This window comes from Ochotona princeps, chromosome 18 (assembly GCF_030435755.1).
Source record: "Ochotona princeps isolate mOchPri1 chromosome 18, mOchPri1.hap1, whole genome shotgun sequence".
NCBI classification, from domain to species: Eukaryota; Metazoa; Chordata; class Mammalia; order Lagomorpha; family Ochotonidae; genus Ochotona; species Ochotona princeps.
In genome coordinates, this window is record NC_080849.1 from 3,003,345 (window position 1) to 3,072,660 (window position 69,316).

Consider the following 69,316-nt stretch of genomic DNA (forward strand, 5'->3'; position numbering starts at 1 on the left):
TCTCTGTGTCTCCTGTTCCTGGAATGACTCCAGTGCTTGCTTTAGGGGCCTGCCCCAGCCTCATGGGACCACATGGTAGCTGAAGAGTCTGCAGACACCACTTGTGCCCTGGGTCAAGTTCTGACATCCAGGGGATCTAAGATGCTCTGCAGCAGTGTGGTCCAATACACCTGCCTTGTAGTTTTTGTGGCTATGCCTTGTCATGGTAGGTCAAATCTCTGCGTGCAGGGTTGGCATCCCACTGCCAGTTTGAGTCTTGGCTGCTCCACTGCCAGTCTCAGCCCACATTTACAGCATCATGCAGCACATGATCTTGAAGGACACAATAGTTAATTTTTACTAATGCAACTGCTTTATTTGTTTTTTAAAAATACAGATATATTTATTTGAAAGGCAAAGTGACAGAGAGATCTTCATCTACTGGCTCATTGTCATACCAGCAGCCAGGGCTGGGCCAGGCTGAACTCCATCCTGGTCTCCCACACGTGGGCAGTTCTATGCTGTCTTCTCAGAGGCATTAGCAGGAATCAGGACCAGTGGCAGAGCAGCTGGGACGTGGGCCAGCTCTCCAACACAGGATACTGGCATCTCAGTGGAGGCTCAACTTGCTGCCTCGCAATGGAACTACTGCCCTTCCAGCGCTGTGTGGGGTGCACAAGACTCGCCCATGAAACCACTCCACTACAGAACTTCAGCTGGGCAGAGGGTTTTTTTCCCTTTAGCTGTCTGAAGAGCCTGCAGCTTCCAGAAAAACCCATAGCAGGGCCCTTGTTCATCCCCGTGTGCTGGCCCAGGGTCCTGCTGCTTCTCTGGCCCATCCTGCAGTTTGCCTGGTGCCTACAAAGCCCGGCTCAGCCCCAGCCTCTGCCCCAAGTTCCGGACATTTCTGGCCATCCTGCATGGCTGCACTGCTGCTTTCCCTCCCCAGGGAGCACAGTGGCCCTTCCCCCAGTGTGTGCATCGCGAAGTGCCTGATGCCTCCCCCGTCTTACCGGGTGCTTGGCACTCACAGGCCAGCTGAGGGCACATTTGCAATGGGTTTGTATTCTGTGAACCATCAGCAGTCTCTTCTCAGACAACCCCTGCACGCTGACCCTGTGTCCTTCTGGAATGCTTACGACACTGCAGTCTCCTTGTCCAAGTCCACCTTCCACACACCTGTGCTTGCCCGTGCTACGTCATCAAGTATGGTACCTCACTTCCCTGGCAAATTCTCCCTTCGTCACGGCTCTGCTCCTGGGCCAGTTTCCTCACTGTTTCTTGTAGACAGAGTTTCCAGTCGGTTGTTTTCTGAGTCCATCTGTTCCCATTCATGGGCACCTGCTTGTGTTTCATAACTTAATTTTCTTTTTCAGGAGCCTCTACCTTTTGTTTATCTTGTGCAGATTGTAAGCACGCGTCAATCTGTGTCGTTTCACACGCGATCTGCTGCCTGCATTTCAGGGGCACGCGGGGCACGTGCTGATGATGTGTAGGCTGTATCTCTGCTTGTTGTGGATGTTTCCAAATCACATTAAAGTCACGGTTATTTCTCTAGCCTTCCTGCTTTGTAATCCTGTCTGCCTGGAAATGCGGGGTTGCCTCCACTCGCTGTTTCCAGATGCCCGGTCTTGGCCACAGTGTTCCTCAGATGGCTGCGGGCATTGCCTGGAGGCTGTCTGGGCTGCCCTTGGGGCTGTGGGTCCTGCTCACCGCAGGGCTCTTGTTCATCGTAGAGCTACCATGCCGCAGAGCCCCAGCCTGGCCCCGCATCCCATTGCTGGGCAACAGGACAGTTGTCAGGTTTTACACTCTCTTTTTGGCTAGAACATCACAGGATGTTCTGGTTTTGTCTGGAGCAGATAGGGGGTGTCAGGGGTAAGCCCTGGGACTGTCGTTGTGGTGCAGTGTATTAAGCTGCCTCCTGCAATGCTGCTATCCTGTGTCTGTGACTCCATTCAAGTTGCTGCTGCTTGGCTTCAGATCCAGCTCCCTGCTGAGGCACCAGGGAAGGCAGTGGACGATGGCCAAAGGATCTGGGCCCCTGCACCCAGTGTGGGATCAGGATAGGGCTCTAGGTTCCTGGCTTCAGCCTGGTCCTGCCCCAGCCTTCATCACTGTGGCCATTTGGGGAATGAATCAGCAGATGGGAGATCTCTGACTCTCACTCTGCCTTTCAACCTAATCAATATTAAAAACAAATAACAATAACAACTCTGGTTGCATCTTCAAAGGAACCCCCCTACAACAATGTCAGTTCTGAAAGCCAAGGTCTTACGGCCTGGCAGGGTCAGGGCCAAGGCCACAGGAACCCCAGTGAGCAAGCAAGCCTGCAGTCATCACTGAACCTTAGCAGGCGGTGATGTCCACATCTGGACACAGCTGGGCTCCAGGACTGAACCACCAGGAGCTGTGGCCCTGACCCCGGAGCTTGCCGTGTCGGCAGGGCTCAACTCAGGTGCTCTGAATTCCTCTGGGGATTGACAGGGACAGCGTCCCCAACCACCTGCTGTGCTGCTGCCTGCCCCTCCCCCGCCCCCCCATGTATATGAAAGGCACCTCTGTCTCCTGAGGTAGGTACTTCTGCAGAGGACTGTGGCCGTGAAAAGGCCATTGAGACACCCAACACTGGGCCACTGCATGGTCACCGTGGGGGAGGCACCTGCCTGCTGTGGTTCAGGCCTGGTATAGGCTGGCAGGAGTGCGAGTGAGGCGCCTCCTGCAGCACTTCCCCGTCTGCCCTGGAGGGCTGAACGCAGCACACAGCCCCTGGTCTGGGCTCTGCCCATAGTCTGAGAGGAAGCAGGCCCAGATGGCGACTGACCTCAGCCCTATCCCCTCCTCTCCTCTTACAACCTCTCTGGGAGCTGGTTACTCCCCCCTCCCCTGCCCCCCTTGCCAGATGGCCTCATCGCCTGACAGCACCCCAGTTGTGTCCTGGAAGAGCCCTAGCCAGCTGAGCAACAAAGGAGACAGCTCCCAGCTGGAGGGTGGCAGAGGCAACAGCACGGAGGCCCAGGCAGCACCAAGGAAGCACAGACGGCAGGGCACCTGTGCTGGCTGAGCCCTACCCCTGCACATCCTTCCTTCTTCCTCCCCAGGCCAGGGAGGGCCAGCAGTGGAGGCTGTTGCAAAGCCCATGCTTCTTGATGCCCCTTTTTGAAATGGGTAAACTGAGGCATCAGCAAGGTTAAAAAGCTGTGCAGGGTCCGAGCGAGGGTGAGTGGGCTCCACACCCTTATTCCTCACTGTACCTCTATATGCCCAAGGCATTCTTCCGTCTCACCCAGCTTCCCCAGACAGAGGCCCCATTCCTTCCCATACCTGGTATCATGTAGGTCAGGTCCTGGGGTCCCATCGCACAGCCAGGGCCAAGCTCAGTGGGGTCTGGGGACCGAGAGCAAGCAGCTGATGCACTTGTTGCTGTTCTTTGTTACAACTTGATGCATCATGTTGTTTTGTTTATATATGTATATATAAAGGCTACATTTACGATAACAAAAATAACCTCTTTCCAGTATTGAATAGGTAAGAATAGGGCTGCAGCAAACAGGATGAACAATTCACATTTGTTAAACTTCTTATCTTATTTGACGAGAGAAAATAATTCACACTGGATGTTACATACTACAGATAAGGCAAAAATTTTAAATATGAGATCAAACATTTGCAGATTCTTCTATGAGCAATTGACTTCTTTAATATATAAATGGAGACAGTGACTCTAGGATGAGAAGATTCACCAAACAGATGCTAAGTGTAGACTTTGGATTCTGAGTCCAAGAAGCACCTGTGGGAAGGCATGTTTAAGGTACAATCTGACTCTAGTTGCAGGCTGGTGCTGTGGCCGATTTGTGGTGTGTGCCTGGTGTTGTATGCATCCCATGGATGCTGTGGTACCTGCGGTGCCCCGGGAGATGAGCAGAGGTTCCTGCAGAAGATGGGCCAGTGCTTGATCCCTGGAGCCGGCTGACTGGTTCACACACTCACCTGTGTGTAACTTTCCATCGAGACGAGGGAGCAGGGTCAGGGCAGGCATTGCCTGGGACGACCTGAACCTGGCCACTAGGGTTACAAGGATGTGGTGGGTCCCAGCCCCCTCACCAGGCAGCAAGAACAGCTGAGGACTGCGTGGCTTGGGTAGCGAGCTTCTGCAGGGGGCGCTGCTCCTGGGTGCAGGTGAGCAATGCTGACATGGAAGCAGGACAAGCTTGCCTGGCTGGACTGGGACTTGGGAAGGGAGAGGAGGGAAGCGTCTGGGAGATGTGCCGAGGCAACCGGATGAGGTGCGAGAGGAGATGAGCAGGCAGCTGGGCAAACCTGCACCCCTCAGAGTGAGTTGGGGGTCCTGCCCCCTGATGGAGGACAGGATTTGCAGTCACTTCCATGCACTTCCTGGCCACTGGTTCCTCCTAGGGCACCTCTCAGCTGATCCCTAAGGGAGCACAGACAGGGCCACGTCCTGTGGTGTGTGCACACTGACAACAGTAACTGCTGAGAATCAGGCTGAGCCCCAGAACAAGAGACATACTCTAAAACTCCAGAAAAAGCCAGAGGAACGCCGGTGATGTCAGAATCCCTTGGGTGGGAGGTGGGGTGGTGGACAGGGTTACAGTTAAAAATACAGACCCCTTGGCTGCAAGAGACGCTGGGTGTCACGGGCAGCCTGAGAGATGCAGACCAAGCCACAGTGAGAGAGAACTTCCTGCTACTAGGGTGATTCTGATGGGGCAGATGCGCATAGGCAAGTGCCGGGAACTCTAGCACATGGCGGGCGAGAAGGGAAAAAGTGTAGTCACTGTGGGAGATGGCCTCCAGGAGCCACCACGTGGCCTGATGGCTCCACTGCTGGGAAACCTGCTCAAGCAACGGAAACACATCCGCACAAAAACTTCCAACGGCCCCGAGACTTGGGGTGGGTGCTGGGCCATCAGCCCTGGACCACTTCTGAGCCATCTCCCTGCAGGTGCACCCAGGAGAGCAGCGGAGGCTGGCTTGGGTGTTGGGGCCCCTACCACCTGCATGGGAGACTGCAAGGAGCAGCATCCAGTCTTAAGAGTTAAGAGTCTTCTGACTAACAGATGGACACCGAGGGCTGTGGGCGTGTGTCCTGCAGCAGGACTTCAGCTGGTCACTAAGGGGACCGAGGGCTGTGGTGGACCCCAAGACATCAGAGGCCTGGGGGGTTGTGCTGGAGTCAGGCAGGGACCCCTGTAGGGCCAGACAGGGGCTTAGGGGCTTAGAGGCTGCCTCGGGCAGGGGGAAGGGGCAGGCACAGAAGGGTTGTTGTGATAGGGCTTGCGGTTCCTCCTGGAGGAGCTGAAACTGTTGTAGAAGAGGCCATGTGATGCTGCACACTGACAGCACTGGTGACACACTTCAGCATGCAGCTCCCGAGCCAACAGCCCTGCACTCCCCATGGGTGGCCAGCTGTCCCCGGTGTGGACCGCTGGCCGCATCTCCCCCTTGCTTGCACCTCTCGCCCTCGTAGTCACAGCTGAAGATCTGCTCTGGGTTTGTTTCTTTAAGGAGACGATCTTGTGTGTGTGAGCGCCAGTCATGCTGTAGATCACTCGTAGCTGCCTGAGCCTGTACCCCAAAACCATCTGAGATCCAGTGGCCGGCACAGGCAGCTTGCAGCTGAGTGCCAGGAGCGGTGTGCGCAGGCCCCACCCCGTGGCAAGGCTGACAGCGGCCCCCTCTCTCCTGGGCCAGCCAGCCAAATTCCAGCCAATGCAAGCTCCTGCTAACTTGCCCGCATGAAGTGTCAGGACCTCAGAGGGCAGGCAGGCAGGCTGTGGATCAGTGCCCAGGGTGAGCCTCAGATGCACTGGCCTCCGCCTCACTGGGAGTGCCCACTGCCTGCTCAGAAGAATATGACCAAGGTCGAGCTGGTGAGAATGCTGACCACACACTACCAGAAAACGGCTCTGAGTGGACATTTCCAAGAGTAGGTCGCCAGCAGCTCAAACAGCGCATTTCCTGGCCTGGAGCACCTGCAGGTTCTGGTGGCCACTCCTGCCCTGCTCACCTGGCGCCTGCGCTCTCCTGTAGAAGGAAGCCCGAGCTGGCACGTGATGTTGGTTCTGGGCCTGGGGGTCCTACAGGGACCTGGGGGGTGAGGGTGTTTACTCACCGTCCTTCCAAGTTTGGGATCCATTGGGCTGCAGTGACGAGCGAGGAAGGTGTCGCACACGCGTTGGTGCTTCCAGGAACGTGGCCGAGGAGTCCTAAACGCAGCCTGTTGGGTCACGGTCAGTATCTCTTATGGCCCTGCCCCCCTACGGGGCCCGGAAGGAAGACGGGGCTGGAATAGTGGGCCCATTCACGCCAGAAAACAAAGGGGCTCCAAAGTGCCTTCCGGAAGGAACAACACGCTTGTAGTGTGTGTAGACAGGGGCTGAGGTGGTGGCCCCCAAGCCATCCGGTGTTGCCCATGCAAGCGGGAGCAGGTGCCCAGCCTCCGCCTCAAGACCCACCCAGTGCTCTGGCTGGGACTGGGGCTGTGCTCCCGGTGCAGCCACAGCTGCGCCTGCAAACCAGAAGGCGGGAGGTGTGTTTTCCCACCTTGCTCTGGCGGTGTGGGCAGGGAGGAAGCCCTCGGCGGTCTCCCTTCTGGGCACCTGTCCGGCTGCTGGTTGCCCCTCTTGCTCCCATCCTGTGCAGTTATCACCCCGTCTCTGCCCGTGTCTTCCCCGTGTGTGTCTGCCTCCACTACCCTTCTTACTGTGCATGGGTCCTGAGCCCCACCCTGCTCCAGGTCTGCCTTGTGTCCACACAGCAGTCCTGGAGGCTCAGACCTCAGCCTGAACCGGCGTGGGACTCAGGGCCGCCCACAGAGGCCTGCACGTCCCCAGGGTGAGCCCGGGATGCCCAGGCAGCCAGTCCTCCCTGGAGAGTCTGGAGGCCATCCTGGCCCCTGGCTGTGCTCTCTGGCACCCACACCATGGAGGGGAGTCAGACCCTGTGTGCTGAAAGGGTCCTGTGACTTTGAGGCCTGGTGGGACACAGCAGGCCCTGCAGGAGCGGCCCCTCCCTTACATCAGGGAAGCTGATGCCAGAGGGGCGGGCATGCCCTGCCCTGCCAGCGTCCTGGCAGGGCTTTAGACCTTGGCCAGCACCCCAGTGTCCGGGGAGAGCTGGGCTGGGGGACGGCGGACTGTGGACAGGACACAGTTCAGTGCCTCGAGTGGGGAAGCCTGGAGTCCTGTGCGAGGGCGTAGTCACAGGGCTCCGGAGGTACAAGGTCGCTGGGCACTGCTTACCCCTTCAGAGCCTCTGAGACCCCCTCCCGCGGCTTTCCCCAAGCCCACCCGGCTCCCTGGTGAGGAATGGAGAGGGCAGAGGCCTGGTGGGCAGGACCCGCGGCCCAGGACGCCCCCTAGCGGTGCGTTCAGGGGCCCCCAGCCAGCCCGGCCGCCAGCAGTAGATGTTTGGGCCTAGACTGGACCAGATCATTTCAGGCCTTGGAAGGATAGCCTCACCCTCAGAGCGGCAAGATCAGCAGCATTTTAGAACTATCAAAACCACCTGAGCAGAAACCTTGGCGCATGTGCCACATCGGGGACCCTGGGATGACACTGGGTGGCTAGCTGTTCCCCATCCCTGGGTACCGAGGGGGTTGGGAGGCTGAGTGCGGCTTCTTCCTTACCTCCTCCTCTTCCCCCACGAAACAGGGAGAAGAAAAAGAAAAACTTGAAACAGTGGTTTCACCCACCCTCTCCTAATCCTTGACTCTTCCCTCCCTAATCAACTATGTAAATATCATCAAAAAGAAAATAAAACTAGCCTTCTATCAATGATCTGATTTGTAGGGCCCGGCACGGTGGCCTAGCAGCTAAAGTCCTCGCTTTGAATGGGCCAGGATCCCATATGGACACTGGTTCTAATCCTGGCAGCCCTACTTCCCAAACAGCTCCCTGTTTGTGGCCTGGGAAAGCAGTTGGGGACAGCCCAAAGCCTTGGGTAATCTTAGAGCACTCCTCTTAAAAAATATGATATGCCCATTTGGTTGAATCAGGCTAAAAGGTAACTATACTGTGCATCTGATTTGTATACCTATTATTTGCAGTATTCAGAGCTTTCTTTCCAATTAGAAATCTTTCCATGCTTTTATTTCTGATTTGAATAGACTTCAGTTTCCCCATTAATGCACGTGAGCTTCCCAGAGGCTATCAGCTAAGTTTTCTTTTCTTTTCTTTTTTTTTTTTTTAAATCTAGACTGTTTTAAATTATGACCCACGTGGGAGACCTGGAAGAGCTCCTGGCTCCTCCTCTATATATATGTATCTGACTTTGCAATAACAATAAATCTTTAAAAAAATGATCTGATTTGTAAATGCTTTCTGGTGTCTCATAGGTTGTCTTCTCATTTTTCAAAAAATTTTTAAAAGATTTATTTTATTGTTTTTATTGGAAAGTCAGATATACAGACAGTAGGACAGAGAGGAAGATCTTCTGTCCGATGATTCACAACCCAAGTGGCTGAAATGGCCGGAACTGCGCCAATCCAAAGCCTTTCCTTATATAGACTAAGTTTGTATTGGATTTACAATAAATGGACATGTCCCACCAGTTTGTCCCCAGTGGTTCTTGTCATCTCACCCCTCAGTGGCCTTGGGGCCTGCTGGCAGTAAATTTCCCCGAGGCCCCCAAAATGGCACCCCCTTTTCCCACCCAAGTTCTGACCTGAGTCACAGCCTGACCCAGTATTGACTGGGTTATAAGGGTTTGAATAGGTGGGAACATAGGAGTGTGTTCCTTGGGCACCATGCCCACCAAACCTCAGGGCACGGGGCAGATCCCACGTCCTCATCCCCCAAGGGGCCTGCTTCGGCCTGAGCACGGGGAACACCTGGCTGAGGGGGCAGTGACAGCTCACAGGTGCAGGACTCCCCTGGAGGCCATGGGATGTTGACAGCCCGTGTGCAGCCTCGAGCCCATGAGAAACCACTGTGCTGGGCACACAGAGTGCTGTGTCACATGGACTGGGCAACCAGATGCTGGCGCCTCAGTAGGCAAGAGGCAGGCCCAGGAACTCGAGTGCCAAGCACAACCACGCCTGAAGTAGGCACACTGGCATTTCAGTTTCTACTCTGAAATGACATGAGACATACAGACAAGTGCCCAGGCGGGAAGTCTCCATCCACGTGCCCCCACTGTCTCTTCCACAAGAATAGCACCATCAATACTGAGACACCAGGGCCAAGGTCAGGCTTTATTCAGATCTCATTGGTTTGGGGTGTCCTGGGCCTCTGGGACGCAGGGCTCCTGGGGTGTCAGGGTGCGTGATGCTGATGTGTCTGCGCTGGGGCCCAGGGTGCTGGCTGGCCACCCTAACTGCAATGACCTGTCTCCCTCGTGGACTAGTACCCTGGGGAGCTCTCCTGGGCTAGGCAGTCAGCCTGTTTCTCAGACTCTGCCCCACATACCAGGCAGACATGAGCTCCAATGGGCTCTCCTACCCCCGACAGTCCCTCCACGCGGATCACAGGATCCCCCCCGCGGCGGGGGCAAGGCCCCCTCTCGTCCCTCCCGTCACTCCCGTCATTGGAGACTGGGACAGCCGAGATTCCTGGAAGGCTTGGTTTCTGCTTTTTATTGAGCAGCACGGACTGAGATGACCGAGCCCTCGCGGGCACGTGTGAGTACAACAAGAGGCACCTGGCAGGGTCAGAGCAAGGGCAGCCCTGAGACAGAGGGGTCGGGCAGGGGCCCCACAGCGTGAGATCCCCCTGGCTTTTCTCCTTGGTTCCCTTCTGAATAATCCAAGTGGAAAACAGATGGAAGGACGTAGCAGGAGGCAGGAGACGAGGCCTCCCTCCACCTGATTCCTGACAGCCAGTACTTCCGGCAAGGTCTCATGAGGTCCAGTCCCGCTGACTGCTGGGGAGAGCCGAGTGGGGTCCAAGGACACGAGCCCCAGGGTGACATTCCCAGCCACCTGTATGGCGGACCCCACCTGCGGACAGCTGGACACACGCACACTTGAAGTCCATGCATGGCCTCATGAGACTGCGGCAGGGGAGAGGTCAGAGAGCAAGGGCAAGGGCAGGATGACTTCTGGTTGGACACGCACCCGCTCGACGGTGGCCTCTCAGTTCTGGAGCTGAGACACTTCGTACAGGTATGCAGCCAGCATCTTGGTCCCCTCTATGTAATTGTGCCTGGGGCAGAAGACAGCAGGACGTGGGTAGGTGGGAGCTGGCAGCAATTGCCCACAGTGCACACAGCACTCCTCCTGGGGTGGCCCTGAGCTCTGCTTGCTACCGGGTCCTCCAGCACAGGTTCTGCCTGTCCCCCACACCAATCCTGGGACCTTGAGGAGTCGCCCCAGCACCCTGATAGCAATGCCTGGTCACTCTGGGCCCCTCCTGTCACCTGTTCCGCAGGCCAGGCCCTGCAAACAGGTCTTTCTCTGTCTCTGTCCTGGTCCTGCCTGCTCCTTCAGGTCACCTCAGGGTCCTTGTTTCCTGTTGTCCTCAGCAGTGCTGGGAGCCAGGTGCCCCCTTCTGAACTGCCTGCCACTCCTGGAAGATGCCCTGCCCCTGCCGGTTACAGGGTCCCCACTGGCCGGCCCAGAGAAGCTCGCACAGTTGGCAGTGACACCACAAGCTTTTGGAAAAGGAAAGTTCTAGCAAATGATGTAATATATTCCTGTTACTGGCGTGTGCACGACCATGTTATTACAAGCCACTTTATCATTTTCCTGCTTAAAACAGAAACGTCTATTTATGAATTCTGCTTGTAGTTTTTTTCACAAATAAAATAGTAAAATTCAAAAAAAAAAGAAAAAGGAAAGGAGACAGGGCTCCATGGGAGGTAAACGGAGCACAGAACTGAACGCAGGGATGAGGCTGGAGTCCCCTGAGCCCCAGCCCACAGTCCCTCCTGCCTGCCGCCACCTCCTGCCTGCAGCCCCCTGAGCTGCCAGCCCACAGTCCCTCCTGCCTGCCGCCACCTCCTGCCTGCAGCCCCCTGAGCCGCCAGCCCATAGTCCCTCCTGCCTGCCGCCACCTCCTGCATGCCAGCCCACAGTCCCTCCTGCCTGCAGCCCCCTGAGCCGCCAGCCCACAGTCCCTCCTGCCTGCCGCCACCTCCTGCCTGCAGCCCCCTGAGCTGCCAGCCCACAGCCCCTCCTGCCTGCTGCCACCTGAGCTGCCACCCCACAGTCCCTCCTGACTGCAGCCCCCTCCTGCCTGCAGCCCCCTGAGCTGCCAGCCCACAGCCCCTCCTGCCTGCAGCCCCCTGAGCTGCCAGCCCACAGCCCCTCCTGCCCGCAGTCCCCTAACTGCCAACCCACAGTCCTTCTTGCCTCCAGCAGGTGGCGGGGGTGTGCAGCCGCCATCCTTGCCAGTCTTGCTGCTTGGGGCAGTGGTGCCCAGTCTGGTACCGAGGAGGGAGGGGGTAGGGCAAGGCGATGCCTGCAGCACCTTACCTGTTGAGCTTCTCGTTCTGGGAGTGGGCACCATCGTCAGCTGACCCCACAGGTAGCAGCATGACGTTCTTGCCCGTGGCCTCTTGGAAGGTCAAAGTCACAGGGATACTGCCGCCTTCCCTGGTCAAATCTGGGTCCACCCCAAAAACTGGGGGAACAGAAGAAAAGGCCTGGTGAATGCTGGGCCGCCCTGAGCCCGCAGCCTGGCCCGGCCCACTCACCTGCCCTCCCCAGGGCATGTGCCCACACGCCAGGACCCCCCTGGCCGTGGGAGCATCTCACCTGTTTTCAGGGCTCTCCTCCCAGCCATGTAATGAGGGTGGTTGAAGTCGGATACCCAGGGCTTCCCACCATGGCCCATGTACACTTTGAACTTGTTGGGGCTGTGTAGCTCAGCAAACTTCTCAGTCAAGTAGCTTATAACCTACACCACAAATACAAAACACAGAATGTTGTATTAGCACTACATAAGGTCTGTCACACAGGCACAGCAAGTGACCAGCATGAGCCAGTCACAGGCCTATGGCCAGTCTGCGGCAGCTCTGCTACAGCCGGCCTCCCATGTGCGCCTGTCGGCCTCAGGGGGCCTAGGGCTGAATTGTGCAACCATGCTAACAGGAAAGGGGACTTGGAAAATCCAGGTATTTCAGGGTAAAAGGCAACCCACCCTTTCTGTATGTTCCCATGAATGCCCATATTTAGAACCATTCCCTGCTGGGCTCTCCATCACGGCCAGAGCATTTACACGAAAGCTCTAGTATCTCTCCCTCCCGCCCCGCACTGCCCTTGGCCAGAGCAAAACAGAGGCTCCACCTGGCACGCAGGCCGGGAGGAGTGCCGCAGGGGACTCTTTGGCTCCTCAGAAACTGCAAGAAACAAGGTCTGTGGCTTGAACTGTTGGGGTGGAACTGGCTGTGGGAGTAAGCCGGCAAACCTGCTTGGCAAAACCACCACATCCCTGCTTCATGTAGGGTAACATGGAGCTAGGAGCCAGCCAGGGCACCACCTCACCACAGAGTTTCCCCACGTAACTGGGATGCCATGTCCTGCCCTCTGTCACAGCCTCCTGGGTGGGGGGTGACTGCCCAGTGCCCCCAGCAGACAGGCAGCTCCTGGACTTTCACCCAACATGCGGGCCAGGGTCAGGCTGCCACGTGGCTTTGGTGAGCTCACAGGTCAGGCCTGGGCATGCCTCAGCAGTGACAAAGGTCACTCGGGCATGAGGCCTGTGTGTACATCTGCGGTCCTCCATAGGACACGTGGGGTCTGGGTCCCGCCCAGTGCACAGCCCCCGTCTCCCTCCTCAGGGCACAGCATTACCCCTGCCCTCACGTGCCTGCTCGCTGACGACTTCAGGGGTCATGTTCGGCACGAGCCTAATGGAGAACTTGCCGATCACCTTCCTGGGGATCACGGTCTTGGCCCCGGAGCCGGAGAAGGCACCCTCGATGCCGTGCAGGGAGAGGGACGGGAACCGCCACCGATGCATCAGGAGGTCCTTCTGCGGAGACACGGCCAGCAGCCGGGGTCAGAGACCAGCCTGCCATCGGGCAATGTGCTGCCCCGGAGACAGACAGCCCCACCCAGAAGGGCACAGCCCCACCCTGACCTGAGGTGGCTCTGAGGGGCTCCAGGGTTCTGTGAGCTGCCCCTGTGCTCCTTGCTACACCTGCACAGCTCAGCTCTGCCATATGGAGCTGGGAGAGCCGCAGGGCCAGTCACTGAGTGTCTACAAACTCTGGGGCAGTGGTCATGGGGGGCAGCGTGGGAAGGGTCTATGTGCAAAGGGAACACACACAAGGTACCTCTGGACATCCCAGGCTCTAGGCCCAAAACGTGGGGCTCCTCTTCCAAGAGAGGAGAGTTGGCAGTGGGAGGACACAGCATGGCAACCTGGCCATGGCTCACTGACCGCAGACAGACACTCGCTCCTGGACCATGGGCTGGGCAGGAAACAGCCAAGTTTCCCATGATGATTCTATATACCCTGGCATGGATGGAAGCCAGAGGGGAATTCTGGGAGATTCCTGAGTCTGTCTGGACTTCTCCTGTCTGTCACCTAACAGTTCAGTGATGCTGGGAAGCTGCCGAGGCCCTGCCACACCTTGCACACTCAGCAAGCATTCCTCCCAGGCGCTGGACTCTGTCCCTGACATCAGCGTGAGCTGACTGCCAGCAAGGAGCCCGTCTTCCCTCTCTCAGGCTCCGACCCCCTGGTCCTGGCCTGTTTCTTTCGCTGTCTGCCTGCACCTGCTGGGCCCTCGCTGGCTTCCCCAGGGTTACCGCCTTTGCATGAGCATGGCCCAGCTGTGACTGTCCCCATGTGATCTCTGTGTGCAGGGAACCCCACAGTGGCAGTGCCTGCTGCTGGCTTGACGGCACGCAAGCTCACAGCCGGCCATGACCTTCCCCACTGGGCACTGCAGTCCAGCTCCCAGCTTCCTCAGCAGGCCCTGTCTTCATCTGGTTCTCCAGCTGCTCCCACTGTCTCCTACGGCCTTCAGCACCAGCCCTGTGTGGCCTTCTGTAGTCTGCCCTGAGAGAGACGAAACCCAAGGGCACAACAGGCCTTACTCCACTCACATCCCTGGGACCTAGACAGTGCTGGCTGTACCAGAGGTGCTGCACCTGCTCCCACGCCTCATGGGCCTAGCATCAAGCTGAGCAAGACAAGAGGCAGCACACAGTGGCCCCTGCTGGGGAAGGGAGCACCCTGTGCAGTCTGCACCCAGGCACGTGGCTCTGCTGGAAGGAGGACGACGATGGGACTTGGGGATCATGGGCTGCTGGACTTCTCTCCCGGCCTCTCCCATCCCGCTCTATGTTATGTTTAATCAGTACCACCTGATGGCAGTGCACGTGGACGGGTACCCGGCTCTCCCCCACGTGGGGGACTCAGACATAGCACACATGGCCCCAGCCAGCACCTTGGAGTCATGCAGCAGCGTCTTTGCCCCCACGTCCTTGGCAAACTCATCCAGGTCAAAGTCGATGTGGTCGTAGAGTTCCTGCTCCTCGCTGGTCACAGGATCCACGGCCTCGTTGATGCCTGGGATGACGATCTTCCCCTTCTTGTCTATCAAAGAGCCTGCAGGAAGCACCAATGGTGACACACGTGGCACGTGGCAGCACAGATGGCGCTGTCTGCCACACCAGTGCAGGAGGCCTTGCAGCCTGAGGCAGGAGTGCAAGGGCAGTGGCTAGGGTCCCTGTGGAAGTCACCAGTCCGTGGCAGGCGCAGCAAGCACCTGTTGCCAGCAAGCCAAGTCACGGCCCATGCAGCCTTGGGTGGCGAGCTGAGCGGCACTCATGCCTGTTCTTGGGGAGGGGCTGAAGGGCAGTGGGAAGTGAGCCGTCCTCAGTCACACAGCTGGACATCAGCAAGCAGGTGGCTCCAAGCGTTCCGAACACCCACAGCTTCTCCCCTAGCGCTCCTCCCATGTGGGCTGTGCAGGGGCCACTGTGCAGGTGGTGTGGGCCCAGAGATGGCCCTCCCCGGGTAATGCTCCATGTATGGGAGCAGCAGCTCCGGCCTGCACACACCTCGAGGTGCAGGACACGAAGCTGTCCAAGCAGGGGCCCTCCAGGTGGCTGAATGTAAACGTAGATCAGACCAGATGGGGGCACAGGGTCCTGTACTCAGGGAATGAGCCAGACAGAACCTGGGGGTGGGGTGATCAAGGCAGGGCAAGGTTTCAGCAGGGGACAAGGAACAGCAGTGCTTAGCAGAGTGTGGGGCTGGCCAAGGCAGTGTGAGGCGGGGAAGTGGGCATGCCTGGCAACAGGTGACCGATGGTTCCCCCAGCTGCCAGCACAGCCCGGGCTAGGCCCAGTGTGTTCTGCCCAGATGATGCAGGCCACCTACCACTCCCACACTCACCCATCAGCGTGATGAGATCTGTCATGGCCTCATGTACCGAGCCGCCATACACCCCCGAATGCAGGTCCTTGTCACTGCACTCCACCTGCACGGGAACAAAGGCCACTGTAGTCGGCGGGCCTGGTGGGAGCTTACCTGCATCGCACGACAGTTCGAGGGCAACAATCTTCCTAATCAGAACATGTTCCCTGAAGGGAGCAAATGCAGGCACTTGGCAAACTACAAAAGTCAGACACAAAATACAGCCCGGCCGCCGGGACACTGACAGATTTCAGATCGCAGGCGGGGCATTTCATTGGTCTGTGGAGTCGAGGAGCTGGGGCACTGATCAGCTCCGAGCTTCTCCCACATGTGAGTGGCGACCTGCACCTGTCCACAGCCGGCTATGGAGCAAGGATACTGGGCATAGGAAGGCCTGAGAGCTGTGCGCGAGCACCATACCTCGATGAAGAAGTAGCAGATGCCGCGGAGCCCGTAGGTGATGCACGGCTTCTTCTTCCCCAGCCAGTAGTTGTCAGAGATGCACACGTAGTCCACATCCTTGAAGAACTTGTCTTTCTGGGCAAAAATCAGCTCGTCCAGGCCTTCCGAGCCAGACTCCTCCATGCCTTCGAGGCAGAATCGGACATTGACAGGGATCTCCTACGATGCAGACAGCAGGGGAAACAGCTTTCTGCATGCTCCTTCCAAAAACTGCCAGGAAACCACCTCTCCATCCTCCTGCAGCCTGAGCCCAGGCTGCTGCATGCGCCGTGGAGACCCCGCTCCCAGGGCCACACTGGGAGGTACGGGTGCTGTCACTCAGAGGTCTCTGCCATGTCCCAGCAACCAAGGAGCTTCCCAGGCATGCAGGCTGCTCCCACCAAAATAAAGACCCCAGGGCCCATCACTGGGCCCTGCTGACTGCAGGAAGAGCAACTGAGAGGTTTCCCGTCTTTGTCCCCACCCCCGTTACCTTCAGCACTGCCCTACAGACTGTCGCCCAGCCCTGGCTGATGGCCCGGGGAGCTGGAGCACACCCTAGTATGTGCTCATGTTCTAGAGTGTTCCAGGGGCTCTTCCAACTCTGTGTGGGGAGGCAGGTGGGCACAGCAGGCAGGGGAAACCACCATGTGGGCCATGTGGGTGCAGTCGTGGCTCAAGCTTTGCTAGAGCCAGTCTATAGCTGTCCCCATAGTGCAGTTTGCCACTACACACAGGCCCCTCCTCTCCCACCCCTTAAAGGATCTCCACCCAGAACAGCTGCCAGTCAGCAGAGCTGCTCGGAGAGGCTCTGCCCTGCCCCTGCCCCTGCCCCTTGGCTGACCCCAGGCCCTGGAGGGTGAGGCTTGCTACTCCTTCACCCAGCACACTGGGCATCACTCCCTTCTGGTCTAAGATGAGCCCCTGCACTGGAAGACCCAACACTCCTCACTTTTCAGATCCACCATCTCATGCTCTGAGAACATGCTCATTTTTTCATGATCTAATGTTCAAACCAGAAGGAAAATTGTCCACATAACATGATCACAACTAGGTAAAACGCCATTGTAAAGCACAGCAGATAACAATATACTAAGACTGTTTTCTTCCTCTCCACTTTTCTGTAATTTTCAAACTTTCAACATTATGCAGCTATTTCATATTTAAGAAAATACATTTTGGGGCTGGCATGGTGATACAGCAGGCTAGGCCTCCACCTGTGGCACCAACATGCCGTATGGGAGCCAGTATGAGTTCCAGCTGCTCCACTTCCAATCCTGAGAAGCAATGGGGGCTTGCCCTAGTCCTGGGGGCCTGCAGCCACGTGGGAGAATCAGAAGACCCTCAGTTTCGGACCGGCCCAGCTCCAGCCGTTACTGCCACTCGGAGGGTGAACCAGTGGAAGGAAGATCTCTGCCTCTCCTCTGGAACTGCCTTTCCAATAAAAAAAAAAAAAAAAAAAACACTTTTAAGAAATAAAATCTATGTGTAAGAGGACAGAAGGCAGAGTTACACAGCCTCCACCGCACAGCGGCTGGTGATCATGCTGACAGGCCCTTGATGTGTGGGCCAGCACCTTGCTGAGTCAGGAGCTTCGGGACCTTTGAGGATCTGTAAAGCAATCGCACTTGGACCAGCTCTCTTCCCCAGCAGCCTGAGTCAGCCCTTCCGATAAGGCTTGGGGCACTGCTCTCTCCTGAGAACGGAGTCCAGCTCCGTGGGGCACAGACAGCGCCCATGGGCCGGCAGGGTGCAGGCAGGCGTACCTGATTTGTTTTCTGATAGGCCTCCAGGGCATTTATCCAGCCAGCTACGGGTCCCTTATCGTCCGTGGAGCCTCGCCCATACAACTTGCCTGCAACAGCAATCAACACATTCATAAAGTTGGGATTATTCCACACCAGTAAGGCGCTTATCTCAAATGGCCATCTGATGCTCCCTGGGCACGAGCGCTTGAGCCCCAGGACGAGGCTCTCTGGCATGTCCACCTGACTCAGGGGCACAGACTGCGCCCTACCCCAATTCTGACTGGTAAGTCAAACTAATAAAGAACAAAAGCTGCACTTTCACTGTTTCTCGGTTTCTCTTTCTTGAATTGTCACCCTGAGATCTGCAAGTCATGATATAATTTCTGACTTGTGACATCAGTCATAGTGATTACCCCAACCCAGCTTCTGCTCCAGATGCCAAGGCTGGGAAGCTGACCACCAGCAGCTGAGGCCCTGAGCTCCATCACTCCGGGGGGGGGGGCCTCCCCGCAGCCAGGGAGAGGGCAGAGCCGCCTGGAGCCTCTGGCCACTCCGGGCTGGCCTGGCTTCCTCACCCTGAGTCCTCCCTGAGGGTCCGGCAGCTGCAGCCTGACCTGCCCCAAAGCAGAGGGAAGCCCGAGGTCATCACTGCCTCGGGGAGATCCTTAGACAAACTACAGCCGGCTGCACACTGACTTAAACACAGGTTCTCTGCAGAAAGGTCTTACTGTGGTGGCCTAGTGGCTAAAGTCCTCGCCTTGAGCACCGGGATCCCATGCGGACGCTGGTTCTAATCCAGGCAGCTCCGCTTCCCATCCAGTTCCCTGCCTGTGGCCTGGGAAAGCAGTAGAGGATGACCTAAAGCCTTGGGACCCTGCACCCATGTGGAAGACCTGGAGGAAGTTCCAGGCTCCTGGCTTTGGACTGGCACAGTTCTGGCCATTGTGGTCACTTGGGGAGTGTCTCCTTCTCTCTGTATAATCTGACTTTGCAATAAAAATAAAATAAATCTTAAAAAAAAAAAGCCTTGTTCCGGCCACAAACTCTGAGTGAACATGGCGAGCACCCAAGGGCACCGAGGAGAGTCCAGCCACGCACAGCCCCTCCACGGCAGCACATGCGGGATCTCTGCATGCAGCTGGCCCTGGCTTCACTGCCCAGGTTGCTCAGGGTGGAGAGGACTGGCTGACATGGCTGCTCATGCAGAAGCAGGGTCTCCCAGGCGCTTGGACCCTTACAGACAACGGTGGGCTCCTGGGGCTGTATGTGGTCCGAGCAGTTGGGATTGGGTGGGAAGGCCAGGAAGGGGAAGGCAGAGCAAGTGGGCGGGGACCTCACATTGTCCTGAGCCCGCCTGGCAGTGTACAGGCTCAGTGTGGGGAATCCAAGGGCAAGGACCCAGGCAGAAGGCAGGGGTGGCAGGACGCAACGCCAGCAACAGGACAGGAGGGCAGATCTGGAGAACGGCCCAGGGAGGGGCGGGGAGAAGGAGGTCAGGTCAGCCGCATGGGCTTTGGCATAAGAACAGAGGCTTTGTCAAGTCTCAGTGACGGAGGCTCATGAGGGAAATCTCTAGAACCTGACTTCTAGGCTGTGTTGGGAAAAATCTACACCAGAAAGAAGAAACCCAAGAGACTCTCTGTGACTCCCCTAAGGTGGACACGTCCCTCCCCTGGCGGGCAGCAAGCCCTGGCACGCGGGGGCCTCACCATCCCGCTCCACCAAGGTGAAGGGCTCGCTGTCCCAGCCGTCCTCCAGCGCCGCGGGCTGCACGTCCAGGTGCCCGTATATGCACACTGTTTTCTTCTGGGGGTCGGAGCCCAGCTTGCCGAGGAGGATGGGAGGCAGCGGGATCTCAGAGCCGTCAGGGAGCTGCGTGCAGTTGAGAGCAGCTGCATCAGGGAACTGCGCTGGAGGCAGTGAAGCGAGCACACCCCCACCTCCTCACCTGTGCTCAGCATAAACCGTGCTTGCCAGCTTCCAGCAGCTGGGTACATTCCCCCTTGACTATCACGAAACAAAACATTCTGTGGGCTGAGTTCAGAATGCAACTTGATGCCTTAGGTTTTGGAATAATGGTTAGCTACTAACCGACCAGAGATGTATTTCCCACATTTTATACACAGAAACGGTTGGTTCTATACACCAAGACAGGAGGAAGTGTCATTTACAGAGCACGTGAATCACGTGGTGCAAACCGGTACCCCTCCCAAGCCACGTGCCAAGGACCTTCCCTGTGGGAAAGGGAAGGGGACGTCCATCACGTCGCTTGCCTGAGTCTGGGAGAAACACCCAGGGACATGAGAATCAATGCACCCCAGGCCGCCTCCAAACTCCACATCAGCTCCACCAGCTCCACATGTGACAAGATCCTGGCGTACCTGGGTGTGCTCAAGCCCTGTGGCCTAGTACCTCCTCCCCAGTGCCCAGCCAGAGGGAAAACACATGGCGACCATCAGGAGGTGCCACAGGCAAGTGGCAGAGGGTGAAAGCTTGGACTTCAGTTTTAGCTTTAGGAGGATGGACTTGTTCTAAACACACACACACACACACCCCGTAGGCACTAGAAAAGGTTGTCTACGAAAGTAATAGAACACAGAGAAAACAAAGCCACACTGGCAATTCACACATGGGAGACGCGCACCAAATGAGGCTGCAGGCAAGCTAGGCAGTTAGTGGGAGCCAGGAGAACGCAGGGCTTGCTTTTGCAGCGAACCCCATTTCTAGATGCCTGGTTTAGGTCACTTACGACCTGCCAGCCACCAGTGGGCAGAACCTACTCTCCACATCACTTACACATATGACTGTATGTGGGCAGGGTCTGTGTGCTGGTCCCCAGGCCAGCCTGCAGTCAGCGGGGGCAGACTGACCCCAGAAAAGCCATGCCCTGGTGACGCAGGACTCGGGGATTCCACAGCCGTGACCTGAGCAGGAAGATGGTTTGCAAGTGCCAGCAGCCTTTCTGACATCTTTACCAGAGCACCTCTGAAACACCCGGGCATTTCCTGGGAAGCCGCTGGGCTGACCTGAGTTCTCATTTACTGGCGGCAGCCTCGTCTCCACCTCCACACCTGCCAAGGCCACGTCGCCTGCTGAGGAATGCAGCCCTGTCGTCATGAAGTCTGGGAAGGGGAACACACTGCACCCCGCTGTCCAGTACCTCCCACCCCAAGGAGATCTTTCCATCCCTCCATAAATGCGCAGTCGCTGAACTCAGATGAGCACCGCAGGCATTCTGGTCTGTCAAGGAGGCCCTTTCTTAAGAACAGAACTGTAACGTGAGCGATAAGTGGAGCACATTTATTATTTGGTTATAAAACAACCCTTAGCCACCCTACTTATTGCTACTATTTTATCTCCCCCCAAATCGGTGGGAAGCTATACTCATCTTGAGTCAGTTACTAACATGGTTGTCAAAAGAAAATCTCAATCGGCGACACGGAGTGGGAATCATGAGGTCCGGACTGGAGTTCTGGCTTATCCATGCACGACTTCGGTTCCCAGGGGACACTGGCCCACAGGCTGACCTGAGCACTCCAAAGGGATTGCTCACACCCACTTTTTGGTCCTGAGATCTCTATGTGACACTTAAATCATCGAGCAGAAGAACTGAGATCAAACCCAATTTGCTACACTCTGTATTTAAGGGAGGACTATAAACTTTGAAAGTAAACAACACAAAACATGCAATTAACATGGGCTGAGGTATCTGAAATGAGAAGAAGGAGCCATCCCTGTCGGCTAGAATGCTGAAGGAAGATGCCCCAGCCCCTGGGACTCACACACCAGCTCTTGGGCAGTGAGAGTTCCCCTGGGGAGGTTGGGGCCAAGGCACTGGCAGGCAGGGAGGGGCCAGATCCTTGGAGTAAAGTCTAGACTCCTTGCCGGTAAGCTCAGGGATTTCTGGGAATGGATCGCCAACCACTGTTCCTTGAGAATGACCTTTCTATTAATTAACTTTCTTCTTTGCTGGAAGAAAGAGCTGAGTATAGCAGAACCTTTGCCCCAGCCCAGCTGCAGCTGCCATACGGAAGTCCATCTCCAAATCAGGCCCTTCCTGTCCGAGGAGATGAGCCACAGCTACAGTCAGAAGCCCCCTTCCTGCAGACTGCGGCTGCGCCAAGCAGCTGGCCTCACCTTCTGCTTCCCGATGTCCACCAGCTCCACGGAGCCGCCCAGCTGCTGGATATCGGCCGCCGCTAGTTCCATCATCCTGCGGATCTCCCCCCTCTTCTCAGGCCACGCCGACACGCTCTGGATAGCCACCCATGTTGCCAGCTTCTGTTTGTGGACAGCAAGCAAAAGGGGACTTTGAAATGGTGCTCCTGAGGGAAGGCAGGTGTGCACAGCCACTGGGCTGCAGGCACAGGTTGAACACATTGACTCCTCAAGCAGAAGCAGACCCGTCACACCTGCCTTTCGTTTAGGATTTTTAACACTCGCTGTGCTGAGGACTAGAGCCCCACAGAAAGAGGCCAGGCTGTGGATTTTTAACCATTAAGAATGAAGTGAACATAAGAATGAAGTGACTCTTTAAGCTAATGTCAAGAAACAGAGTAATATGTAACATTACATCTAAATACAAAGTAGCTTTTTATAACTTTCACAAGAACAGGAGATCAGGTTAATTGCTGTCCCTAGAAATATACACTTAGTAACAAATCTAACATGGAACACACTATAATGAGATGGGAGCCTTAGAGACATTTTTAATGCTCGGCTTCAACAGCGACTTCTATTAGCATCTTAGAAATTTCTCTGAGCCCCACACATTTTGCAGGACTCCCCTGCTTACCTGGACGTAGCGGTCCTGATTGTCATCAATGTACCGAAACAGGGTGGTGAGAGCCGACATCCTGCAGCTGCAGGGCTTGAGATTCTTAGAAGCAAGAGCGACTGGCAGACTGGCCGTTCCTACCTCTGCGGAGAGACTGCTGGGCAGCTGGCCCGGCAGGTGCTGGCTCAGAAGGCAGCCGTGGGCTCCGCCCCTCAAGCCCATATTGCAACACAGTTATCACGAGGATGCTCCAGGAAGTCACGGGCTCCGGGGACAAAACTAGAGGCTTAGATGGAATTTCCTGACTCTCCTCAGAAGGAAGCTGCAGAAAATCGCACTGGGGCAGCGGGTGGGTGCGTCAGGGTCAGTGGTAAAGCTGGCCAAAGAGGAGGAACTGAAGCAAACTGACCTACTCAACAGAGCAAACAGCCACTTCCAGAAGCGCAGCAACAATGTTACATCTTCCGTCTCCAGTCACAGTACCCTCAGCAAATCATATGCACAGCAGGAGGGCAACAAGCCAAACCTCCAGCACATGGGCAAAAAGAGGAACCTTCCTTCTGCCAAGGGGTCACTTGGTATTTGCAACATCATTCACAAGCCACGCAAAATCACCGCCAACTCACTAACTGGCCTGCTATACAGATGTGTTGAATTTCCAGTCCTGCAGGGCCAGACCAAGTGACTTCAAAGGCCTTCTGTGGCCCAACAGCCAGACAGTCACTGCTCCCTGCAAGGAACAGGACCCAAAGACACGGCCATCGACATATGGCCAGGTGGGTACACTTCCTACACAGAAACTCACTAATTCCAACGGAGCCTTTCCATACAGGAAAAATAAGCAATGCTTTCAAGAATCAGAAGGAATACAAAGCAAAAAATAATTCTGGTAGTAAGACTTGCAAAACAGGTTTCTCCCTGTGTTCAGCTGAGAACTTGCATTCCTCTACACGGCAGACGCATGTCTGAGCAGCGGCGGACATGGACTGTAGGGTGTGCCAGCGCAGCCGGGGCCATGAGGCCTCCGGAAGTCTTCCCATGGCCACGGCTCTGAAGCAGATGCTGGGTAACTGCCGTGTACAGGCACACTGTGGCTGAAGATCATTTTTTCTCCATGTTAGACTCCAAAGAAAGCTCTACACCCAGCACTGAGTTTAACACAAAGTCTGACAGCTGCTCAGCAGGCCCTGGAAGCTTCTCAGCTGACGTCATGGGGGCGTGAGGAGCAAATGATTTCTGCATGGGCAGCTCAGATGACTGAGTCCTCGCGCCCTCCTGTCCCCTTAGAGCAGCAGCAGGGCGTGACAGACCCCACGGCTCCATGCCGACTCAGACACCCCTGCGGAGGCACGGAGTGTGCAGGACCCACTGCCGCTGCGGAGACCTGACAGACAGCACCCATCACCAGGAAGCGCACATGCAAGCTACCTGCTGGCATCAAATGCGGTGTCTGTCTGTCTTTCTTCCTTCCTTCCTTCCTTCCTTCCTTCCTTCCTCCTTTCCTTTCTCTCTCCCTCTTTCTCTTCCTTCCTTTCTTTCAGAAATGTCAATGGTTTGCATTTGGGTTCCTGGACACTAGGTACCACAAATCCTAAACCCACAGAGGTGAGGTCCTACAATTAGTTCTTTGAGGTCAAATTAAATAGTTGCCTTCCAGCTAAAGACACTCAGAGATATAATGATCTAAATTGCACTTTCAGGGGTAGGAGTCTAAACCCTGTTCATCTCCCCAGGCAGTCTACAGGGCTGGGAAACAAGCTCCTGCTGAATTGCTGTTGATGTTATATTGGGACTCTTAATTGACTGGGATGATATTCTACCAGCTCTAACTTCGGACCAGAAATGGTCTCCCCAAGAAACTGTTCAACCCATCTGGACAATAAGTAGCTGGACTCTATGCTTGGTATACGTTTGCAAGGAAAGAATCTTGATTGAATTTGAACTGTAATACTGCATCAAGGTGGAGGAATCCACCGGGGGGAGGGGCGTGGGGAGGGGTGGGGGGATTCCCAGAGCCTATGAAACTGTCACATAATGCAAAATAATTAATAATAAAAAAAAAAAAAACCAAGCTCCTGCTGCCTGCAAATCCAGCTGTGGTGCCTCGGGCCAGACGCCCTCTCTCTCCCCTCCCAGCTGACACTACCTCAGCCCCTCCCCACACCACTGTCAGACTCCAGCGCTTTTACCGGCCCGGCTGAAGCAACAGTAAAACCCTGGATTGCACAAGGGTAAGTCCCTCCTCAACCGGAGCAGGCAGTGGAGGGCTAGGGGCTTGCTCTGCGACGCCCAGGGTCTAAAGCAACCCAAAAGTGGCCTCCATTTGACTGATGAACAAACTTGAGGGGGACGTCCCCGTCTGCAAGCTGCCGGGGGATCTGGGTCTCCTTCCTACAGCAGCCCTCCCGACCCCTCGACTCAACAGGATGGTGGGAGCTGGGAAGGGGTCTGTCTGCAAGGAGGGCGAGAAGTTTGTCCCCCACTCGTTCCAGCAACCCCTAAGGTCGCGCCGCTTCCAATCCTTCTCGGCAATCGTCAGCAAGGCCCGAGCCCGGGGACTCCCGGCAGCCCTAGACCGGCAGAGGACGTAGCCTTTGGGATCGCGGGGGAGGGAGGGCCCAGAGGTCGCCTCGCCCCATGGCCTTCCGGTGGTTCCCTCTGAGGCACCCTCGCCCACGGCCCCTCGCCCACGGCCACGGGCACAGCCTGGCCTCCATTGTTCCGGCCCGGATGGGCCAAGAGCAAAGCCGATCGCACGGGGACCAGGCGCCAGTCCTCCACTTCCCCGCGGCCCTCCCTGTCTGCACCGCTCCCTGACTCGGGCCGCCTACCTGGAGTATGAGCGGGCCTGGGAAAGTCGGTGGAGATGGCCCGCTTGCCAGCGGCAGGTGCGGCGCCAGTTCCGGACCACGTGTCCCCTGCCACGCCTCCTCCAGCCCAGCAATCCTCGGCCCCTCCGGAAGGCAGCGGCATCTGGCCGGTCCACCAGTGCCCTCCTGGACTGACGTCGCCCCGACCTCCGCCAATCCCCAGCCTCGCCCCACCGTCGGCCCGCCCCTCCGCGACGGCGGGCGTGCGCCGGGAGGAGGCAGCGACCAAGGTTTCATCATCTCATCATTGCAGAAATTAACCAAAAGGCTTCTGTGAATATGAAGAAATGCTAAATAAAAAATTGACCCTTAGCGTAGAACCCTGTTACTTGACATGTTGTTATCAGACGGCAGGACGTTCTAGGTCCTGCTGTTTGAAATACTGCAAAGGTGTGTACCTGATTGTTAACCCTAAGGTGGAGTGTGGTACCCATGTGGTACTTGGAATTGGTCCTTTGTTTGGGACAGGCGAGGCGTTGAAAGAGTTGCCAACCGTACAGAATGTAGAACAATGGCAGCAGGTGCCTCTTCCCGTACACTTGGCATTCTCACAGTGGGAAGGACTCCTCTGCACGACACAGTCTGGCCCGTCCCTACAGGTGTCCAGGTTCCGGGTGAGAACCCCTGTGAGTTAGGCTGTTGAATCTATGTCCTCCTAACAGCCCTGTGATATTCCTTAAGTCACCTTTCACAGCGGAGACCAGCTGTACAGATCCCTAGCCAGGTAAATCAGCAGGCATCTAGCCTCCCTGCGCTGAGACTCAGCAGGTGCCGCTGTATGCCCAGCCTTTCCTGCAGGCGTGAGCTGTATGGATCCATCTCAGCTGCTCTCCTGGGTCTGGGGAGAGCCTGGCATTGGGAGGGGGAAGAGGGAATGCAGCAAAGGAGAGGGTCCTAGAGGCTGGGAACTTGCAGACACCGCGGACTGTTATGGGCCCCTGAACTCACAAGGAAGTCTGAAGTTAGTGTTGGTGAGGGTGAACACTTGATTCAGTTCTGATGGGATCGGTTCAGTTCTTTGGGATGAAAGGGTTTTGCAAGGCAGATGCATGTTCTCAGAGTCTCCTGCCACTATTTGGACTCTGCTGGTAAGATCTGAGTCACCAGACGCCATGCCTCTGGGGCCCACCCAGCCTTGGACTAAAAACATGCAGAACCCCAAGCCTCAAGAGAGCGCTTGCTTCAAGTGCCAGGCGCTCACATGGTGTATTCTGTCAGGCTGGTTGGTCAGAAGATTTGGCTCCACCTCACCTGGTGCTGGGATCTAACCACTGCAGCCACTGCAAACATGGAGCTAGCTGGTAGCTATGTTAGACGAGCAATGCCCACAGGATGGCATAAAGAAGGAAGCAGAGGGTGAAGAGTGGGGGAGGAGCAGGTCCAAGTGGGCTCACGAGTCCTTGGCCTTGTGCAGCTGAAGTGGATCAGGAGGGTCTCCTTGCCCTGGGTCTGTCCCCAGGGTGTCGGCCAAGCTCACAACTTTGCTGACCTATAGTTATGCCCATGGTGAACTGAATTCCCCAGTTTCCTGTCCTGGAGTTTGGGTGGGCCTGACCTCTTCAGGGGAGCTCTTTGGAAAGGTCAGAATGTTATGCAGCCCCAGTGGTTGTCCTGCTGGCCTCATGGTGTGACAGTCTAGACAATAGAGACAGGAGACAGTAAGGCTAGGTCTTCTGAAACATTTCTGGGACGTGTCCTTAACCTGACCTTTGCCATAACCTAGGGTTTTTGGAAAGTCCCAAAAAGGGGAGTGGGAGTGCTATCACAAGATGGTGTCTCATTCGATGAGATCATGCGCTTCTTTTACAGTGAGCTAACTGACCCAACTGCTTCTCTAAATGGGTTTTGGAGGACCTGTTTGCCTGTTTTTGTTGTTTGCTACTAGCTGGGATGTGACTGTCACTGATTGGGTAACTTACAGTGCATGGTGCTTAAACTGGGTATCTGTGTTCCACACCACTGCAGTTGATTGGATTAGTTGTATCATGCACTGATGGAAGCTTGGTTGAATGATTGAGTCACACCATATGCCACTGCTCTCATAGTGGATTGTCTGATCATTGCCTAAGAGTCCGTGAAGATGGCTGATCAGGGCTGCATCTCTCTTCCTCATGTGAAATGGGACAGTCCACTGCTCAGTGCTGGCCAGTGAATAAAGACTCCTGAGCTTCTAAGACTCATTTCTGGGATCAGTTTAGTCAACTCGCAACAACGGATCAAATGCTGCCTTTGGAGAAACCTCGTGGCTCATGCGGGCTGCTGAGGGCTGGAGGCCTCAGTCCTGAGAGTTCTGCCAACCATGGGATGAAGGTGGAAGCTGCTTCTCCCCAGCCCAGCCCACAGAGGTGAACACAACCCTGGATGCCAGTGATGCCTTGAGCAGGTGGCATGGCCAACGCTGTGGAGGCTGGAACAGAAGGAGTGATGGCTGTTTTAGACTGCCAGGATGGTTTGTTCTGTGACAACAGAGGGCTGGTGTGATCCCCATGTGGCTCTGACAGTGATCTCTGGCTTGGGCCCCATTTGCCTCCTGCATCATGGTGGTGCCTCTAGTCCGACCACTGGCTGGTTTCCTCAGTCCAGACCACGCCCACCTTTGCCCTCACAGTGTACACAGAGCTGAGATTTCCAGGATTGGGAAGATGAGCACTTCCCTGGTCAAGTTTGCTTTTCATGTGTACTAAGGATTCTTGTACACACGGTAGTCTTAATACCAGGAGTTCCAACTGAACCATTGTCGCTGTCCTGCAGCGATGGACTTGGTGCATGGAGCCGATAATAACATGCATAGACTCTGACTGATGGTCAAAGCCGAAGTTTATTAGTGGCATCAGACTTTATACGCTGAGGGTCATATGGGATAAGAGGAAGTATTGAGCTAATCAACAAAACCCATCAACTGTTTCTATGCTGTTGTTTGGCACTCTTTTGTCTTGTATATTCCTCCAAGTGTTCTTATACACATACTGTCCACTCAACTGTTCTTATACAAATGATATCCAATCAGGTATACAAAAGGTATCCATTTCATTGTTATCATACAAATGTTGTTCAGTCAACTGTAATCCTATGCTAGCTGACCTTCTGGGGTCACAATGTCCTCCTACAAACCATCAATCCACTGTAGTTGACTTGGCATTTCAAATCTCCTTTCTCATTAAGAGACCATCTATGTGACCAAACTCACTAGAATTCCAGTGAGAAATGGGCTTCACCGTGAACACACTGGATTCGGAAATTTACAGTGAAGAACTTTGATGTCTTCCGGTATTCATTCTTTCCTTTCCTCTTCTCTTCTCTTCTCTTCTCTTCTCTTCTCTTCTCTTCTCTTCTCTTCTCTTTCTTTCTTCCTTTCCTTCCTTTCTTTGTTTCTTTTTTCTTTCCTATCTTTCTTTCCTATCTCCCTCTCTGTTTCTTCTTTTTAAAGATTTTTTTTTTTTAGAAAGTCAGATTCACTGAGAGGAGATATGGAGTAAAAGATCTTCTGTCCATAGGTTCACTCCCCAAGTGGTTGCAGTTGCTGGAGCTGAGCCATTCCAAAGCAAGGAGCCAGGAGCTTCTTCTGGGTCTCCCATGGGGGTGCGGGGTCCCAAAGCATTAGGCCAGCCTCTGCTGCTTTCCCAGGCTGTGTTGTTATCGGCTCCATGCACCAAGTCCGCCACTGTGGGACAGTGACAATGAGTGTCATGTCCTTGAGATGATCAGGAAAGGAAACAATCACCCCAGAAGCCTTATGTCAGTGCAGACACACCTTAAACACGTGTGTGTGTTTATTCTTGATGATGTCTGCATACTTGATCAGGGTGGGAAGGGTCAAGGATCAGGGGAAAGTGGGCAAGACAATTGTTTATGTATTTTCTTCTTCCTGTACCTGGGGGTGGGGGGGTACAAGGGAAGAAACCACACCCAACCTCCCAGTTGCCTCAGTACCTGGGGATGGGAAACAGCCACCTGACGCCATCCCAGAGAGCCTGATGTAGAGCGTGTTTTGAGGGTTCTGCTCCAGTGGTTTCGATAGTTCGGAGATGCTATTAATATCCAGCTCTGAAGATGAGGAAACCCTACCAAGGTCCATTGGCTGACCTAGTCCACCTGCACGTGTGTGTTTTGTATCCTTGGCTGTTGGACAGATCTGGTTTCTGAGTTACCATGCATGGGCTGATTAAGTGGGCTGCTGCAGCTCTTGTGTTGGGTGTGGGTGTGTTAGAGCCCATGGCACCCGTGCAGAGAGGCAGGTTCCCACCCGAGAACCTATCATGAGGTGCTCCAGGGATGGTCACTGCTTATAGTACCGAGGTGCTGCTCTAATAGAATGTGTGTGTGCATGCCAGAGAGAGAAAGAGAGAGAGAGAGAGAGAGAGAGAGAGAGCTGCCTGGCCTAGTCCCTGCCCTTGCAGGTGTATGGGGAGTCAAATAATTGATAGATCTTTCTTTGGACTCTGTCTTGTTTTTTTTTTTTGTTTTGTTTTTTTTGTCAGGGTCTTCCTTTTGTCTCTCTCTTTTTTTTTTTAAAGATTTATTTTATTTTTATTACAAAGTCAGATATACTGAGAGGAGGAGAGATAGAGAGGAAGTGGAGCCGCCAGGATTAGAACCAGCAGCCATATGGGATCAAGGCAAGGACCTTAGCCACCAGGCCACGCTGCCAAGCCCATTGTCTCTTTTTTTTTAAATTTATTTTTTATTTTAAATTCAGATATACAGAGAGGAGAAGAGAGAGAGGAAGATCTCTGTCTGTTGATTCACTCCCCACGTGGCTGCAATGGCCAGAGCTTAGCTGATCTGAAGCCAGGAGCCAGGAGCTTCATCCAGGTCTCCCACACGGGTACAGGGTCCCAAGGCTTTGGGCCATCCTTGACTGCTTTTCCAGACCACAAGCAGGGAGCTGGATGGAACGTGGGGCTGCCAGGATGCAAATTCGCACCCATATGGGATCCAGGTGTGTGCACGATAGGACTAGCCATTAGGCTACCATGCCGGGCCCCTCTCTCTGCCTTCCAAATAAAGGGAAAACCCCACTCCCCCAAAATATCCAAGAAGACTACTGTGAAGAAAATTCCAATTTACTGCCATCTCCCTCCCCTCTCTTGAATGCCAACCGTAGCAGCAGCAACAGTAAACCTAGTTTAATATTTTCCCCACAAGTGTATCTTACTTTCTGGTTTGGAACGAATGTATAACAACTTTAAGGGTGTTAAAGTCAATTTAAATGAATTTGTGAACATTCGTTGTAAGTTTGTGTAGCCCTACCGCATCTGCGTGGACAGTTTTCAAGTCCGAAGGGCCCGAATGAGTGTCAGGTTAAGGAATCGCTGCTTTCATTTGTCCAGGCTTCTTACAAAGCACGGTGGGAACCCCGGCATCAGAACAAGCGCCAGCTTGCTCCTGCGAAGCTCGGATGCTGTGGTGTGGCTGTCCGTCTGCTGTCGTCATGTCTGAGTTTCCGGGCAGAATGTTCTGTCTTCCCAGTTATTTTTAGCTGTTTTTTTTTTTTTTTTTTTTTTTTTTTTAAACTGGAGATAGTTAAGCTGCCATATGTCTGAACTGGCACCTTATTGTCAGTTTAACACTGTATTTTCTCTCTCACATTTGGCTTTTTCAAGCTGCATTCCTGCTGAAGTCTTAGGCAGGCACATAGATCTTCAAACATGACACTCTTGGAAAGAATGTTCTGACAGTCACGGCCGTGTCGAGATAACAGGAGCTCCCGTAATATTAAGCTTCGCTGGGACACCGAACCAGCCATGTGCCTGAGTTTGTAAGCACGCGGAGAGCCGGGCCAGTACCGTGGGGGGTGAGCATCTCACCCTGAAATGTCTGGGATTCAGTCCTGCCTCTGCTTCCCACGCAGATGCCCGCCAACGCGCATCCCACGAGCGGCAGCTCATGGCTCAAGCACTCCGCCACCAGCTGGTAGCTGGCTGCAACTCCGGGTTCTGCCTTTGCCCTGTCCTAGCTATTGCAGGGACTTGGGAAGTGAACCAGACGATGGAAGGTCTCTCTGTGTTACTATGTCTTTTCTTACACATATGTGTTAATCATTTCTAAAATTTTTTTGAAAGGCAGAGTTACACAGACAGAAGGAGTGCACACACACGGAGACAGAGAGAGAGAGAGAGAGAGAGAGAGAGAGAGAGAGAGAGAGAGAGGAGAGAGTGCTTCTCTACATGACTTCATTCTCTAAATGGCTGCAATGCCTGAGGCTGAACTAACCTGAAGCCAGGAGCCAGGAGCCAGGAGATTTTTCTGGTGCTTCCATGTGGATCCAGGGCCCAACAATTTGAACCATTCTCCACTTCTTTCCTAGACCATAGGCAAGGAAGCTGGATGGGAAGTGGAGTACCTGTGGTTAGAAATGACACTCACATGGGATTCTGGTGCTAGCAGGCAGAGGCTTATCCTACTACATCATGGCACTAGCCCCCAATTGCTGTGTCCTTCTAATAAATATATTAGCATAAGAATACAATGTGGAGGATCTGGCACAGTAGCCTAGTGGTTAAAGTAAGGACTTTAACTGCTTGTGGTCTGGGAAAGCAGCCAAGGACGGCCCAAAGCCTTGGGACCCTGCACCCATGTGGGAGACCCAGAACAGATTCTGGGCTCCTGGCTTTGGAACAGTGCAGTTCCGGCTCTTGCGACTGCTTGGGGAGTAAATCAACGGACAGAGATCTTCCTCTCTGCTCCTCTCTGTATATCTGACTTTCCAATAAAAATAAAATCTTAAAAAAAAAAAAAAAAGAATACAATGTGGAGAGTGAATGACAAAAGTGAGTGGGTGGACATTGGCCTTCCTGCCTGGCCCAAGATCCCCTCTCTAGCGGGCGGTCAGCTGCGTGCCTGCCTCCCTGCCTCTCCTTCTGCTGGCAACAGCAACTGCGCATAGAAACCAGGTGTGTTGATGCACGTAAAATGGCATATAAAGGCTTGAGCCCCAAGGTTACATTACCCAGACACCCAGACTGGGCCTACCAGCAGTGTGTAACATTCTTGTTAATGTTTGAAGCTAAACTCATTCCATCCAAGGCAGCCAAATCCAGTCCCCACCCCTGGTGAAGTATCAACAGAGACAGAAGCCCCTGCTGTACAAGTCCTCTGGCAGGGAGGAGGGCCACGCATTGCCCCCAGCCCTGGTGCTGTGCCCAGCAGGGGGTGCATGCCAGCCATGCCAGCTGCTCCCCAGAGGTTTTATGATTTCAGGTACCCTGGAATTAGATAGCTAGATTTTGTCCATCCTTGAATTACATTCTTCGATTTTTGTCTAAGTTGTAGCAAATTTTCTTCAAGTTTCTTGTATTTTTAAAAAATAAATTTCCCCCCATATTCATTTGAAAAGCAGAGTGACGGAGAAAGGAAGAGAGAAATCTACTTTCAGGTTATCTTCCCAAATGCCTGCAACATACAGAGCTGGGCCAGGCCACTTCCAGAAGCCTGGAGCTCCATCCGGGTCTCCCACGTGGGTGGCGGTGATCGCGTGTCTCCTTCCCAGGGTACGTATTAGCAGGCAGCTGGACCAGAGGAAGGAGGAGCAGGGCTGAGCCAGGCTCTCTGATGTGTCACGCGTGTCCCCAGCCGGCACCACAGCGCCTGCTCTCAGCTTTCCTGGGTTGATGAAAGTCAGAGAAAACACACATCTTCCTTACAAGTGCCGTTTGCAGAGCTGGGCGGTTTCTTCCTGCACCCGAGCTTCCAGGGCAGTGCGGCTCTGCTGCTGCTGCTCAGCCTCCTTGCTGTGCCCACTGAGCTGGGCGTGGGAGCGGAGGGCGGAGAGGCATTGAGTCTGCACTTGTGACACTATCACCTTAGAGTTCACCAAAACCCAGACGATTGGACGCAGGAATTTTTGTTTTTTCAAGTATGGCTCTCAGCATGCAAACGCATGAATCTTTGCAGCATTGCTATGTGGCATTTTTAAGTGCAGCCGCTGCATGTCAGCAGCCAGGGTGGGCTGGAGGCTGGATGTCAGGGCTAAGGGAGGGGGGCAGCGCGGTCTGGGCTGAGCGGCTTCAGTTCATGGTGTGCCTTGGAGTGAAGCGATTGTGGCTCATCGCTCACGTCCCTGTGCTCCCCGCAGCTGCTTGAATTTCCCTGCCCCCACAAGAAATCACAAACAAGGCAGGACAGGGGAACTCACCGAGAACTGGCGGCCAGCCTCGGGGGCTGGTATCCTCTCTCAGAGCTTGCTACAAGAATGCCACTCTTGCGGTCTGCGTAGTACAATCACTTCAGCTGCTGTCTGCCATGCCAGCATCCCTACTGGGTGCCAGTTCAAATCCCTGTTGCTTCACTTCTTAACCAGCATGCCACTAAGGTGACTGGGACGATGGCTGTTGTACGTGGGCCCCAGCCACCCAATGGGAAACTCAGATTGGGTTCCAGGCTGCTGGCCTGTGCCTGACTGGCCCTGTGACCAGCTGGGCAGTGACCCAGCCGCTAGACCCGTCTCCCTCTCCCTGTATCTCTCATTTAAAATAAATCCTTTTTTTTTTTAAGACAGAATGTCATCATTTATTTCTCATTTATCTTTTAAAAATCCAAGTATTTGAAGATTATACTTATTAATCAAGGAAAGGCCTTTTATGTGGGATCCTATAGCCTCTGACTCATCTTGTATCAATTATGTCGAAAGGAACCAAATGGTGTTTAATTGCAAACACACCATGTTTGTCACAGCTTCCAGCCAATTTAAAAGTAGGGAATTAAAACATGACAGAGTGAATGCTCCCGGAAGCCGCAGCGCCCAGCCGGCAACCCGCAGGTGTCAGCTCATGCCCTGGCTGCCCAGTCTCCTTGTGTTTTCTTTGAGATTTTTTGAAATGTATCACTTGTAGGCTTTTCTTTTCTGGGCTGTTTGAAGCCCTTTTCCTGTCTAGTTTTCCTTGAGAGGCTAAGGCGGTTGGCTCCTCTTTCAGAAGGCGCATGCTGTTGGCAGCCCCTCACCCAAGCAGGAAGTGGAAACCTCTCTCCCAACAGCATCCGACCTCCTGTGAGGTTGGGACCTTGCGGTCTGCCCCAAGCCAGGGGGCACCGCCAGCCTGTGGCTCCGTCGCCTTTTCTCTGACCCTGGGCCTCCCTCCTGCAAGGACCCGTGTGATAACACTGTGGCCACCCTGCCAGTCCAGGGTGATCTCCTGCAGGCCCTCACAGAGTGTCCCCTGCTGCATAAGGTCTGGAGCCAGGACACCCACAGTCTTCAGGGCCTGGTCCATTATCTTGCCTGCACAAGGCCAAGGTGGCACAGGAAAAGCCTGAGAACGAACTCCCACCGAGACCCTCCTGGCAGTACCTAGTGCGGCCACCTGGGGGCTCTTGCTCCCAGGCAGCGGGATTGGAGCTTTGCTGGGCCTTTCTGTGCCCTCTCCCTTCTGTGCATCGCTGTGTTGGTTTGTGCTGTGACAGGATGCCGCCAGGGCCTCGTGTCGTGGGAGACGCAGAGCTCTGCGTGAACAGCCCAGGGCTCAAGGGGGGCTCCGGACCCTGTCTGAGCACAGAGTTAGCAGGACCTCTTGGGACTACAAGGCTGGGCTGTGTGTTTGCTGTGCCGGGAGAGCAGACCCTGAGTTGCCCGACTTGGGCACCTGCAGAAGTTGCCGCTCATTGACTGTGGCCCCTGGGTACCCTGGTGCACCAGGCAGACCAGGGCAGAACGGGAGTGGGCGGTTCTCAGAGCTGAGCTGGGAGCCTGAGCTGGAGCCCTAGGAGGCTGGTGGGCAAGGGGTGGTGGGGAGCTCTGCTGAATTAGCTCAGGCACTTGGTTCCGAGGGAGTAGAGGGCCGCCTAAGCCTAACCCTCCTCGCCACGTCCTCACCCAGCTCCCAGGGCTGTGGAGCCAGCCGGTGGCCGGCGAGGGGCAGCCATTCCTGTGAAAAGGCGGCCTCAGTGCATGCTTCTGGCTCGCCACAGGGCAGCCCTGGGCCAAAGAGCGAGCCGTCCAGCCAGGAAAGCCGTGCACAGCAGCCAGTAGAGAGAGTGAGCCAAGGTGTGCAGCCTGGGGTGCAGGTGGGGTGGGCAGAGGCTGAGTGCTGGATTCCGGGCCTGGCAGCTGGCATGATCAGTGTCCGAACCCCCAGATGGGTCAGTGGGAGCGAAGGCTCTAGGGGCAGCTCCGTGCCTGCAGAGCCTGTGAGGAGCAGTGCAGCTCCGCTTGTGAGCTGCACCCCAGGGGGGTGGCGCTAGCAGGTAACCCAAGCCAAGCACTTCAGATAAAGATCCACTTTGGGGCCCGGCGGCATGGCCTAGTGGCTAAAGTCCTCGCCTTGAAAGCCCCGGGATCCCATATGGGCGCCGGTTCTAATCCCGGCAGCTCCACTTCCTATCCAGCTCCCTGCTTGTGGCCTGGGAAAGCAGTCAAGGACGGCCCAATGCATTGGGACACTGCACCCGCGTGGGAGACCCGGAAGAGGTTCCAGGTTCCCTGCATCGGATCGGCACGCGTCAGCCCGTTGCGGCTCACTTGGGGAGTGAATGATCGGACGGAAGATCTTCCTCTCTGTCTCTCCTCCTCTGTGTATATCTGGCTGTAATAAAATGAATAAATCTAAAAAAAAAAAAAAAAAAGATCCACTTTGAGAGCCAACGATTCGCCAGGCAGGGAGGCCCCAAGACCCCTGGGCCACGGCAGCCGTGGGCCAGATCCAGGGACATCCAGTGAATGACGATGCAGGCAGGCTCTGGCTTTGCTGTATGTGGGAGGGAGGGCACATCGCGGGACAACTAGGTATTAGGGGTGGAGGTTGAGTGACAGGCGGTCTGCTGAGGGACTGGGTGTGAGCAGCAGGAGGCACCAGGCACACCAGGCGAGTGCAGGTGCTGGCAGAAAATGAGGACTGACTGGGTCGGAGAGGGATGCAGAGGGAATGAGTTGGGGAACAACAGGACCTAAATTTTGAACTGTTCAGATCTGAGACGCTGGTGAACTCATCCTGCTGGGGCCGGCCAGCAGAGAGCAGTTCAGGCCGGCGGTGGGGGTGCGGGCGTGTAAGTCGCCAACACCAATGGGTCATTTACAGCCGCGGGGATGGATGAAGGCCTGGGAGCCAGAGTAAGCAGCAAAGGAACTGCCTGAGCCCTGGGTGCTGCAGAGCGCCAAGGCCAAGGGCAGAGCGGAAACCAGCGAGTCAGGGGGAGAGGATGGAATGTCTGATGAAGCTGATAAGGCTGTGGTGGTGGCGGCGTGGCATGGCTAGGGCCTGGCAGTGCGGGAGGATGGCACGAACGGGATGGTGTAAGTGACGTGGCCAGCGTCAGTGCTGGCCGTGACTGATGGCCATGAGCGGAGAAGCAGGTGGCAGATGGAGGCAGGGATCTCCGGGTGAGACTGTGCTGACCTTTGGAGGGGAGCACTGTCCCAGGAAAGGGGACCTGGTGACACAGCAGAGGGACCGAGCATCGCTGTGGAAGGCGGAGTGAGGCCTCCACAGCACCCCCTCCTCCCTGAGCACAACGAGGACCCTGCGAGGAAGCAGTCCTCACAACCGGCTTGTTCAGAACTCTGCAGCTTAGCACAGGCCTGCTGCACTGTTGGAGGAACTTGTTGTGCAGCCGCAGGGGGCAGCAGAGAGCGGCAGCCCTGCAGAAGGCTCAGGCCCTGCAGGGAGTCACCTCAGGCCTGTCCCCCCAGCTCTGCTTAAGCCAGGCTCGTCCGGCTTTGACCTGCCTCACAGCTGTGCCAGCAACGCTGCCTCAGAATGGTCCCCTAACTCCACCAGCAGCGATTGTTCAATGTCACATTCCCTGGACGTTAGCAAGATGCTCAATAGAGATAAAGGGGACTTTGAAAAGCTGCGACATACTTTCGGCAGCTAAGAAGGCCCCACACACGTACAAGGCTATGTGCTTGCTTATTCCAAGGCTCAGCTGAGGGGCAGGTGAAGGTGAACACAGGACCGTGAGTCTGTGAGTCCCTGGGAGCTGTGTCATAACAGAGACCACATGTGATTAAGAATTAACACAAGATGGGGCCCAGCACGGTAGCCTAGCAGCTGATGTCCTCACCATGCACACCCAGATGAGCGCCAGTTCTAATCCTGGTGGCCACACTTTCCATTCAGCTCCCTGCTTGTAGCCTGGGAAAGCAGTGGAGGACGGCCCAAAGCTTTGGGACCCTGCACCTGCATGGGAGACCCGGCATCGGCTCCCAGCTCCTGGCTTCAGATCGAAGCAGCTCCAGATGGAAGATCTTCCTCTCTTTATGTCTGCCTTTTAAATAAAAATAAATAAATCTCAACAACAACAAAAAACCAATCAGTGCAAGAAATACCTTAAACAGAGTAATACAGCCAAGAGATGAACAATACATTGGGAAGGAAAGAGGAATGTTATTTCCAGATTTGTCATATTGCTTTATTTAAAATTGTTGTCTTTCAAGAAAAAAGCCAAAAGCAAACCTATAAAGAAAATGTGGGAAAGGGCCAGTGTGAGGCTCGGCTGCTAATCCTCCGCTTGCAAGCCTCAGGGTCCCAGGTGGGTGCGGCTTGTGTCCCAGCTGCTCCACTTCCCACCCAGTTTCCTGCTGGCCTGGGAAAACAGCGGAGGGTGACCCAAAGCCTTGGGAGACCCAGAGGAAGCTCCTGGCTCCTGGCTTCAGATTGGCTCAGCTCTGGCCAGTGTGACAAATGGGGAGTGAACCAGCAGATGAAGATCTTTCTTTCTCTCCTTCCTTCTCTCTTTATATCTGCCTTTCCAATCAAAATAAATAAAACTTTTTTTAAGGTGTGGTCTATGCACAGGGAAATAATGGGAATTAATATTATCTGAAGAGTTCTAGGTGTTGAACTTACTGGACAGAGACTTTAAGTTAGCTCCTAAGAACTTGAGGAAACCATTTGTAAGAAATTGAAGGAGGAGGCCAATGTTGTGGCACAGCACGCTAAGCCCCTGCTTACGACAACTGTATCCTGAAAGGAGTTATTTGAATATCCCACCCTGGACCTGGAGCCATTTCCTCCTCCTCACAGCTCATGAAATTCACGCAGGTCCAGCTGTCCACCAATCAGATGTAACCTGACATTTCACCTGAGACTCCCACCCCCACACTCCCAATCATCCTTAGGCAATCACCTGTGACAGTCCCAGGCACCATTCCCTCCCAATCCCCCCACGCACCTTGCAGGCTCACCTGGATGACATAAACCAGCCTCCTGGTGCGACTCTGCCTCTCTCTCCTTCCAGCCTACCCTCCCCACTCCCTCCTTCTCTATCCCCTTTCCTCGCTACTCTTCCACCACCTCGTGCCGTGCTGGAATAAACCTCCTAAGTTACCTCGTTGTGTCTGGTGTTTTCGGCTCACAGTAAAAGAACCAGGCTGCAGGAATTAACTGTGCGTAATAATGTAAGAACTAGAACTTGAACTGTTATAAATAGCTGGCACATCCCATGTCAGAGTAGCGGCTCAAGTCCCAGACGCCATTCTTCTGACATAGCTCTCTGGTCACGTGTCTGGGACAGCAGCAGAGGATGGCCGCATTCGTGGGACCCTTGCCACCTGCGTGAAAGACCTGGCTGGAGGTCCTGGCTCCAGCTCAGGCCCCTGTGGCCATCGGGGGACGACGCAGCAGATGGAAGATCTGCCTTTCTGTCTCATTCTTTGTTGCACTGCCTTTCAAATAAATAAATAAACATGGACAGATAGCAAGGACATTAAAATTATATACCAAAAATATGCATTTAACCTGTTGGAAGGCAGTAACAGAGATAGCAGGGAAGCAAAGCCCTAACTTATATAGAGGTGACAGTGTAGCGTATATAATCTCTTACTTCATGACAATTTCATTACATGTAAATGAGTGGGTAGTGGGTAAGGCTGCCACGTGCAATGTCAGCATCCCATATGGGCACTGGTTCAAGTCCCATCCTCTCAGCTCCACTTTGGATCCAGCTCTCTGCTACTGAGCCTGGGAGAGCAGAGAAAGATGGCCGAAGTGCTTGTGGGAAACCCGGAAGAAGCTCCTGGCCCTGGCTTCACCTGGTCCAGCCCTGGCGGTCGCATCCATTTCAGAAGTTAACCAGCAGGTGGAAGGTCTCTCTCTTCCTCACTCCCCCACCGCACCTCTAACTCTGACTTTAGAAAGTATGAGCTAAGCGCTCTAGCAAAAAGCAGAATGAGTAAATAAACAGGTTCCAATTATATATATTACAAGAGAGATACTTGAGTTTCAAAGATATAAAAAGGAAAAAGTACAAATGGCAGCCAAAGGAGAGCTGGAATAGCAAAATTATACAAGGAAAAATATACCTTATAACTAAACTGTTCCCAGACAAAGAGTAACATGTTATCGTGCCAAGAAATAAATCTGCCAGACATAAGAACCATAGCATACGTACCTATCAACAGAACTTCAGAATATTTGAAACAGAATGGATAGACTTCGAGGGAAGAAATCGGGAATTCAATAGTATTAGCTGGAGGCTCCAAGACTCCACTTTCAGCGATGGCTGGCAGAGCTGGACAGAAGGGAGACAGGCAAGGCAAGGCTGGAACCAAGCAGGGAGCCACCCACGCAGCCCTAGCGCGGACAGACAGGAAACTCCAGCCAGAGACATCAACAGTTCTCAAGGACACAGGCAGCCTTCTCCAGAGGACCCGCTGGGCCATAAAACAAGCCTCAACAGGCTTGAGAAGACCAAGTCACCCACAAACCAGTGAAACCGGAGATCATAGGAAGGCAAGCTGGGGTATTCACAAAGACGTGAAGCAGCCTAGTTCCTGATAGCGATGGATAAAGTGAAACACAAACAAAACCCGCACAGGGGAAATTAGGAAATACTTTGAAGGCACTAAAGCAAATGTACAATGTGTCAAAACTTGAGGGGAGCAGCTGCAGTGAGGCTGGGAGAGAGCCCAAACCACCGTCACGGACAGCACAGGGAGGCTTTGAGGGATGGGACTGTTCTGTGTGCTGGCGTGCTGGACACTGAGCAGTCTGTGCTTGTGCCACAATTCACTGACCAGCGCACACACAGGCAGTTGTACGTATGCTATTTAAAGCACAAAGCCTTGGGCCCAGCACGGTGGCCTAGTGGCTAAAGTCCTCGCCTTGAACATGCCGGGATCCCATATAGGCACCGGTTCTAATCCTGGTGGCTCCACTTCCCATCCAGCTCCCTCCTGTGGCCTGGGACCCTGCACCCATGTGGGAGACCTGAAGGAAGTTCCTGGCTCCTGATTCCAGACCAGCGCAGCACCGGCCGTTGCGCTCACTTGGGGAATGAATCATCGGACGGAAGATCTTCTCTGTCTCTCCTGCTCTCTGTATATCCGACTTCGTAATAAAAACAAATAAATCTTTAAAAATTAATTAATTAAAAAAAAGCACAAAGCCTGGCCATCAAGACGCTGATGAGCGCATCCTGTCCCATAGTGGTGTGCCTAGACTCACTTCCTGGCTTTAGCTCCTGCGTCAACTTCCCGCCCATGCACACCGTGGGGGGCAGCCGGTGGTGATGGCTCAAGGGCTGCCACCCACATGGCAGCCTAGGATGGAGTTCCTGGCTCCTGCCTCTGGCCTGGCCCAGCCACACGATCATGGCAGGAGTGAACCAGAGAATAGGAGCTCTCCCCTCCCTGTGTGTCTCTGTCTTCCTGCCTTTCAGCTAGATTTTGTACAGATGAAATTATCAAGCACTTTAAAGAATCTACAAGACCCTCGTGACGAGGTCTTTAACTCTCCTGGTGTCTGTTGCACACTTGCTTTAATTATAAAAATGAAACATTAGATCTAGTTTAGGCGTGGGATTGGGAAGGAGACAGACCACAAGCAGCTGCCTGGTTGGGGCGGACCTGTGCCCGCAGAGGAAGGGACTTGTGAGTGGACGCCAACATCCTAGGCACAATAGGACTGGATGCTTTCCTACTTAGAAAAGAGGCTATTCCAGAGGGGCAGGGAGTTCGCCGGGGCCCGGGTCGCCTGACCTTGGCCATTCGTTCCACTTGGCAAGTGGCTGCCGGGTCCATGAGCCCCAGGGACGGGGGTTTGATGGGGCCTGGGTCCTTGGGCCCACCTGTGTTTCTCAGTGGACGGCGGGTCTTGGTGCACACAGAGGATACGGCAGCCCACTGGGGCCTGCAGAGGCCATCGGGTGCCACAGCAGAGAACAGAGAACAGAACAAATTGGACAACTGCCACAGCCAAAGGATGACAGCAAATATCTGGTTGGATGGAGAATCTAAGGTCAACTTTGTCAGCCAATGGACACTGGAAGAGTTTCCTCACCCGTGGATTGGCAAGACTGACAGCATAAGAACTATCACAACCCCCTGGACAGAACCCTGGGCGTGTGCACACCGGGACCCTGGGTTGGTGTCGGCTGGCCATTCCCCACCCCCAGGCACTGGGCCAGTTGGGAGGCTGGCGGGCTCTCCTCTGACCCCTCCACCCCCCCAGAAACAGGAAGAAGAAATGGAAAATTCAGGAACACTGATCACATGCACTTGTTCTAACCCTGGGTCCTTCTCGTCCTGATCAACTGCGTAAACATCATCGAAAACAAGAAGAAGAAGAAAAAAAAGGAAAAAAAAAAGGAAAGGAAAAGAGGATATTATGAAAAACAAATCAAAAACAAAGCCTGCCTTCTGATTGTATCGTGACAAGACATGCTGGTTCGGGCCCGGCGGCGTGGCCTAGCGGCTAAAGTCCTCGCCTTGAAAGCCCCGGGATCCCATATGGGCGCCGGGTCTAATCCTGGCAGCTCCACTTCCCATCCAGGAAGTGGCCTGGGAAAGCAGTCGAGGACGGCCCAAAGCCTTGGGACTCTGCACCTGTGTGGGAGACCCGGAAGAGGTTCCTGGTTCCTGGCTTCAGATCGGTGCAGCACCGGCCCGTTGTGGCTCACTTGGGGAGTGAATCATTGGACGGAAGATCTTCCTCTCTGTCTCTCCTCCTCTCTGTATATCTGACTTTGTAATAAAAATAAATAAATCTTTAAAAAATAAAAAATGAAAAAAAAAAAAAAAAAAAGACATGTTGGTTCACCAGGCAGTGAGAAGCTCTCTGTCTGATGTCATAGAAATGCCAGAGTCCCGGGGCAGATCTGCCTGTGTGAAACCCCAACCCTTTTTTTTTTTTTTTTAGATTTACTTGTTTCTATTTGAAAGTCAGATATACAGAGAAGAGGAAAATCTTCCATCTGCTGATTTGCTCCCCAACTGGCCAAAACGGCCGGAGCTGAGCGGATCCGAAGCCAGGATCCAGGAGCTTCTTCCAGGTCTCCCACGTGGGTTCAGGGTCCTAAGGCTTTGGGCCGTCCTCAACTACTTTCCCAGGCCACAAGCAGGGAGCTAGAAGGGAAGCAGGGTCACTGGGATTAGAACTGGTGCCCATATGGGATCCTAGCACGTACAAGGCGAGGACTTTAGCTGCCAGGCTACCACGCCGGGCCCTGTGCCCCCCTTCTTGCATGCACACATCTGCAGTGGCTGAGGAGCAAGAGAAGCAGGCACCTTCCCGACTCCAGGTCGACAGACCTGATGGCTGACTGCCCTCCTGGAATTTACAACGCACTGACGTGTAGGGGCACACAAGGCTGGCGGACAAGCAAATGGGACTCCCAGTAGACCCTGGCTCTGAGGAACAGCAAGGATCAGCAATTTGGCCGGAGGAGTGGTGAGCAAGGGAAACCGTGAGATGATGGATCAAATGAAAACAACTCGGAGGTAAGGAGCCTGGGACCTGGGGTGCAGGCGGGGCCTTTGAGGACAGCCGTTAATTGGTCTTTACCGAGGAAAAGGCAACTTGGCTAGCTGGAGCCACATTGCCGGCTTGACTGACAGCTGTGGGAGGTTTTCCTCCTGAGTAACCCTCACCTGGGCAAGGATGTAAAAGCAGTTTTGTAACTTTGTAAAAGGCCGTGACCTTGACTGAGACAGAACCTCTACCATGTGAAGACAGGCCCAGGCCCTTGTCTATTTCCTTAGCCCAAGCTGTCCTCACCTGTCCTTTACCAAGAGGAATTCCACTGACCTGAGGGAGTCGTTCCTCCGGTAGGTAAGACCTCACCTGCCTCTGCTGTGAGGAGGCCAGTATTGTTGGGAGGGATTTGTTTAGGTGAATTCCAGATCCAAGCACAGAAATTCCAGGTTTGGGGTAAAGGTTAAGTTCCACTTCAGCATAACCACCCCCCCAACCCCAACCAACTGGAGCTCACCTGTGCCTCATCCATTTCCTCAGCATCACAGCCCATCACAGAAAGATCATGGGCACCCTGGGCAACCACGCAACTTGAATACAGGCTGATCACATAGCTTTCAACCCCAATTTTTTTTTAACTTTTAAATGTTTATTTATTTCAAAGTCAGAATTACAGGGCCCAATCCAATGACTCAATGGTTACATTCTCACTTTGTAAGTGCTAGGCTCTCATGTGGGTGCAGCTTCCATGTCCCAGCAGCCCCACTTCCCACCCAGCTCCCTGCTTGTGGCTTGGAAAAGCAGTCAAAGATGGCTTAAAGCTTTGGGACCCTGCACCCTTGTGGGAGATCCAGAAGAGGCTCCTGGCTTCAGATCGGCTCAGCTCTGGTAATTTAGACCATTTGGGGAGTGAACCAACAGATAAAAGATCTTTCCATCTCTCCTTCTCTCTGTAAATCTGATCCGATTTTCCAATAAATAAATAAATAAGTATTCAATTTTAAAAAAGAAAGAATTAGAGAGACAATCTTGCATCCACTGGTCAACTCTCCAGGTAGTCACTGTTAGTTATTTAAAACAGTTTGAGTTCTAGTTCATACGATATTACGGTATTTTACCCGCAGCTAATTCCCGCAACCTGGTTCTTTACCGTGAGCTGAAAACACCAAACGCCACTCGGTATCTTAGGAGGTTTATTCCAGCAGGGCAGGAATGGGGGTGGGTGGGGGTCTTGGAGAGGCGAGGAGGAAAAGGGGAAGGGGAGGGGGAAGGGGTGGCCAGAAGAAGAGAGAGACAGAGCCACACCTGGGGGCCTTTTTGTGTGCAAGGTGTGGGGGTGGGGATTGGGAGGGCTTGAGGGCAGGCCCCAGGGGATTGGTGCCTGCAGGTGAATGTCTGGGGATGATTGGTGAGTGGGCGGGGTTGGGGAAGGGGCTGGAAGATTGGATGGCTAGACCAGAGCTGTGAGGAAGAGGAAATGGCGCCGGGCCCAGTTGGGATATTCAAACAACTCCTTACAGACACTTGGGCCACTTGCTGTTGCTTTCCCAGCTGCACTAGCTCGAAACTGGGTGGAAAATGGAGCAAAAGGGATGGAAGCAGTGCCCACGCGGGCAACTGTCACTGCAGGCAGCTGCTCCAGCGTCTGCACCCCAGTGCCAACCTCTGCGGCCCCAACTTCCGTCTGCAAGAAGCTTCACTCCTTTGGGATCTGGCAATGAGGCCTTGCTTTGCACTTTGCAATAAATACCTATTTTCTTTCAGCATTTCGAGGCCAGTGACTGGCTTTCCACGTGTTAGGAGAGTGCATGGACACACGTTTGGGGGTTCTACAGCAACACCCCCACCAATCTGGGGAGCATTGGGCACCATGACAGCCACACGTTAGCAGCAGTCCAAGCAGCCATGGCCATGCATTACAGAGAATTCACTGTGACTTCGCAAAGGCAGTCACACTTGGTCCCTTTCATCACTGCTGGAGGAAAAGGACCTTTTCCAGAATGTTCATGCATCACTACCCACTGCTGCGTTATTCACAACACGCAAACCTGGGAGCGACCACAACCCGCACTGGCCGAGGAGTATAAACAGGTGCAGTGCGCACTTACAGAGCAGTAGCATTCACCTTCCGACAGAGACGAGCCTTCAGTACATGCTGCTAAGTGAAAGAAATCACTCCACAGGCCACGACCTGCAGATTACAGGCAGTTACGGGAGCGGTAAGAGTCCTAGAGACGGAGGAGCAGGGAGTTCCCAGAGGCTGGGCACAGGGCGGAGTGAGGTAGATGCGTAACAAGCAGCATTTCAATTTGAGATCCAGAAGACAGATGGTGGCAGCACACCTCAAAATGCTAAAATGCTGAATTTTGTGGTATGCATATTTTAGCAGAATGAGAAAAATCATGTTTCATAATGGGGAATGATAATATCTTGCAGGAAATTGTTTATCATTAAAAATTAATATCAGCATGACTCCGGCAAGAAAGATGAGTGGTTCCCAGGCGGTGCTGGTGCTGAGGCTGAGCGTCACTGTCCATTGCCCCAGCTCTTGTGTGGACAGCCTCAGCATGAACCCCATATCCACCGTGGGTGTCAGGCATGATGCGCAGCAAGGGCACCACCTCTAACAGGGACCGAGAGACGGGGTGGACGGGAAATCCACTGCTTTCTATCTTGTTGTGAAGCTGGAAGCACTCTAAAAAAAGCACCGATTTAAAAAATTGCAGCTTGAGGGTGAGTGGAACAGCATCAAGGATCGCCTGGGCGCTCTGGCAGATCATGACCACGGGGGTCTGTAACCACCGGGAGGATCTGTTTGAAGAAAGGCTGTGCTGGAGACCTCTTCGGGACAGCAGGGCCTGGAGGTCGCCAACTCTTCCTCACAAGGAGGCATCTTGTTACCAGCAAAGGGCGTGACCCAGTGTCGCCTCCTCAGTGCCTTCGGGTGAGAGGACTCTCACGTGGGCGGTCTGTGAGCACACAGGGCAGGACGCCTCAGCAGGCCTGGGGCCCTTCTGCCTTTCCCCACGACCTGGTAGGAAACTCCAGCCCACAGCCATGGCCTCAGTTGCAATGAAAACACAAAAAGAGAGGCCAAAAGATGCTGCGAATTTCCTGGCAATTGGTTGCTCCCTCCACCGAAGGCCATGCCATCGTGGGTGGTAGGAAACCCTGGAGACTTATCAACCCAGCGGAATCCTACACGGAACACAATGAACCATTTTGTGCAGAAGCGTTCTGGTCAACCTCAACAAACAGAGGCATCAGCAAAACAAAGAGCAAGGATTTGCTGAGTGGTTCTGGGTGTGCTGCTTCGATAGGTGCAGGAGGTCAGGCCAAGTGCCCGCCAAGAAGGACACGCCACTCAGTCAGGCTCAGCTCCCCTGATGGCTTCTTGACAAACCAGTGGTTCCTACCCCTGCACAAGCTCCTGCCCTGTGTCAAGCCAGGCAGAGCCACAGTGTGGTGAGAGCCTAGACTGAAATCCTCACCGTGTGGCTCTGTGACAAAAGCACTCATTGCAGGGCAATAAAGAGCAGGCACAAACACTGAGGGTCATTCTTGGACACCAAAAATACAATGTGAACTACTCGTCAGAATGACATGCAAAGCTAATTTAAAAAGAAATCTCACCTTATACACACAAGACTGGCAACAATCCACATAACGAGTGCTGGTGAGAATATAGACTAGATTCTTTAGGCATTGCTGATGGGGATGTAAAATAGTGCCACCACTTTGGAAAATAATTTGGCAGTTTCATAAAAGTTAAACATGGATTTTTCTGTAAGACCAAACAACTCTACTCCTAGGAATTTAAGATAAACAAAAACACATGTCCACCTAAAGATATGAACACACTAGGTGTTTATAGCAGCACCATGTAAAAGCCAGGAAGAAGAATCAATCAACATCCAGTCAGCCAGTCAATGGATGGGTACACAACGCACGATGTGAGCACACAGCGGAACACACAACCTGTGACGTGGACACACAACACAAGTTGTGAGCACACAGCGGGGTGCTAGCGTGATTAAGAAAGTGGTGCAGTGGCACAGTTGCCACACGGATGCACCTCCAGAGAGAGTGAAGAAAGCCCTGTGCAACGACACCTACTGTTGCATGACTCCATTTGTATGAAATGGAGGAAAGAATAAAACCAACCCAACCCTGCCGAGCAGAGTAACGATCGCCTGGGTGCGGGGGCCAGAGGTGTCTTCTGGAGAGATAAACTTCAGAAAGGTGCTGGCTACACAGCTCTGTAAGTTCCCAGACTCACTGAATTCACATCTAAAGCAGGAGATGCGGGCTATAAGCTAGCGTGAATAACCTGGACTATTAGCCGGTATGATCTGAACACCGACCTTTGTAACTTTGACACCAGGAGCAGTGCCCAGTCGAGCTAGCAGGATGAATGAGCAGGCTCTTACAAGACAAGCGTTCTTACAGAACAATGGACGCGTCTGGGGGTCCCAGAGGAGGAGGCAGTGTGGCTCTTTGCGAGAGCTGTGGGCGGGGCGGCTGTGGCTGCACACCTAGTGCCCACAATCCGGCCACCCCAGGCCCTGCCCTCAGGGCTGAGCATGCTCTCCTCAACTCCTGAAATAGCAGGGCTTTACTACTGCACAGCCAATGCATGAGCATCACAAGCAATATTGGAAAACTGACAGAGAGGACTGAAACAGCAGCACATGTGAGCTGGGCTTCCTGCATCCGCACACTAACCGGAGGGCATGTTTGAGGACCGCAGGGAGCAGAGCCCGTGGGAAGCTGCTGTTCACTCTGTGAAATCAAGACCATCTATCTGGACCGCTCCGGATTCCTTGTGTGGTAAATGACAGAAACCCAACCCCAAGTGGCTTTCACACAAAGGGAAGCGACAATGGGATCATGACATCAGAGAACACTTTCTTGGATGCCTGCCACTGGGTGGGGCCTGTCACTGGGTGGGGCCTGCTCCCCGCCCACTACCCCCTGGCAATGGCTTCCTCAGAACCTGGCAAGCTCTGCCTAAACAAGACCTTATTCTTTCCCAACAGTGCCACTGGAGCCAAGCTTCCCACCTCCTCGAGGCAGCAGGCTTCGCCGGCCTGGCATGGCCACTAAGGGACGGGCAGCCGTCCCCAGCAGGTGTCTCCCAGCCCACCCAGATGCCCCCGCACACGTGGAAACTGGTGTGTGGGGAGGAGGAGTGGCCGTGGGCAGGAGACAGACTGGCTGAGGTGAATTCTTCCTCGTGCTTCTAGTCCATGTTCCCACTGCCCGCTGATGAAGATTGATTTGGTTAGTCCTTATGTGTTGGGGTTCCTCCCCCTGCGGCCGCTCCCCTGAGCATCCAGGCCGCACTGCTAAGGTGCTGGCTCAGGAAGATGTGTCTCCATCCCCAGCTTCCCTCAGTGTCCCCCAGAGCTCCTTCACCCTCTGCCTTGTCCTTGCCTTGTGGCTCTCTGCTCTGGGTGGCAGGGTTCCCAGGGCCCTACAGCTGAGAACCCTCCCCCTTCCCCAGCCCCCAGGCTTGCCCACCTCCTTCCTCCCCAGACAGAACCTCATATGAGAGATGGAGCTGCTCTCCAGGAAGTGGAAGGCAGGGCACGGGGTGGATAAAGCCAACTCACACACTGTCCCTTTTCTGAAGTGCAGGACATTGGGGTGGGCTCTTTGGTCCTCAGGCGTCCCTCCCTGCATGCCATGCGGGGCTTAGGTTGCTGCTGCATGCACACACGTGTCTCTGTGGTCATCCCTGTTGCCTCAAGCACAACTGAAAATCTTGTTCTTTCATAACTCTTGCAAATGAGCAGCTAGAGGCCGTGTGTGGACCTGGCCCATGTGGAAAATGCCGCTGGTCACTTCTAACATGGCAACTTGGAACCCACACTGAGATTAGAATACAGGCTCAGGGAGCAGCCGACTGGGTCTCCAGCCCTGTCATTCCCACTGACAAATCTCATCAAAGATGTCTTCATGTTTCTACAAAGCCGTAGACAGCAGTATTCACCGGGCCAGCTCCAAGCTCTGCTCACCCCTTCTTCCTGGTCCACAGGACCCTACACTAGGCCCTCAGAAGGATTCAGCCACCTTGGGTGGCACCAACATGCAACCAGCAAGGCTCCTGGGAGATAAGAAGAGAGGTGTTGTGGCATAGGGGGTAAAGCGACCACGTAAGACAATGACATCTCATAGGTACGTCAATTCAAGCCCTGGCTGCTTCACTTTGGAGCCAACTTCCTGCTAATGTGCCTTGGAAAGTGGCAGAAGATAACGCAAGTTCTTGGGCCCTGCTGTCAGTGGGATACATAAAGGAAAATTTGGGCCTCAGCTGGGTACAGTCCCAGCCTTTCTAGGAGTGAATCAGTGGATGGAAGATTCTCTCTCTCTCTCTCTCTCTCCCTTTCTCTCCCTCTCTAACACTTTCAAATAAATGAAAATTTTTAAAAGTTCTCTTTGGGCAGGCAACTAAAAAGGTCTGCTGTGGTCAGAAAGGGTTTGGGGAACTGGGATCTACTGAACTTGAGCCCCGCTGGCTCTGTGTAGTGCACAAGCCACTCAAGGGAATACCAACCTTTAGTATGTTTTTTTGTGGATTTTGTTTTGGTTGTAGAGAGCAACATAGCTTCTAGATTCAGAATTTTTGAATGTCAAAAGTAGCTCTCTGTCATGGGATTATAATTTTTTTTGCTTGGCATACTTTTCTTTATCCAATGCCCAAAGAAGTGTGCTTCTAACACTCACGAAAGTGAAACTTGGGCCTGGCACAGTATTCTAGTCGCTAAAGTCCTCACCTTGCATGCACTGGGATGCCATATGAGCATCAGTTCTAATCCCAGCAGCCCTGCTTCCCATCAGGTCTCTACTTGTGGTCTGGGAAAGCAGTCGAGGACGGCCCAAAGCCTTGGGACCCTGCACCTGTGTGGGAGACCTGGAAGGGGCTCCAGGCTCCTGGCTTCGGATTGGCTCAGCTCCAGCCATTGCGACTGCTTGGGGAATGAATCATCGGATGGAAGATCTTCCTCTCTGTCTCTTCTCCTCTCTGTAAATCTGACTTTCCAATAAAAACAAATCTTTTTTAAAAAGTAAAACTTAACTTGAAAATCTTAACTTAGCGTTTCTAGCTTTCGTTTTCCTTCCCCTAATTTTTATTTTCTGCTCCTTCCTCTTCCTCGCACTAGCCCCACCCCATGCATCCCAAGTACTGTGGCAGGGACCTTGCAAAAATTGCTTCATACCGGAGCCCTGGGTGTGGTGCAGGCGGGCACAAGCATCAAGCGTTACCATAGCTAGCTTTTGGGGTCCCTGCGCCCCCGAAGGGTCTGTGCGCCTGAGGACCAGTGATTGCTATCTTGGCTTCCCCAGCCCTAGGACAGAGCTACAACAACGACCAAAGCGGGCATGGGGCGACTGATCCCTCGGGCCAGGGTCGCTCCCGGGACCCTCAACCGGGGGAGCGCACGGTCCCGGACTGGGATGAATGCGGCGGTCCAGCTTTCTGGAGTGAACGCGGGAGCCACCGAGCGTGACAGCTCCGAGCTGGAGTGCAGGGGGCCAGGCCCGGGCTCAGTCGCCTCTGCAAGCTTCCCCGCTCCGGGGTAGAGGGGCCAAGAAAGCCGGGAGGCCCGCAGGCTCGTGGACGCCCACGCGCCAGGAGTCCGCCTGCTTTCTGCTCCAACAGACCTCGGCCCGCGGCCTTTTCTACCCCGACAAGGTCCTGGTGCCCTGACTCCCTGACTCACTCCCGGGGAGACCCACTGAGGGATAGGATTCAGGAGGTCCGGGGGAGAGGAACACGATCATGAACCGGGTTGTTCCAGCCCAGGAAGCGGGGCGTTGGGAGTCGGGGCGTGGGGCTGAGGGTGAGGGGGTTTGGCAAGGGTGGGCAGGGAAGCCGGAGTCGCGTCGAGCGTGGGGGTTGCACCCGTGTGGATACCGTACAAGTGGCCCGCGGGTCTTCTCGGGGGAGAGGCGCAGAGTGGAGGGCGTGGCGGCGAGGAGCGCGGCTGGGGCGGGCGCGCGGGGTGTCGCCGCGGGACGTCCCCCCGGAGCCGCCGCCGAGCCTCCCCCTGCTCTCGCGCTGCCCCTCCCTCGCGCCCCTCCCCGCCGCGCGGGGCCCAGCAGCGGCGCGGCGAGCCAGTGCGGTGCGGGGTGCGGCCGGGCTGGCCATGGCGCGGGCGGCGCGCTGCGGGCGCTGCGGGCGCTGCGGCCGGGGCGCGCTCCTCGCCGTCGCCGCGTGGACCGCGGGCTGGCTGCTGGCTGCTGTGCTGCTGCTCCGAGCGCACCCGGGCGTCCTCTCGGAGCGCTGCACGGACGAGAAGAGCCGGCGCATCCTGGCAGCGCTGGTAGGTCCTGGCGCCGCGCTGCCCCGCGCTGCGCTCCCGGGAGGGGCTCGGGGACGCTCCCGGGGACCCCCCCCGGAGCCAACCCGGAACCTGAGCGGAGTGCCCATGGGTGGGTCCCGATGCGAGCGTTGAGTGCGGGAGGCGCATACCCGGGTCTCGGGAACTGATGTTCAACAGGGAGTCCTCTGGGGGTCCTCGAGTGACTTTGCCCTTTTTGCCTAAACCGGTCCTTTGTCCCAAGACAGTTTCCCTGCTCGAATGTGTCCCGCCACTCGGAAGCTTGTGGTCCTGAATAAAGTTTGAGGTCGGCTTGCAATCTTACGTCCACATCCAGTGTCGGGCGGTCGGGTTTGGGGCACCAGCTGGCGCTGGGGCCACGGCCGGTGGGTACCACATCCCTGCCTCTCAGGATGCCCCGCGCTCTCGCCCAGGCGCGATCTAGCGCCTGCAGCCCGGAGGCCAGGTCACTCCATTCGCCCAGACCTATGCAGAGGCGCAGGGCTGCCGCCTCTCTGAGCCCCAGAGCCGAGAGGACGCGGTCCGTGGGACGCAAGGCGGACCGCAAGTGAGTGGCGGAGCCCTGCGAACGCCTGCCCGGATCCCCAGTCTCGGAGCCTCCTAACCCGGTGGGCTTCCCAGGTGGGCCTGGCAGGTGCGGACGGAAAAAGCCCTGTCAGGGCATTGCAGTCTGCGACTGGCCCGTGCCCTCCGCTATGCGCTCACCTCTCTGTCCACAGCTTTGCAACTTGGTGCACGCTAGGCCAGGACGGGCGGGGATCCCTAAGAGGAAACCCAAGCAGGGCAGAGATAGTGGCCAGTTGTGGTAGATGATTTCTCAAGTGATTATGCCCTTTCTGAGAGCAGCCAAACGTTTGGTCTGATACGTGGACAATTTTTTAAGTGTCCCCGAGAAGAGCATGGGAAGTTTTCTTCCGTATTGCTCCTGGGCACTCTGGATTTTCAAAACTCGGGAGCAGAAAGCTGTTCTATGCCTTTTCAGAAATGAGATTGGAAGAGTTTATAATAACCAGCAGGAAAATAGCCCAATGTACAAGCCAGACAGGTCCCCTTCCCCGAGATGAACCCCCACTGCGACCCAGAAAGAGCCCCTGGATTGCTCAGACTCCCTTTGGCTTAGGAGGATTTTGCTTTGTTCTCTGTTTTGATGCATGTTGGGGGCTAGTTAACAGATTACCATGAACAGAAATGATTCATCAGAACCGAGCAGCGGTTTGCACGCATAGTCTGATCATCTTGGAGCTGAGAAGAAAAGCTAGAGACCACTTTTATTTGTGTCTGATTCAGTGGGGAAGCGCCTTAATGGAGATTAAATAGCTTGATATAATTTAAGTAATTGCTCGTCATAACTTTCCCGGCAGCCCAGGTCATAAATTAAAACCAATGCTGTTTAGAGGCTTCCCCATACATCTTCACAATGCCGTGGGATCATGGCCGGTGATCACCAAAGCCCCAGAGACGCTTAGCCTCTGCAGGCTCAACCTAGCTGCCCCCTCCCAGGGGACGCTGACGTTGAAAGTCTGTTTCCTAGGTGTCTGTTGGGGGTTCAGGCGACAGCACTGGGAGCATCTGCATGGCCCAGTTTGAATTTGTTAACCCTCACGTGGGGGTGTGTGCACTTCTCCCCTTCTTCCTGCCCCATCCCTCCCCTCTGGCTTCTTTCTGGGTTTGCTGTGAGCTCAGCTTCCACCCAGGATTCTTGATTTAAGTGTAAGGCCAGTGTTGGCGGCCCAGGCTGCGCTGACTGGGCTGCCAAGCAGGAGCTGGCCCCGCGGTCCCGAGGACTGGAACTGAATTGAGCCTCTGTCTCCCGGCTCTTGCATTCTGCCTGGCTTTTATCCTGGGTAATAAAACGGGTCGTTATTTTTCTGACCAGCCTCCAGACACTCATTAGCTTTCCCTCTGCACAGAAGCAACTTTGCCAAACCCAGCTGGAGGGAGGCTCTCATTGGCAGAGCCAGAGCCATTGTAGTGCTCCCAGGCCCTCCAGCAGCAGGTGGATTGCCAGAGGTCCGGGGACCTACCTGTGGGATAAAGCAGCCAGATGACAAAGCTTGGAGCTGGGCCACAAGCTCCCGCCCTGCTGCCAAGGCTGCCAGCCACACTGCAGCTGGAGTTCGGAAGCCAGTGGGCTCTGGGTCGTGGGTGTGGGATGTTGCGAGTCTGAGAGTTCTGCTGCCCTTTTTTGGGTGGAGAAAGGGGCCCGCCGTGGACTTGGCAGTGTGGCTGTGCTGTGAAAGTCACGTTCCTTTCTCCAGGAACTGCCAGGAAGCTCAGCTGGCCTGACAGTGGCTTGAGGGTATCTGATTTGGAAGCCAGGTTTTTGATACCAGGGGCAGATGTTGGCTGCTGTCTGCCCTCCCAGGGAGGGCATAGGTCTGTTTTTTTTTTTTTTTTTTTTTTTTTTTTTAACATGTGTGAGATTTCCTTTACTTTCCCCCAGTAACTCTATGAGGTCCTGGCTTTTGGTATCTCCATTTTGTGGATGGCAAAACCCAGTCCCAGGGAGGTAAAGCCATTTGCCATGATTCCCACCGTGAAGCTGTTAAGCAGCCAGGAAAGGTCTGCTGCAAGTTGTCGGTAGAAGCCCCAAGACTGTTGGCGGCCTCTTGGGGGGTGACATCCCTACGGACTGTGTCCTCCGCAGGAGGAACCGCCTCCTGGCCAGATAGGCCTTGGTGGAGGTCTGGGTTAGTTGTCCTTGTCATGGCCCCAAAGGGGTTTGCTCCCAGACAGATCCCCAAGCAGGGCATAGCTCTTTCCCTGGGTGCTTGGCCACCTGTGCACTTCTGGAGGGGCTGCAGAGGGGACCAGCTTAGTGCAGTGATATTCTGCAGTGCACAGCATAGCTGTCTCAGAGAGGAATACAGTTGTGAGCTGTGAATGTCGCTAAACACTTTGGGACTCAATGCTCCTTATAAACAGCACAACAAAAGCGAACACACAGAAGAAAGCCTGGCTCTTTGGAGCCCCCAGGGCCTGTCAGCAGTTGACTGGGCAGAGCAGACAGGTTTTGTTTCTGCTTGAGAACCGTGGGCAGCCTGGAGGGACGCGGAGTAGCAGCCAGCCATGCTTCCCTTGGGAGCAGGGAAGGACCTGATGGGAATGTGTGGTCGTTCGTTTGTGCACACATCCGTGGAAACAGGAACCTGACTATGATTTCATCCAAAAATATGGGGAGGGTGCTTGGCGGAGGGGAGTCTGCACCTCATGGAGGGGAGCCGGCGGGGGGGAGTCTGCACCTCATGGGGGGGCTGGCGGGGGGGGAAGCTGCACCTCATGGAGTGGGGCTGGGGGGGGGAGTCTGCATCTCATGGAGTGGGGCTGGCGGGGGGGGGGGAGTCTGCACCTCCTGGAGGGGGCTGGCGGGGGGAGTCTGCACCTCCTGGAGCGGGGCTGGCGGGGGGGAGTCTGCACCTCCTGGAGGGGGATGGCGGGGGGGAGTCTGCACCTCCTGGAGCGTGGCTGGCGGGGGGGAGTCTGCACCTCCTGGAGGGGGCTGGTGGGGGGGAGTCTGCACCTCATGGAGGGGGGCTGGCGGGGGGGGGAGTCTGCACCTCATGGAGGGGGGCTGGTGGGGGGGGAGTCTGCACCTCCTGGAGGGGGCTGGTGGGGGGAGTCTGCACCTCATGGAGGGGGGCTGCTTTGGGTCCTGACTGCTTCTGATCCATCCTCCTGCTTATGCACATTCTGGGAGGCAGCAGGTAAGGCCTCATGTCCTGCTCACCCATATGCGAGACCCACACGGAACTCCAGGGCCTGGCTTTAGTCTGGCCCAGTTGTCTTGTGGGCATTTGGGGAGTGAATCATCAGGTTCTCTTTCCCTCTCTCTCTGTCTCAAATAGAAATTTTCAAAGTAAGGAAAACTTCAAAAAATGAAAAATACACCAAAGTTTTAACATTTGCATGCAATGAAGTTTTAACATTTTTTCCCCCATTTCATTTTCAAGTCAGACATCTGTTGATTTCATTGGTGCACATATGTGGGACAGAAGTGTACCTGTCTCCTCTGAAGACAGAAATCTGATCTAAACAGTGAATTGAAATAAGTCACTCTTATGGTGTTTGAAAAAAAAAAAAAAACCAGCTGCTTCAACAGAACATGCTGCTAATAAAATAGCTTTATGTCTTCTCACATAATGAAAGGTTTAGATTATCTTTTAAACTTGCAATTTGTATACTTTCAAAGGGATGAATTAAGTCTTTTTCTGTTTTTAACAGGCATAGACATGCAAACCTTCTCCAGCGCTGGCAAACAGTCAATGTGGAGAAATTATGCATTCTGCATCAGGGAGGTGGGGGTTGAAGTGTCCCCCAATCCTGCATCCTGGAGGATGCTGACCCAGGCCAGCTCTGCCCTGGGTGCACCTGTAGTTGCGGTGGAACAGGGTTGTGACCAAGACTGAGATCTTGGCCAACACACTCTCCTACTTGCCCTTTCTGATTCCTAATATCCTGGCAGAAGTCAAATTCTGCAGGAGACACTCCTGAGACAAAGCGCTCATCTGCAGAATGGGCCAAGTCCGCATCTCTCCCACAGTCCCAACTGTGTGCAAGCCCAACAATACCCTGCTGCTCCGATGTGCCTCAACTCCGGCTTGGAATCGCCTTCCAAGTGCATGGGGCGATCACACGGATTTCAGCTGCATTTAGCCGGAACTGCAGGGTTTGATCCGTGCCCATGGAACACTTGTGATCACCATGTGGTGAATGCTGAGGTGGGGACGAGGATGCCTGCCTGGGCTGATTCGGCCCTCCAGGGTAGGAGGCCTCTCGTTCAGAGGGGGATGTAGGGAAATGGTGGTGTTTTCTAAAATTTTTATCTATTTTATTTGAAAACTTGAGAGACAGATGGAGCAAAATCTTCTGTCGGCTGTTCCACTTCCCAAACACCCACATGAGCCAGGGCTGGGCCAGGCTGGAGCCAAAAGCCCAGACCTCAATGTGGATGTTGAGCCATCACTGCTGCCCAGGGTGTGCGTGAATGCAGGCTGTTGGTTAGCAGCGCAGCCGGGACTTGGTCTTGGCACTCTAATTTGGGAAATGGGTGGGCACCTTAGGTTGCCTTAACTGCTGTATCATGTGTCCCCTCTCCCAGTGAAATGGCATTTTGGTGGGAAATGCCAATCTGTCACCCCTAGGTGTGCTGTCACTTTTCAGAGGACGCTCTGGGCCTCTGGCTGACAGCTTCTTAGTCACTCAGCTCATTCTCTGTGAGTGGTCTGCCCTTTCCCCAGTGGACCCTGGGCCGAGTCTGCATTTCATCTGTCCACGTTGACCTCAGATGCGGCTGCACCAGGGCGGGAGAGGGGGCAGACAGAACTAGGCCAGACCCTGCTCTTTGTGTCCCGAGACACGAAGCCATTGTGTTCATTTTATTGACATAAGCTCAGCACCCCATCTGACCTGCCACTGGCCCAAGCCTCGAAGAGGCCGTGCTCCAAAATTCTTCTGACACTTGCACTCTTAGGACTGTGGCCTATTACTGCTCATGCGCAGCCAGCCGATCCTGGCAGAGCTGCTTCATTTGTGGGTGGCAAGGGGGCAGAAGCCCCATGCTTCGACCTTGTCTGTTCTGATGCTGGTGGGCTCAGCTGGGCTTCTTGGCCCTCAGGCCCTTCAGATGTGTCTGGTGGCTTGTGGTAATGATGACCACAGTTGAGGTAGGAGAGCAAGGGTCGGAGCAGTTGGGGTTGATAGCTGCTTCCGCGTCCTGTTTGCAGGCAGAAGGAGCTAGCGCCGTGGCTGGGTTGGGGGCGTAGAGCAGGGTCCTGCCTTCGTCCCCTCTCTCCGGGGCTCTGGGTCCTCCTTGTCCCCACAGGCTTGTCCGCTCCTGTCCCGTCTGCGGCTCCCCCCTGTTGTGCTGGGTTCTGGCACCTGCTTTCCTTTCTTCTTCACCTCTGCCCTGAACTGGACGCAGAAGCACTCTGCATCACAGCACCAGTGCAGGTAGTCTGCAGTGATGAGTGAGGAGTCGAGGCAAGTCATTTTGAATCATGTGCAGGAATTTTTGGATTTACAAGGAAATCCAGAGAACACTTATTGTGTTTTCCTTATCAGATTCTTCATTGAGATGTAAACTCTGCAAATGGCAAACAAAGTAGGGGAAGCAAAGTCATATAGCGACACGAAACGGCCACTCTGGAGTCTGGGCCACATCTCCCAGTTCCTGGTCACCTCACTGCTGCCCATCGTGTGCCCTCCCCTCAAAGGCTGGGAGGGTCTCGGGGGAGCCAGGTCAGCTGTGTTCTCACGAGGGGCAAGATGGAGGCAATTCCAGCAAGGGGTGACTGGCACAGGGGTGCTGATACTCACCAGACTGCCTTAGGACCCCAAGCCACGGAGTGGGCCCGGAGTGAAGGCTCTAGAGTGGCATTGCACTGAAACCTCAGGCTAAATTGCAGGAACTTTGCAGTGTGTACACAGAGGTCAAGTGTGTTCAGACAGTTGTGCGTAAGCTAACACAGCAGGTCTTAGAAGGCTGTGTGGCAGAGTGGTGGGCAAACATGGCTCGCCTGGTATTGTCTGCACTTTGCATACCTTGTGGTGTCCATGGGTGTTTCTCACACGGTAGGGGCAATCCCTGCAGCATGGGGCAGCGTAGAGGCGAGGCGGGGAAGGACTTTGAGGCACAGGGCAGCCAGGGACGTGTTCAGGACCCTGCACCTGGCTGGGGGGCTTCCTGCAGCGCCGTGGGATGGCTGATCCTGCAGGGAGTGGGCCGGGGAGCCCTGGAGTTTATACTTGCCTCACAACCTGGTGTCTCATGACCAGCCACTCTTGGTTTCGTGAGCCCTCGGAGCTGAGGACGGCGACGGGCCTGCACTTGCCCACGTGGGAGGAATGTTCATCATGTGAGGGAAAAGGGTGTGATTGAAAAACATGCTCAACCTCTAAGAAAAATGGGTCTGGTGGTTCACATTTCCAAACAAGAGGAAGAACCAGAACCCACCATTGGCACCCTCCTTTGCACTGTACCCTGCAGCATCCCCCTGCCCCACCCTCTCTGAGGCCCCTGGACAGCCTCCCTCGTTACTGCCCAACACCAACACACCCTTCCCTTCCAGCTGTTAGCAGTCCCTCCCCAGTGCAATACCTGGGAGCCTGTTGGCTGCATGGGCCAGCCTACTGCGAGCTGAGGACAGCAGGGCAAGGCTTGCTGGTAGGGGCATCACTGTGCTCGACTCTGGGGCAGGTGAGGATCGGGGTGGGTTGGGGGCCTGGCTCATCTGCCTGGCCTGCGGGGGAGGCAGATTTCCTCGGGCCTGCCCAGGTGCTGCAGGACAGAGCTGTCTGCAGCCGGCGCTTGCCTGCAGCCCGGCTTTTCCCAGGACACCAGCTGTTCTTTCTCCTCCGAGTGTCCTGAGGGAATCAGGTGGTGTCCAGTTTCCCGAGTCAGCAAATTTCTCCTGGACCAGCCTGTCCTCTGCCATAATTAGGGGCGTCCCTTTTCCATGCCCCAACCTTGGGATGGCACCGACCTGGTCCTGCTGTGACTGCCCTTCCTTTTATTCCAGTGCCAGGACTACCGGGGCGGCTGGCTGGCGGGAGACCTGTGCCAAGACCTGTGTGAGGAGGGGACGCTGCAGTACCAGCGCTGCCTGTACTACGAGCGAGGCAAGAAGGTGCTGCAGGCTGAGTGGCATGGCCAGCCCGTGGTCCTCAAGTCTACGAGGGAGACCTTTGGCAGCTTCCCACCCCTTGGCCTGCTGGGGGACGGGTCCCAGGGTGGCCCGGCAGAGGCTGAGCTCCTCCTGGTGGTGGCCGGCGAGGTCAGACATGCCCTGGGACTGGAGTTACCCAACGACAGCCTGGGATCACTGTGGCCTGGCCAGCTGGGTGCAGATTGGCAGCAGCAGGTGGCCAGTGCTTGGGCCCTGCTGCAGCAGGAGGAGTTCGTGTACCTGAGCCTGCTGCAGGGCCTGAGCCGCCATGTGCCACCCGTGTTGGGCTCCTGTGGCCACTTCTATGCTGTGGAGCACCTGGCGGCTGGCAGCTCCCAGCACCAGGCACTCTTCCCGCTGGAGCAGAAGCAAGCCCGGGCCCGGGCCCTGGCCATCAGCCGCATCGCGCTCAGCTTCCTGGACATGGTGGGCCATTTTGACCGTGACTTCTCCCACCGCCTACACCTCTGCGACATCAAGCCTGAAAACTTTGCCATCAGGAGGGACCTCACGGTAAGGCGGTCCCGGACGGAGAGTTCGGAGGGTGGAAAATAGAGTCTGGATTGGAGGCCCATTCTGGTTCCTTCCAGAAAGCTGCATGCCCTCTCGGGGTAGCATGAGAACAAGCTCCCGTGGCCTGGTGCAGGTGGCAGGGCAGGCCCTGCACCTATGCCTTGGCCTGAGTGGCAGCAGGTGAACACCTGGAAACACGCCCAGGTAAGCCTAAACAGTGGCAGCAGCTGGTGCAAGGGAGAATGGCACAGAGTCACGCCATCCCCAAGAGAAACACCAGCAGTGTCTGGAGAGGAAGCGAGGCGGCCGTTCCCTGCAGGAAGACCTTTATGATTGTACAAGAAGTGTCACACAGATCCTTCCGCCGTCTCTTCCCGTCCTTGTTGGAGGTTCCCGTGGTTCAGCTTGTGAGACCTGCAGCTCATTTCAGGCCAAATACTCTGCATGAAAACCCAAACCTGGCTGTCCCTGGGCAGCGAGAGGGAGGCCGTCAGAAGTGGGAGAAGCCGCCAAGGGGCCGGCTTGGCCCCGGGCAATGGCGTTGGCTGGAGCTGTGGAAAGATGGGTCGTGTGGCTGCGATCATACACCAGACACACAATCGTGTTGTTACCCTTATTCGTTTTTTTAGTGTACTAATGGAGTAAATTATGAAATTGGTTATTGACTGGATTGGATAGATAGGGAAGAGGAGGTTCTGTTTACTGGGCCTCAATCAGTAAAGGACAACGTTCCAGAGGTCGAGAAAGCGTCTGTGTTCTTTATCCTCAGTATTATGCACATGTTTTGAACACGTTACACCCCATTCCTGCTCCGATGTACTAAAGGATGCCCGAGAGGCTGTATGGTCCCCAGCATCCATCTTGTATGAGGAACAAAATGAAGGCCAGGACCAGGAACCAGCATTGCTGAGCCGTGAGCTGGGGGTGGAGGGCTGGCCATGGTCTGACGCTGCCTGTGAGGGCTTGCGGAGCACGCTGGCCCGTCAGCTCGCTCACACCTGCTAGCAGCTGTTCGCTGCCTCCAAGCCATCACGTACTTGGTCTGGCAGGCTCCAGGTCTCTCTCTTTTTTTTTTTTTTTAAAGATTTATTCATTTTATTACAGCCAGATATACACAGAGGAGGAGAGACAGAGAGGAAGATCTTCCGTCCGATCATTCACTCCCCAAGTGAGCCGCAACGGGCCAGTGCACGCCGATCCGAAGCCGGGAACCTGGAACCTCTTCCGGGTCTCCCACGCGGGTGCAGTGTCCCAATGCATTGGGCCGTCCTCGACTGCTTTCCCAGGCCACTTCCTGGATGGGAAGTGGAGCTGCTGGGATTAGACCCGGCGCCCATATGGGATCCCGGGGCTTTCAAGGCGAGGACTTTAGCCGCTAGGCCATGGCGCCGGGCCCGGCTCCAGGTCTCTTGGCTCTGATTCGAGCTCATCTTTTTTGTCGAATCCAGGTGGTAGAGGGAGACACATGTTATGTCGGAGTTATTCTTGTTTCTGGTTTTGAAGTCTCTTTGATTTGAAGCCAGGAACACCAGCCTAAAGCGTTGGAGTCTCCAGGTGTTCATGTCATCGGTGGGACTTGGTGGTCGGTCCTGTTGGCTCCTGATCTGAGGGCTCTGACCCTGCCATGCCACCTTTCGCCTGATCAGGCAGCCTTGGACCAGGTGACCCAGGACCCAGAAATGGGGAGCCAGCCATGTAACCCCCATGCCTGTCCCCCCAATGGAGCTGTGCTCAGAGGTCAGGCGGTACACTGTCATCCTTCACAGCTGTTATGCTTCTCCCCCTTGGAGGTCAGGCCCTGGGAAATGTGTCTTTAAGATTTTTCAGAGTCTATTTTTAATTTTTTAATTTTAATTAGCATTTAACAGATCCACTGTAGTTTCTAGTACAGTTTTAAGAACATGATAACCCCTTTGTCTTCCCTTCACCTCCCTTTCTGTAATTTTCAGCTTTTGAGATCCCACACTTTAAAGTTGCATTACAGTTTAAAGGCGTGCTGCTTCACCAAAGAAGTTTAACAGGTCAAAAGCAAAAGGAGTCTAGTTCAGTGGGCCTGCAGACAATGGCAGTGAGCAGACGCTGAGCGGATCCATGGCGGATCCATGGCCTTGACACCGTGTAGTCACATTTAGTCATTACAGATCGTTAAAGCTGAAGCTGTGTAACGGGTAGAAAGCAACGTTTTACAAAACCGCATTTTCAGCAGTCCTGACGCAGGCATTTGTCTCTTAGAAAGTCTTCAAGCTGGTAAAACGTGTGAGGATGAAACCTACTGGTGGTTGTAGTTCCAAACCTGGGCTTTCTGGAGTGATGGCGAAGGCTGCTCTGCCCTTACTGCTCCGTGGTGTGATCTCAGCCCTTCATCTAGTGCTTGTGTCTAAGAGAAGCACCCGTGGGGCAGACCCCGAGGGCTGGGCTTGAGCCTCCAGCTGGGTCTGCAGGCTCTGGGCTCACCTGCGGTGTGGACCAATGCACTCCCAGCTGTGGGACTGGGAGCCACCCAGTGGGCTCCTCCTTACTTGCTGGTGGCTGGCTATTTAAAGACCACGTGCCTCTTTGATTGCAGGTGTTGGCTATAGATGTGGACATGGCTTTTTTTGAGCCTAAAATGAGGGAAATCCTTGAGCAGAATTGCACGGGTGATGAAGACTGCAATTTCTTCGACTGCTTTTCCAGGTGTGATTTGCGAGTGAACAAATGTGGAGCCGAGCGCGTCAACAGCAACCTGCAGGTAGGCATGGCCAAGCCTGGGACTGGGGGTGCCACGTGCGGTCCCGCTGGTGGCCTCTGCCCTCGATGGCTGTCGCCTCCTGCAAGTCCCCTGTGCAAGCCCTCTGGGCTGAGCTGGGGTATGCAGTAAGGGCAGGGGGGCGGTACTGGGCCAGGAAACTGCTCTTTGTTTACTACCCCGTGGCCAGGGGTGGGTGGGGATAATCAAGTGACCCTAAGGTCTAGCGGGTGGGGCTCCCAGCAAAGCCCTGGTGTTGGGCTCCTGTGGGCTTGTGGATAGCTATTCCCTCAGGGTAGAGTCCACACCTACAAACTCATCTCTCTTTCACACACAAACACTGAGAACCCTGAGACCACGCATCCAGGATGAGGCTGACAGGTGCGCAAAGCATTGCTAAGATGCTGACCAAAGTGCCTGGTTCCAGTCCTGTCCGCAGCATCTCTGGCCCAGGTTTTGCTCGTGTAGGCCCTGAGAGGCACCAGGCAATGGCTGAAGAGTCGGCCCTGTCTCCCTGCGTGAGAGGCAGGTTGAGGTCCTGGCTCCCAGCTCCAGCCTGGCCCAGCCCTGGCTGTGATGAGCATGTGGGGAGTGAACCAATGGATGGCAGTTACCTCTTTGTTCTGCCTTTCAAATAAATACAATTAATTTTTTTAAAAAGAGGCAAAAAGAGCATAAAATTAGCAAGAGAGGAACAGAAAAACATATTCCAGGTTGTTGTCTACGGCCATACCACCCTGAACGCGCCTGATCTCGAAAAACATATTCCAAATACACATATAACAAAATCCAAATGACCAGAGAACTTGGAAATGATCTTGCAGCACTAAGATGGGCAACTTGAATCCTGATAATCAATTTCATTTGCCAGCTGGGAATTGTTGAAACACAGCTCACAGCAGCGGGCGAGGCTTCAGGGGAGCAGACACCTTCTGCATTGTGAGCCTGACTGTAGCTGCTGCCTCCCTCGAGGGCTGAGGCTGTCGGGCACAGTCCTGCTCCTTAGCCGGGCAGCTGCACTGGTGACCGCGCTTACACAGTGCTGGAAATCAACCCACACATTTGTATGAGAAAGCACTATGAATCAAGTGAAATAGGACACGGGTCAGAAGTCTGTATTTACAGGATGATCCTAGTATTATTACAGAGTTTGTGATTGGACAGATGGATACCCAAATGTGCAGAGCAATTATTTTGGGATGATGATTGAGGCAGTTTTAATTTTCTTCACCCTTTTTGTGTTTTGTAAATTTCTATCTTAATATTTTACTGAAAAATAAAACCCAAAACAATGAAAAATTCCCACCCATCATAAATGGCTAAATCAGTGGGACAGAAGTTTTTAAAAGAAATTCAGAAATGACAGCATGTGAGTGCTCAGCTGTGTTGAAGGAGGCATTCCAAGCACTAGGGAAGCCATATTACATGAGGCCACTTCCGATTCATGGGGGCAGCAGGTGATGGCCAAGTGCTTGGGTCTAGCTTGCCACATGGAGGCCCAGATGGAGTCCCTGGCCCCTGGTGCAGCCTGGCCTGGCTCTGGCTGTGGACGGAGCCCCTGGTGCAGCCTGGCCCGGCCCTGCCTACTGTGGGCATTTGGGGAGTGAGCCAGTAGAGGGAAGATCCCCCTATTTCTCTTCTTTCTCGTTCTCTTATTTCTTGCTTTCTTTCTCTTTTTTTCTCTTTCTCTTCTTTTTCTTTCTCTTTTTTTGTCTCTGTTTCTCTTTTGTGTCTCTGCCTTTCAAATTAAAAAAATTAAACTTGAAAAATTTAAAATAAAAAGTGCATGAAGCAATGAAATTTAAAGCTAAGATTACTTGAGTATAAACGCTTTTGGGGGAAGCATGGGACTCTGAGCCAGGCAGATGTGTGTGGGATGCAGGGGCTTTCACTGCTGGGCCAAATGAGCATCCCAGAATGGCAGGTGAGCTGTGTGTGCAATGAACTGCACTTGTGAGATGAAGGGGTGAAGCAGAAGGAAGAGCGAGCAGAGGTGGTGGCCGAGCAGACCCAGGCCATCCAGAGACACTCTGGCTGTTCCTGGTCGGGGCAGCGGGCGGCTGGGCAGACTAAGATTCCATTGTGTCTGCGGCACAGAGCGTGCATTCTCTGCTCAGCTGAGGAGCGGGTGTTTGTGAAAGTAGCTCTGACCTCTGTGTGTCATCCTTTGCTTGCCCACACAAGTCCGGGCCGAGTGTGCCCGCTTTGGGGTGCCCGGTGCAGGTACTCCTGTGGTGAAAACTGTGGAACAAGACCTTGGCTAATTGCAGAGTTTGAGGCGATCTTGAAGACGCCCTGGTTTGAATGAGAGGGTAGGAGAGCGTGACTTGGGTTTCACCTCTGCTCCTAAGAGCCTGGCTTCTTGAAGAGCTTCTTGGGCAGCCTTGCCCCCCTATGCAGATCCTGCTTCCAGGGGACTTCCAACAGCATAGCCGCACCTGCACCTGCTTCCTGCGACTGATCCCACTGCAGGAGACCTTCTCGTGGCGGGAAGTCCATCTTTGGGAGGGCTGGGACCTGCAGGTTGCAGTGCTTACTGCCTGTGGCATCTGCTCCCCCAGGTGTCACCAGAACCTCCCCCCTCGCAGAGGACAGCCTCTGCAAGGTCCAAGGCCCACTTTGAACTCAGGCAATCCCCTGGAAGCAGAGATGGGTTTAGAAAAAAGCCGCAGCCCTACCCGACCTGAAGTAACTGCCCTCTCTGTCCCCCAGGTGATCTGTGACAAGATATTTCGCTACTGGTTCATCTCAAGTCCCAGGGACTCTGTCGTCCCTCTATGGCGTCAGTTCCAGTTGCAGGAGGCTGTACGGGAATGCTCCCGGACAGCCGCCCCCGGTGTGTTCTGGAAGCTTCGCCGCCTCCTCCAAGCCACGCTGAGAGAGCTGCAGCAGGTAGACAAGCAACCACTTTCCAGCCTTAAACATGCCTGGTGAGGCGGCTGCGGGGAGGTCTACGCTGCCCTTCCAAAGGAGACGTTTTGCCCGGCAGACGGTTGTCTCTAGGAACTCAGCACAGTCCCTCAAGCATGGTGGATGCTCGGGCCATCTTTCGCAGCTCGGGTGCCTCAAGCGGGGGCACTGCCTGTGAATGGACTCAGTGTGCTCCAGGGGGGCTCTTGGCCCACACAGGCCCCACTGGCAGTCACCTGGCAAGTGCACAAGTGTGTGCACCCGAATGTGAACACCATGGTGAACATGGCCCCAGTCTATCAGTGTGCAGACCCACGTGAGCATGTGTGCATGAGGGTGCGTATTTCCCTGAGACTGTGTGTGTGTGTGTGTGTGTGTGTGTGTGTGTGTGTGTGAGTGAGCTGTGGGCTGGTGGTGTGTGTGTGTGAGGACGTGAGTGTGCTGTGGGTGGTGGTGGTGTGTGTGTGTGTGTGTGTGTGTGTGTGTGGCGCAGGGGAGGTGGTTTGGTTAGTCTGTGAGCTGAGACATCCTGCCCAGCCGGCCAAGAAGAGCTTCTAGAATAAAAAGCAAGAGAAGCAGCAGAAAGCTGTCTACTGTAACAGGGCTCACGTGGGAGTGTGGAAGAGCTGTTTGTGCTTCAGCTTTTGAGGGTCCATCGACTGTGTTTGGGGGAAATAGGGCCACCTCTGTGGTGTCTCCGAGCAGGGAGCTCCGGGTTGTGCTGTCAGCTTGCTGACCGCGGAGCCAAGGTGAGCTTGGCGGTGGCCACAGGCAGGTGCAGAGAGCAGCCCTGCCTACTGACTGGGGCGGACCGACTCCTGGGCTTTCGGGCATCCAGGCCTGCCAGGGGACGAGAGGGACGGGAGGCACACGGTACCAGTACCCAGTACCCAGTACCAGAAGCTGTGGGAAGAAGCACAAGGAGCCTACGCCTTAAAGGAACCTCGTTCCACCTGAATTGGTCCTCTTGACTGCTGTGTCGGCTGGTCTACCCTTTTCAGAAATCACAGCAGGCATGCAAAGAGATGTGGTGAGATGAGAAGTGCTTCATGTTGGAGGTTTACGCGTCAAAGAAGACAACCTGAACAAAATACTAAAAAGCCACAGTTTCTCTTTCGTCTGCTCTTGCTTAAGCACCTGTCTAACCCAGACACAGGGACCCACCTCCTTGGGTTCTTCTGGAGTGACTCCAGCTCCCCACGAGAGGTGATGCAGGATGGAGGTGAGCAGGGGTCCCCGCAGTGCTACTGTGGAGATTCCCAGACTCCTTTCTGTTGCTGCCCAGTCCCCTGCCGGCCCACCCCCCGCACATCATGACTGGCTGTTTCCCAAATGGCATTGAAGGTCACGAAGGCTTCCCTGTAGTCATGTGTGTGAAGACTTCTGCATATGTGCCTTGGTGGGAAGGAAAAGTCCACATCAGGTGGGTTAACGCCAGAGCCTGGTGCCCTTGGCAGAGCTGGTGTCCCGGGCTGTGCTGGCCACTGTCATCTTCTGTGTGCTCTGGGGGTGACAGTGTGTATGAAGAGATGGCAGGCATGGGGGGTTGATGCCTGTGCTGTCTGTGTGTGCTCGGCAGTCAGGCAGGTCCCTGGTGTGCTGCAGCCCTTCTGGCTGCCAGCTCGGTGGCTTCCTGGGTAGCATGACCAGCTCGGAAGAGGCCAAAGCCAGCTTGTGTTTAACCACATTGGAAATGAGTGTTTTTGCTTAGCCTGAATGCTGCAGTCTGTAATTACCCAACGGAGTGTGGCGTCACTGCCGATTCCTCTCTGACCTCCTGCTTGCCTGCCAGTGGCACTTGCACATGCCGCTCTCTGGGTGTGTGTGTCTGCAAGGACGTGAGTGTGCTGTGGGTGGGTAGTGTGTGTGTCTGCAAGGACGTGAGTGTGCTGTGGGTGGGTAGTGTGTGTGTGTCTGCAAGGATGTGAGTGTGCTGTGGGTGGGTAGTGTGTGTGTGTGTGTGTGTGTGTCTGCAAGGACGTGAGTGTGCTGTGTGTGTGTGTGTGTGTCTGCAAGGACGTGAGTGTGCTGTGGGTGGGTAGTGTGTGTGTGTGTGTGTGTGTCTGCAAGGACGTGAGTGTGCTGTGGGTGGGTAGTGTGTGTGTGTGTGTGTGTCTGCAAGGACGTGAGTGTGCTGTGGGTGGGTAGTGTGTGTGTGTGGCGCAGGGTGCTGGGGGACAGCACCTCTTCCACGTGCTCGAGTCCTTGCCAAACACTGCCTTTCCATGACACAATAGAACGCTGTGTGCACCAGTATTTAATATATGTAATGCACCAAGTGGAATTGCTTCTTGCTGATGTAACTGGGCAATGACTTTAGTCATTGTCTCCCTCAGTGATTTCCATGTTTTGTTTCAATTACATGCAATGGAGACCAAATTCACTCCTGTTTTATACATAGATGGGAAGTTTAAAAAAGCATTCATTTATTTAAAAGAGTTACAGAAAGAAAAGGGAAGAGGATGGAAAAGAGCAACAGCACAGAGCTTCCATCCACTGGCTCACTTCCGGAACGGCTACAATGGCCCGGGCGGGCCGTGCTAAAGCTGGGAGCCTAGAACGCTCTCGGGGTCTCTCAGGTGAGTGGTGGGAGCCCAAACACTTGGGCCATCTTCTAGCTGGGACTTGTGCTCATGGGGGTGCTGGCAGTGTGGCTAAGCCTGCTGGGCCACAGTTCCAGCTCCCACTGTTGGGAATTGAGAGAGTTACCAGGTTGGCAAGCTGACACTATCCATTTTTAGACCTTATCCAAATTTAAGCAAGTGGTCCCTTACTCAACACCAGCTGGTCAGCAGAAGCCAGTTTTTACAATTTGTCCTGATTGTCCTTAAAGTGTGTGTAGATGCGACAGTCCCGGAATTGTGAGCCCTGCTGGCCTGTAGCTGGAAAATCTTAACACAATGCAAATTAGATGGGTAGTATGTTACAGCATGTGGCTACCTGAATAGGTCAGTGAGGGAGTCAGGATGCTGCCTTACGTTACTGTGAGAGCAGCTGTTTTTAAGGCTTGGTTTGGAGGCTGATCTTTGATGAGCAAGGGCTGGAGGAGTTGTGCTAGAATTGTCTAAAACTGATGCCCACATGAAGAAATTCATGTAAATTGTGCTGGCATCCTGGTGCCACCATGGTATGAATGTCCATAGGCTCAGGGACTAATCAGTGCCGTGGAGAGAATGATTGACCTGGCTCAGTGCACACAGCATCTCCATACAGTCAGCCATTGTTCCTGGAGATTCCGAAAGCAGCCTGTGTACGGCTGCAGCTCATGGGCCAATTCTGCTCCCAGCTCCCTCACACGGAACTGCTGCGTACCTCACAGGACCTGCTGCAGAAAGAGGTGATGTCTCTCAGAGGTGGTAGGCAGAAGCCAGCTGAAGATTCCAGAAGGAACCCATTTCTCAAAACATCTGCCTTCACCCCAGCCGGACTCTGTTCCCAGGAGGGCTGCGGTGAGGGCAGGGGTGGCACCTGTGTTTGCTCTGCTGGCAGGTTTGCTGGGTGCAGAGCAGGCGGCTGCAGGTGGCCAGCAGTGGCGCTGGGGTCCTCTTCCCACTGCAGCCGCCTCCCACACTGTCAGGATCACCTGTGTCTGCAAAGCTTCCACCAGGAAGACTGAAACCCCTTCCAAGTACGGTGTGTGAAAGGAGCTCCCCCCCGCTTCCGTGCCAGTCCTCGGACGCCGCGGGAGATTCTGTTTTTGCCTATTGACGTAAGGTAAGGAGGGTGTGACCAGCACAGCTCTGAGTGTTTGCATTGTCCTTGCTGGCAAAGCTTTCACACGACTTTGGTGGATTGCTTGTATTTTGCTTGTTTTTGTTGGATTGTCCTCTTTTAAAAAATGATTTCAGTGTATCTGCTGCCTGCATTTCCTCCAGCGTGAGCTCTGACTGGGAACAGCCAGGGAGACAGGTGGGAGGCCGTCCGTGCCTCGCTGGACCTCTGACCCTTGGCGGGGGGTGGCTGTAGGTTTTCCCATGTGGGAACCCGTGGCGTGGATGACTTCTTCCCAACAGGCTCCCCGGGCCATGCCCTCTCCTGGCTTGTTGCCTTTGGCTTTTCGCTGAGTGAAGAAGCCTCTGGCCACCTGATCCCTCCTTTTGGATGGTGGAGCCAGGGCTGGACTTTGCCACCCCACACGGCTCTTTCCTGGGCTTCTCATGCGGTTCCAGCACCGTGAGTCACGCCGTCTTGCAAGCAGCTGCTGCTGCATCAGCACTCCCACAGAAGCTTTCACAGATGGGGCTGGCCGGAGCCTCCTGGCACGCTTAGGAGAGGCCCTCAGGCGCAGGGCGCGCTTCCGGTCTTCGAGGCCACCATGCTACTGCAGGGACCTGCTCTCCTTCTTTGCTTCCCTGGGCTGCTCTGGCTTCAGCTTC

General features: G+C 54.6%; 2 protein-coding genes across 3 annotated transcripts; one reads left to right on the top strand and one right to left on the bottom strand.

Annotated features, from left to right (window-relative positions):
* Positions 1-9,561: 9,561 nt before the first annotated feature.
* Positions 9,562-25,259, bottom strand: CNDP2 (carnosine dipeptidase 2). Of its 2 annotated transcripts, XM_058676860.1 has the most exons (12): positions 25,115-25,259; positions 22,302-22,448; positions 21,644-21,787; positions 19,216-19,378; positions 17,525-17,613; positions 15,738-15,938; positions 15,297-15,381; positions 14,344-14,504; positions 12,753-12,917; positions 11,699-11,840; positions 11,417-11,564; positions 9,562-10,145 (listed from the first exon to the last, which is right to left on the bottom strand). In XM_058676860.1, exons 2-12 carry the CDS (start codon positions 22,359-22,361, stop codon positions 10,076-10,078), a joined length of 1,428 nt encoding a protein of 475 aa, XP_058532843.1. In that variant the 5' UTR covers positions 22,362-22,448; positions 25,115-25,259; the 3' UTR covers positions 9,562-10,075. The 2 variants fall into 2 exon arrangements, with proteins under 2 accessions (XP_058532843.1, XP_004579486.2); XM_004579429.4 differs by lacking the exon at positions 25,115-25,259 and having other exon boundaries at positions 22,302-22,573.
* A 25,671-nt stretch (positions 25,260-50,930) lies between these two features.
* DIPK1C (divergent protein kinase domain 1C) lies at positions 50,931-65,017 on the top strand. Its single transcript, XM_004579654.2, has 4 exons — positions 50,931-51,107; positions 58,643-59,302; positions 61,869-62,033; positions 64,743-65,017. The coding sequence occupies exons 1-4, from the start codon at positions 50,931-50,933 to the stop codon at positions 64,962-64,964; spliced, it is 1,224 nt and encodes a 407-aa protein (XP_004579711.2). The 3' UTR covers positions 64,965-65,017.
* The last annotated feature ends 4,299 nt before the right edge of the window (positions 65,018-69,316 follow it).

Excerpts from the sequence above, each read along its gene's own strand:
- CNDP2 (XM_004579429.4), bottom strand. The coding sequence starts at position 22,505 with ATGGGCTTGAGGGGCGGAGCCCACGGCTGCCTTCTGAGCCAGCACCTG. Across the intron at positions 11,841-12,752 it reads CTGAAGTCGTCAGCGAGCAG|GTTATAAGCTACTTGACTGA; the intron begins GCACGTGAGGGC and ends TTTGTGGTGTAG. Across the intron at positions 11,565-11,698 it reads GAGGAGAGCCCTGAAAACAG|TTTTTGGGGTGGACCCAGAT; the intron begins GTGAGATGCTCC and ends CTGTTCCCCCAG.
- DIPK1C (XM_004579654.2), top strand. The coding sequence starts at position 50,931 with ATGGCGCGGGCGGCGCGCTGCGGGCGCTGCGGGCGCTGCGGCCGGGGC. Across the intron at positions 51,108-58,642 it reads GGCGCATCCTGGCAGCGCTG|TGCCAGGACTACCGGGGCGG; the intron begins GTAGGTCCTGGC and ends CTTTTATTCCAG. Across the intron at positions 59,303-61,868 it reads CCATCAGGAGGGACCTCACG|GTGTTGGCTATAGATGTGGA; the intron begins GTAAGGCGGTCC and ends CTTTGATTGCAG.